The 72089-nt window shown below is 42.9% G+C and overlaps 1 protein-coding gene across 1 annotated transcript; it reads left to right on the top strand.

The window, feature by feature from the left end:
- Positions 1-32564: 32564 nt before the first annotated feature.
- Positions 32565-40298, top strand: LGALSL (galectin like). Its single transcript, XM_017522143.2, has 5 exons — positions 32565-32982; positions 33743-33814; positions 33999-34087; positions 34724-34901; positions 37128-40298. The coding sequence occupies exons 1-5, from the start codon at positions 32572-32574 to the stop codon at positions 37269-37271; spliced, it is 894 nt and encodes a 297-aa protein (XP_017377632.1). The 5' UTR covers positions 32565-32571; the 3' UTR covers positions 37272-40298.
- Positions 40299-72089: the final 31791 nt, after the last annotated feature.

Below are 72089 nucleotides of genomic sequence, written 5' to 3'. Positions count from 1 at the left end.
TAGCATTCTAATCTCCCCTGCTTTAATCTGGGGGCCTCATCCATGCAGTGGGTTAAGAACCCTAAACTACTGTCCAGAAGGAGCCTGACTCACTATTCCAAGGAAAATGAGAAAGCAAAGGGGCTGAGGAGATGAATGAAGAGAGACAGAATCCAAGGAAGAAATGCAGAAGAAAGGAACACTGACTTTGAAATTGGAGTCTGAAATGCAAATATGCATATGAATGAAGGCATGATAGAGATGACAGAGATTTCAATAAGTGGTGCCCGCTAGGCATGCACACACACACGCACTGACACACATACACACACTCACACACACACACACACACACTCCCCGCTGCCAGCCAGAGACGGGCTAGCCTCTACCTCTCTTGCTCTTTCAGGTTCTAGATAAAGGAATCTGACTTTCAAATACATACTGAATTTCCCATTTCCATGCCATGTCCCTGGTTCTCTAAAAGCATGTAATTCCAGCTGTTTGGCTGCAGCTCAAGAGTCACTGGAGTGCAAAAGTCTTCTCACATGTGTTCTTGCCTATTTGGTGGATATGAGAGAGGGGATTTCTGAAGGATCTGGAAATTTAGCATTGATTGGGCAATGTAGGGGGTTGCTTGGGACAGCAAGAACAAATAGTGTGTGACACACCATGCAAACACATGGTATACACACAACACACTCGCACACTGTACAGTACTCTACATGTATGTCATATACACCATGGGTACAACAGATAGAACTGCACACGCATATACAGCCAGCTGACCTTAAGGAAGAGAAACCTAGTGTTAGGAATGGTTTGATTTAAACACTTGTGAGGATCTAAGGTAAACTACAAATCCTAGGCTTATAATGTTTTGCAATCATTCAATCCAAGCTCTCCATTTTATAGGCAAACAGTGGGGGGTTAGCCGAAAGTGGGAGCATGTGTTCTCATTCCTAGACTGGAGTTATTTTCTCAGATCTCGGTGATAGGGAGGCCCACTGTGCCTCTCTCCTAGTTTCAGAAATATACATGTTGATTAATACTTCAGCACTAGACACACACACACACACACACACCCTTCCTCACCTGTACAACTGCTGTTTTAACTTAAGTCTAGAAAAGTAGTAACATGAAAAAAATTGCCTTCAGATCAGAGCAAGGTGAGAAAATGTGCACACAGTCAAGCTTCTCTCGCCAGCCAGACGTCCCTCACTTCCCTATACTCAGGGGTCACCCTTCCTTTTGGTGCCCAAAAGACACAGTCCTTGCTCCATAGACTTCAAGAGGCTGGCATTTCCCTGGACCTTCTGCACAGGCTCCCTGGGACTCATCAGGAATGCAAACCCACAGATCTTGCTGTGGTGTCATGGATCTTGCCCAGGAGTCATGCTAGTCACTTGCCATTCCATAACTGGCTTCTCCAGGTGACAGACATCCTCCCCTTACTACTTCCCTGTGAGCTTGGTTGGACAGGGCACAAGCCTGCCTACTCAACTGAGAGAGCTTTGTAATCCTGGAGCCCAGTGAGAGAGAAGAACTCATTTCCCCTCACCTTCATCTCCCAGGGCCTCAGGCTGCTTCAATTCAGATTGATCATCATCTACAGAGGTGTGCTGGGCCCACTATGAGGAACCTTCTGCCGCTATAACCAGGAAGTGCTTCCCCACAGTGCAGCCCCACCCAAGTTCCTCTCCTGGCTCTTTCCTTCACCATCTCTGCCCCTCTGGGGGCAAACGACACTTTGCTGTGGAGGGGATTACACGTGCCCTAGGCTCTTTCTGGGGGTTGAGGAGTCTGTACAGGGTGGTGTGACTGGAGCTCAGCAGTCACTGGGCATGGGACAGTGTCTTCTGTGGTTGATGAACAGAGAAGGGCTGCCACGTGGCTCCTCTGCCTGGCAGCAAACGATATTCTCACTCAGTTAGTGCCAGATGGTGGGGTCTCCTCATGTGAAGCTCCCCCTAGCTCCCTCCCCTCCAGTACAGGAGATTCCTGAGTAGGTTCCCTGGAGTACAGAGGGCAGGCAAGATGGCATCCCTCTCTCATTACATTCCTGTTTTTGCATGGCATAAACTCTGTGGCCCGGGACCCTCAGAGCCCTGTCTTCTGATTTGCAAGAACCTGGTGATATAGTTTGGATATTTGTCCCCTCCAAATCTATGTGATATTGATTCCCAGTGTTTGAGGTGGGGCCTAGAGGGAAGTTTGGGTCCTGGGGGCAAATCCCTCCTGAATGGCTTGGTGCCCTCCTGGTAATGAGGGAGTTCTTGCTCTATGAGTTCTCACGAGATCTGATTGCTTAAAACAGCTTAGCACTGCCCTCCCTTGCTCTTGCTCCCTCTCTTATCATGTGACCTGCTGGTTTCTCTTTGCCTTCTGCCATGAATGGAAGCTTCCTGGAGTCCTTACCAAAAGTAGATGCTGATGCCATACTTCTTGTACAGCCTGCAGAACTGTGAGCCAAATAAACTTCTCTTCTTTCTAAATTACTCAGCCATAGGTATTCTTTTATAGCAAAGCAAAACAGGCTAAGACACCTGGTTTGGAAGTTTTTAAAAGAACTACATATTTCTATTTTTTCTCTTTGTATTCTTACTAAAACAAGCTCACTAAAGGAAGGAACCAGAATGCAAAGGAAGAAAAGAACAGCACAGAGATTAATATTTCAAGATTTCCTTTCTTTGCACATTTTAATGTAGAGCTCTTCAGAGATTCATCACCCTAATTTTGGGGTCCAAAACTAGAGTACCCCTCTATGCTCTTTTCAACGATGACCAGTAACTTGAGAAACCAGGAAGTAGGAAACTTGACCAAGGCCAACTGTGAGAATAAAATCTGATCATGATAAACACAAAAGTGCCTGATACAGAATAGAATCTAAACCTCTCTGAACTTCATTTTTTATCATCTGTGACATGTAGATAACTGTTAGGTACAGGGGTTAATTTCATGTGGAAATTTCCTGGCTTGCACATAGTAGATGTTCAATAAATATTCACTAAACTTCAAAACACTTTATTTTTGCAGGAATCTGAATTATGCCCAGTAATGCCTAGGTTCAGATTAATGATTACAAAAGCAGCACTGTTATTCCTTATTTACACAGTTTGTATAGTGTGTGACCTTCCCCTTTTTCCTGGAAGGCTTAGTATCAATCTTCAAATCAAGTACTTGATTTTATTTTCTAATTTTTTTTTCTCTTTCAGTTCACAAAAGTGGAAGTGGTGGCTCCAGAACCTCTATATAGGAGGTTTCAATTGGATTAAAAAGAGACTTGAGACTTGAAGTTGCATTACATAAAACACAGCTGCTATAAATATTTATGTGCAGGTTTTTGTGGAAACATACGTCTTAATTTCTCTGGGAAAATAAATGCCCAGGAGTAGAATTGCTGGGTTGTATGACAGTTGCATGTTTTATCAGATATTGCCAAACAGATTTGCAGAATGACTGTACCATTTCCACCAGTGGGATCCAGTTTCACTGCATTTCTCCTCACAGCGTTTAGTGATTATGACACTATTTTTAATTTTAGCTGTTCTGATAGGTGTGTAGTAACATCCCATTGTGATTTTTTTTCTTTTTTTTTTTTTTTTTNTTTTTTTTGAGATGGGGTTTCGCTCTTGTTGCCCAGGCTGGAGTGCAGTGGCCAATCTCAGCTCACTGCAACCTCTGCCTCCTGGATTCAAGTGATTCTCCTGCCTAAGCCTCCCCAGTAGCTGGGATTATGGTTAATTTTTGTATTTTTAGTAGAGACAGGTTTCACCATGTTGACCAGGCTGGTCTCGAACTCCTGACCTCAGGCAATCCACCCACCTCAGCCTCCCAATTCTGGGATTACAGGCGTGAGCCATCTCTCCCAGCCCCATTGTGATTTTTAATTTGCATTTATCTAATGGCTAATGGTGATTTTTTGAACATCTTTTCAGGTCTTATTTTCCATTTGTATGTCTTCTTTGGTGAAATGTCCCTAAATATTCCAGATACTAGTCCTTTGTTAGATATGTGGTTTGCAAATATTTTTTTCTCCCACTCCAAAATTTGTCTTTTTGTCTTAACAGGGCCTTTTGCAGAACAAAAGTTTTTTATATTATTATTTTACTTATTTTTTTTTTTGAGACAGGGTCTCACTCTGTCATTCAGGCTGGAGTGCGGTGGCAGGACCTCAGCTCACTCAGCCTCCAGAGTATCTAGGACTATTGGTGTGCACCACCATGCCCAGCTAAGTTTTGTCTTTATGTAGAGACAGGGTTTCACCATGTTGCCCAAGCTGGTCTCAAACTCCTGAGCTCAAGTGATCCACTGGCCCCAGCCTTCCAAAGTGTTGGGATTACAGGCATGAGCCACCATGCCCAGCAAAAATTTTTAATTTTGATGAAATCCAATTTATCAATTTTTACTTTTATGGATGAGCTTTTGTTGTTAAGACTACGAACTCTCTGCCTAACCCAGGTCCTGAAGACCTTTTTCCTATGTTTCTCCTAAAAGTTTCATAATTTTATATTTAGGTCTAAAACCCATTATTTTTAGTTAATTTTCATATAATACATGCAACTTAGGTTGAGGTTTTTGTTTTGTTTGCTTACAGATGTCCAATTGCTACCGCACTATTTATTGAAATCTATTTACCATCATTGAACTGCTTTTCCATCTTTGTCAAAAATCAGTTGGGCGTATTTGTGTGAGTTTATTTTTCAGTTCTCTTGATTATTGTCATTATATATTATATCTTGAAATCCAGTAGACCAATTTCTACTACTTAATTTTCCTTTTTCAAAATTTTAAATCTATTCTAGTTTCTTTGCTTTCTCATATAAAATTTAGAATACTTTTATCTATATCTACAAAATTCTTCTGGGATTTTAATAGAAATTGAGTTAGTCCTGTATATTGGTTTAGGGATAACCGTCGTTTTCATGATGTTGTCCTCCAATTCATGAACATAATATGGCCCTTTGATGTCTTTATTTACGTCTTTAATGTCTTTCATCAATGTTGTATAGTTTTCACCATAAAGTCCTATATGTGTCATATTAGATTTACACCTAAATATTTCTCTTTGTCTAGCAATTATAAATGGCGTTTTATTTTTAATTTCAGTGTTCATGTGTTCATCTCTAGTATATAGACATATAATGCATGTTATTTCGCATCTTCCATCCTTGACCTTGTTGAACTTATTACTTCTAGGAATTTTTTTTGTAGATTTCTTGAAATTTTCTGCATAGTCAATCACATTATCTGCATATAGAAATATTTTTATTTCTTCTTTACTGATGCGTATACCTTTTATTTATTGCATTATTAATTGAATAGAACTTCCAGTACTATGTTGAATAAGAATATTGAGAGTGAGCATCCTTACCTCACTCCCAGTCTTAGGAAGAAAGCATCCAGTCTTTCACCATTAAATATAATGTTAGCAATAGAATTATTTTGGTAGATGTTCTTCATCACATTGAAAAAGTTTCTTTCTTTATATTTTTGGGTGTGTCTTTAGCATTAAAAGATGTTAAACACTCTCAAGTACTGTTTCTGCAGCAATTGATATGACCATGTGATTTTTAATTTTAGTCTGTTAATGTGATATATTAAACTGACTTTTGGATGTTGAACCAGGCTTGCATCCCTGGAATAATCCCCACTTGGTCCTGATGTGTAATCATTTTTACAATGCTGAATTGTGTTTGCCAATTTTTAAAGGATTTTGGTATCTATCATGGGAGACATTCTTCTGTAGTTTTTTTTTTTTTTTCTTTTCCCACTGTTTTGTCTTGTTTGGGCATAAGGTAACAGTAACTTCATAAAATTAATGGGAATATATTTCCTCCTTTTGTGTATTCTGGGGGAGATTGTATATAATTTGTATTAATTCTTCTTTAAACATCTGGTGGAATTCTGTAATGAAAACAACTGGGACTGGAATTTCTTTTGGGAGAGTTTTAGACATTTCTAATTTAATTTCCTTAAACTCATAGGTATATTTAAATGATCTAGTTCCTATTAAGTGAGTTATGATAGAATTTTTTTTCCAAAGTATCAGTCCATTTCACTTCAGCTGTCAAATTTATATATAGAGAGTTGTTCATAGTGTTCCCTTATCCTTTTGATGTCTTCAGGGTCTTCCCTGAGGTCTTCAGTGATATGCCATTTTATTCCTGATATTGATAATATGTGCCTTCTCTCTTTTTTTCTTTGTAAGTCTTGATAGAGGCTTGTCAGTTTTATTGATAACTTTAAAGAAACAGCTTTTTGTTTCATTGATTTTTCTCTATTGCCTTTCTGGTTTTGTTTTTATTGATTTCTGCCCTTATCTTTACCAGTTCATTTCTTTGTCTTGCTTTGGGTTTATTCTGCTCTCTTCTTTTTCTAAGTTTGCTCATGGGAGCTTAGATTATGTATTTGAAACTTTTCCTCTTTCTAATGTATGCACTAAATTTTCCTCTCAGCACTTCTTTAGCTATGCCCCACAAATTTTGACATGCTGTATTTTCATCTTCATGTAGTTCAATGTATTCTTGTTTCCCCTTAAGACTTCCTTTTTGACCGATGGATTCTTTAGAAGTGGCTGTTTCATCTCCAAGTTTAACAGAAATGTTATTTCCAAAATAACAGAAAGTTTTCCTGTCTGTTATTTATTTTTAACTTTATTCCATTGTGTTCAGAGAATACATGCTGTAGGATTTAATTATTTTAAATTTGTTGAGGTTTGTTTTATGGCCTAGGATATGATCTATATTAGCATATGATCCACAAGCACTTGAAAGGAATGTATTTTCAGCTGTGTTTGGGTGAAGTGTTCTTCAAATGTTGACTAGATTCTGTTGGCTGATGGTATTGTTGAGTTCTTTCACATCCTTGGTGATTTATTGATTAGCAGTTGTATCAGTTGTTGAAAGAGGGATACTAAAGGGCCCAACTATAATTGTGGCTTTGTCTGTTTCTCCATTCAGTTCTATCAGTTTTTGTTTCACATATTTTTCAGCTCTGTTGTTTGCTGCATACACATTTAGGATACTATGTCTTTTTGGTGGATTGATTCTTTTGTTATTATCAATATTCTCTGTCTCTGGCAATTTTCTTTCCTCTGAAGCATACTGTATTAAATATTAATATAGTCAATCCTTTTCTTTAATATTTACATGATTTTTTTCCATCTTTTTAGGTTCACCCTATAACGCTGTATAATATTTGATATGAAGTAAGTTTATTCTAGACAGCATATAGTTGGGTCATGTTTTTAAATTCACTCTGGCAATCTCTGCTTTTTAATTAGTGTATTTAGAAAACATACATTTAATGTAATTATTGATGTTTTAGGGTTTACGTCTGCCATTTTATTTTTTCTCTCTGTTTTTCATTTCTTTTTTTTTTCCCTCCCTTCTTTTGGCTTACTTGAACATTCTTTAGAATTCCATTTTAATTTATCAGTAGTACTTTTAGTATATCTCTTTATATAGCTTTTATGGTGGTTGCTCTAAGTGTTACATTATATACATATAACTTATTATAGTCTACTAGTATTATCATTTTAATAGTTCAAATAAAGAATAAAATCTTTACCTTCCTCTAGATTTCTTTCTTTCTTTTTTTTTTTGAGATGGAGTTTTGCTCTTGTCAATCAGGCTGGAGTGCAATGGCATGATCTCGGCTCACTGCAACTTCCACTTCCCAGGTTCAAGTGATTCTCCTGTCCCAGCCTCCTGGGTAGCTGGGATTACAGGCATGTGCCACCATGCCTGGCTAATTTTTATATTATTAGTAGGGACATGGTTTCACCATGTTGGCCAGGCTGGTCTCAAACTCCTGACCTCAAGTGATCTATCCACCTTGGCCTCTCAAAATGCTGGGATTACAGGTTATGAGCCACCGTGCCTGGCCTAGATTTCTTTACACTCCCACATTTACAATATGATCATCTTAAATACTCATACATTTTAGAACCATATTAGACTGTGTTATTATTTTTGCTTCAACCATAGAATGTAATTTGGAAAACTCAAGATGAGAAGGAAAGCCTATTATATTTACCCATATTTTTGCTTATGGGATTCTTCTTTCCTTCCTGATAATCCAAATTTCCTTCTTTTATTGTTTCTTTTATGTAAAAAACTTTATTTAGCCATTTTTTATGGTAGGTTTGCTGGTGACAAGTTCTCTTAATTTTCATTCATCTGAGAATGTCTTGATTTTCATTTCACTCCTGAAAGATAGTTTTGCAAGATGCTGGGTGGATGATTCTTTTCTTTCAGTACTTAAATGTTGTACCACTTTCTTCTAGTTCCCCTGATTTCTGACAAGAAATCTGCTGTCATTCTAATTGCTTTCTCCTTTAGGTAAAATGTCCATTTTCTCTGACTGCCTTCAAGATATTTTCATTGTCTTTAGTTTTCAGAAGATTGATTATGATTGTGAGTTTGTGTGATTTCTTTGGATATAATCTGTTTGGGGCTCACTCAGCTTCTTGAATCTGTAGGATTATATCTGTTGCCAAATTTAGAAAGTTTTCAGCCATTATTTTTTCAAGTACATTTTTAGCTCTGCCCTCATTTCTCTCCTTCTAGGGCTCTGATGACACAAATATCAGTGCTCTTGTTTTAGTGCCACAGGCCTCTGCGACTGTTTATTTTTCTTCTAGCCAAGTTTTCTCTGTTTTTCAAACTGAGTAATTTCTGTTATTCTTTCTCCTACTTCATTGATTATTTCTGTCTCCTCCATTCTGCTGTCTCCTTCATTCTGCTGTTCACTAAGTTTCTGTTTTCATTAGTTCTTCTTTGTATGCTTCTATTTCTTCTATTTCTTTTCTGTGACTTTCTGTTTCTTTGCTGAGGTTTTCAATTTTTTCATTCATTTCAAGTGTGTCCATGATTGCTATTGCTGCTTTTATTATGGCTGCTTAAAATCTTTGTCATATAATTCTAACATCACTGTCATTTCAATGTTGGCTTCTATGAATTGTCTTTTTCATTCAGTTTGAGATCTTTCTGGTTCTTGTTATGATGAGTGGTTCTGGATCTGTTCCTATTATGAGACTCTGGATCTTATCTAAACTTGGTTCTACTGACTTTTTCTGATACAGCTCTGGTAGGTGAAAGAGAGGAATGCTGCCTCATTCTTCCTAGGTGGAGGTAGAATTCCTGGTTCCCCACCTGGCGAACAAATAGTTGAGTATGGAGGGGATCTTTATTGCTGCTTGGCAAGGGTGGGAATTCTAGCTCCTCACATGGCCATTAGACACTGTGGTGGAGAGGGCTCGTTGCTGCTGAGTGATGATGAAAGTCCTGACTATTCACTAGGCCCCCTCTGATAACATCCCAGCAAAGAGTGGGAGAGGTACCTCATTACTGCTGGGTGTGGATAGAAGTCTTTAACCAAGGTCACAAAGTTAGTGAGTCATGAAATTGGAATTCAGGCCCAGGCATCTTAGTCTCCAAAGCCCAAAGTATTAACTACACCATCATAATGCTATGAGCTGTGATTATAATTACATACAAATATTTGTATATATCCATATATCTAGATAGATATATATCAAATATATATATTCAATATATATATCAAACATATATATATCAAATATATAGAGAGATAGATAGATGGATATATAGATATGCATCCAAAGACTGGAGAGTCATAGAGAAATAAGAGGAGTAATTCAACTAGAGTGATAAAATATGAACACCTTTTTATTACAAAAATATGTTAAAATACTTCTGCCTCCAAGAAGATGAAGTAGAGGTACTTTTCTCTATTCATTCTGCTAAGTACAACAAAAAATCCTGGATGTTATATATAAAACAAACATTTTTAAAAACTCTGAAAAGTAGAGCGAAGACAGACAGACTAGAAACCACAGGACCCCGAGAACAACATGGCTGCCTGGTTATTGCTTAATCTCTATAAGCCTTCATTTCCTGATCTATAAAATGTGGACACTAATAGTACCTCAAGAGACTGTTGAGAGGATTTGGTGAAATAACGAATGTTGAATGCTTGGTACAAAGCTTGCCCTGTAGGAAGTACTTAATGTTAGAACTATCATTGTTATTAGCATAATATAATGTCACGGTCAGTCCAAATACTGGCTTTTAAGGCAAGAAAGTCCCTGTTCCTCGTGGGTTGTTTTATCATCTTTAAGTTGGTATTTCCATTTGGGGTGATCCCATTAACATCTGTGAGGCTGTAGATTTTGAAGCTTCTTTATGAAGCTTGTGTTGTCCAGTCATTCTAAATGACAGTCTACTGGCTCCATCAGAGTGATCTGGAGTCCTTGGTACAAATACAGATTCCCAGGACCCACCCCAGCCCACCGAAATGGAAAGTCTGGGGTAGACCCACCATAATCTCATCCGTTCTTAGCATTCCTTGACTGCTCCCATTTGCTTGTTCTTTTACTTTCTTACCTGACTTCTAAAATATGAAATGCTACTTTTTTACTTGCTTCTGAGATTCCGGCATAGTAAAACTTCCTTCAAGCAAGGAATAAATTATACTATCCACATACCTAAATAGGATCAAATAATGTCATTCGCATACTGTTTTGTTTCTATCTGAAAGTTAAATTATTTAAATTCAATAGTTTTCAATAACATTCAAAAGCTGAATGAAGTGAGACCTCTGATTAACAATCTTGCATCTGTTTGTAAACTCTCATATCATCAGCCACTCTAAAGTATCTTAATGCCAGAATATTTGTGCTGAATATTTTCCATGTATTTTTCCAGATCCACTTACCCCTCTTTTTCATCTGCTTAGGGCTTCAGGTGGCTGACCTTTGTGGATTGCATTAACTGCCTTTTAGCAGTTGGGCTCAACTAATCGGATGCCATGCCAAGAGACAAGAGGGTGAGTAGAAATCATCAAGGCCAGGATATTCATTTTCTTCCCTTTCTACTAGGTCATCATGCATTGACTGTCTCCCATTCAAAGGTCACAGCTCCTGTCTGTCAACCCTTTCGTACAACTATCTTTCTGAGTCCATTACCTGTGTCCTCCTATAGCTTCTTCAGGCCTGGAAGTGGTACTATTGTTGCCAGCCCTGGAGTACTGCACCATCCCTTGTTAGCTTTCCTTAACATGACCACACCTTTGTAAATGCCCCATTTATTGAACACACCTCACCATGTTCAAGACTAACATCTTAACTGACAGACTATCCTATCCAATTCTTTCATTTTCTTTCAACATTCCAAGGGCAACTCCCATAAACCTTTCATTTTTCAAAGTAAACAAATGTGTCAACAAGTTTACCTTTGTACTAATATCAATAATACTCTGAGATGTAATCAGTAAAACAAATATTCAGTATTTAGCCTAAATTGTTATTTTTAAAAACAACACACAAATTAAGCAACAACGAACTTAGTATATTGCCAGTCAGTTCCCATTATACTGTTAAAAACATAAAAAATGACATTACTAGTTGGCGAGGAGATGGTAAAACTGGTACATATACTTGAAGCATATTCATACTTCAAGAGTATAATCCTTGCAAACTATGTTAATTGGTATAATCCTTGGAAAGCCATTCAGCAATATAGTTTGTAAATCATTCCAATAATTCTGCTGCTGAATAGTTCATCAAAAAGAGAATAATTTTTAAAAATTAAATGGCTTGGAAGATCTTAGAAGAAAACGCATAAATAAAATTAAAGGGCTATATTAGTGTTTAAGTAAATTTAATCATTATTTAAAATAAAACAGAAAACAACACTGGAAGCAACTCAAATGTCCACTTATTGAAAAATTGCTGAGCAAATAATTAAGAAACTTAACAATAAGAGAACATTCTTATTATGTAATGCTAAACTGAAAAGCATACTACAGAGTTGTAGTGATGCTATATCTATGTAAAAAGATATATGCATGTGGTCAAAAACTAAAATCGAACATTTAAAATAAAGAGAATTTTTTTTTTTGAGACAGGGTCTTGTTCTATTGCTCAAGCTGGGTTGCTGTGGCACAATCTCGGCTCACTGCAGCCTCAATCTCCTGGGCTCGAGCAATCCTCCTACCTTAGCCTCCCAAATAGCTGGCTAATGTTCCCACCACACCTGGATTATTTTATTTTATTTCTTTTGGTAGAGATGGAGTCTCCCTGTGTTGCCCAGTTAGTCTCAAACTCCTGAGCTCAAGTGATCCTCCCACCTCAGCCTCCGAAAGTATTGGGATTATAAGTGTGAGCTGTTCCAGTCAACCACACTTGTTTTTTTTAAGATGATAGAATTATGGTTGATTATTTTTTCTTTTCACTTATTTTGTCTGTACAACTAATATTTTAATGGAGGTTAAAGGACACCTCACTAAGATAATAATAGCTACCATGTATATATTATACACATATATTACATATATTAGAGCATTTACATATATTATGTTTACATATATTACAGCATTTACGTATATTAGATAGCTACTACATGAGGCAGTATAATCCTCATTTTAGACATGAGGAAACTGAGGCTCTGAGAATTAAACAGACTTGCTCAAGAACACAATGTAAGTAAGAACTAGAGCAGAGAATCAAACCCAAAGCCTGCAGCACATTGCTGTCTGCTGTAACATCTGGCTGAAAGGACTGGACCCTAAATCAGTGTACCCTTCCCGAGGCTTTCCTCCTGATTGTCATAACAGGGGAGGAAAGTTCTTGACTGTTCTGCTCCTCTGACCATCGCCACTGAATCTCAAGATCATGACCCCCAGAATGCAGGCATTCCCATAGCTCAATTCAAAGCTTTATGCCTCATCCCCTCTTTATGCCCTCTTTATGCCTCATCCCTCAGAAGGTTCAGCAATCTCCAGAGCTATAGCTACCATTTCTCTGTGGATCTAGACCCCTTCATTCTCCTGTATTTAAAACCTGTATTTTCAACCACTTGGTAGGCTTTCTTCTATGTTTGCACTTCAACCTGAACATATCTAAGACCAAGCACCCACTTCCCTCACAATGCTTCCTTGCCTCTTAACTTCAACATCCTTTAGTGATACGGTCATTCTCCCCAGTAACCCAGGCAAAAACCTCTTTGAATTTCTCCATGCTCTTTTCTACTCTTATATTCAGTCACATGCCAAGGCATGTATTTACTAGATTCTTGCTTCACTTTATCTATTGCATCCTTCTCATCTTTGTCATTCCTACTGTCTCAGTCCAAGTTCAGGCTCATTAACTTTCAACTGGACTATCATAATCCTTGGAAATTAGTTTGAACTCATAAATTCCCCCATATTAGTTTTTGCTTTGCAACCACACACACACATGTGCACATGCATGCACACACACATACTCCCAGGAGTATTTGATTCGCACCTGCTGAATCAAAACCATTAAAAGTACAATGATGTCTGGGATTGTTTTAAATCTCCAAGTAATTATGATATAAAACCAGGTCGAGGAGATCCAGACCTATGGTTCCTTGCCTGTAGTTCTTTTTTTCAAAAACCCTCCTTTCCAAAATTTAATCTAGATTGTACATTGTTTTCAGATAAATCTTTCAAAAACATATGCTGAGATTACTCATTTCATAGACCTCCACTGGATCCCCTGGAGCACCTTCCAAAGTGTTTATCTGTTAACAGGTATTATCCAGGGAGGAGTCCTGCATTACATTTAACCAATTTTTTCAATACAGAATTGCTTGGCTTTTAATGTGCAATTATATGGTGTGAATTTTCAAGAGGGAGGAATATAGCATATGCAGTTTTCAAACGTACCTGACCCTGGAACATTCTCTTGTGAAACATATTGCCCTGAGGTTCTGAGGAAGCCTCCAGGAAAGGGTAGCCCTTAAGATAAATTCCAAACTCCTAAACCTGGCCCCAAGGTGCCCTATAGTCAGACCCCAATGTGCCTTTCCAGCCTCGTCACATGCATGAGTCCTAAACACTCTACTCAGGTGAAACTATTAGCTGTTCTAATACTTACTGTTTGCTCTCTGTTGAAGTGGAAAAAGCATTATGATAAAAATCAAACAGGAATCCACCACTCTGGATTCTTGTCCTCTCAATTCACAGGCCCATTTCTATTTATCAAACTAAAATGTATGTTTACATGATTCAGACTAGAGCCTTAACTGAAAAAAAAAAAAGTCAAGGTTCTCCCTCTATGCTAAAGAATGGCATCAATAGTGGGTGTGCCCACATATTCACCTGTGCGTACACACTAAGTGAGCTTGATTATTTGGTGTTGCAGAGTAAGAAACTGATTTTCGTTTTTGATGTTCTTATTTGTTTACTAAAGAAACTAACAAGATTGGATTGCTGGGGGGAGGAGGGAAAGAGAGAACCTATGGAATACGTACAAACTGGGTGCCATGGCTCATGCCTGTAATCCCAGCACTTTGGGGAGCTGAGGTAGGAGGATTGCTTGAGCCCAGGAGTTTGAGGCCAGCCTGGACAACATAAGGAGACATTGCCTCTACAAAAAAATTAAAAATTAGTCAGGTGTGGTGGTGCGTGCCTGTAGTCCCAGCTACTTGGGAGGCTGAGATGAGAGGGGAGTGTTGCTTGAACTTGGGTGGTTGAGGCTGCAATGAGCTGTGATTGCACCACTGCACTCCAGCATGGGTGTCAGAGCAAGACCCTGTTTCCAAAACAAGAAATAAATACGGCCAGGAGTATACAGACAGGTTCCATCAAGTTATCTTCCACTAAATCTCTGCAAAGTTGAGACCATCAGACAAATGTCTTCTTGCTTTTGGATCATGGTTACCATTAAAACAACTTAATGATTAACAGAGGAATATCAGGGCTTTTTTGTTTTCTTTTGGTTAACCAAACCAACTAGATGTTTGAAAATCAGTCTCCAAACCCTAAGTACAGTTACTTCTTGGGACAATTGAACCACTCTTATTTAGAACCAGGGCTCCTTAGTTAAGCATCCTGCTCTAAGTTAGGCTATGTGTATCAGGGTTTCTGCTGCATGAAACAGAAACCTGACTATGGTGGCTAAAACAAGTGGCTTATTTCCCTCAAATAAGAAGTCTGAATGTCAGCTCTCCAGGGCTGGCCACCCAAGGACCAGACCCCTCTTACCTTTCTGCTCTGCCCTCCTTATGCCTGTTGTGTTCCAGTAAGAAAGAACGAAGAACAAAGTGGAAAAAGCAAATGCCAACTTTGTATGAGAGAAAGAATGGCTTTTCTGAAAGCCCCATCAATTAGACCAATGAGATGTAAATCTCATTGGCCAAAATGACGTTATAGTACTACCTTGAACAGCCAGGAAGTCTAGAGAATAGAGTGTTTTAGGGAACAAATTGCCACCTCCCAAAATTAGTCTTGTTTGCAAGGAAGAAGGGGAGAATTAATATGAGGGAGTCAGCTGGAAGGGTCACCAGATGGAAGCACCAAGCTACCTACCCTGACAGGCAGAGCACTTGAATATTCCATAGGGACACATCCAAAAAGATCAGGCATCTAAATGAATACCTGTGCTCTGTTTACACACATGTATTGTACTGCATATACATACTAGTATAGCTTCCAGAGTTTCCTCTATATATAGCATCAAGCCAATTGCTTATACAGGGATTGCTCAACATTCTGAGATCATCTAGTTATTAAGCATTTAAAGCCACTTTCAGCATATAAAATATAAAGCACCGTGTATTTTGAAAATCACAGTTCTCAGAAAAGCTGAATACACTGATCTGGAAAAACTGCTTTTGTCCAGAGCAAAAAGATTGAGCGATTCTGAGTGACAAGTTTTGTCTATAATTTAGTGTTTCACTCATTCATGCATTTGCACACTGCCTGAAAAGTAGGAGGATTGTCTCCCTTCACTTGCTATTGCTGAATCCTACTGAAACTATAGTTTTTCAGGGGAAATTGTTGCAAGCAAGTCCATTGTGAGTTTACTATGTACTCAATGACTTGAACTTTAGAAGCTGGGCAAGCTTCAGACATAACCTTCTCAAACAAGGCAGACAAAAGAAATGTTAACAGCAAATAAATGGGCCAGTGAAAAAGAACAACTCATTCTTTCTGCAAAGGTTCAAATGAAATAACCATTAAAGATATAAAGACCTTTCAAAGAGCTTTATTGCAATTTCATGCAAGACTTTAGTAAAGCCAGGAGAATTGAGCTGGCATCTTTCTCCCTGCCTGTGACTCAGGGCAGGTAGCTCTTTTCAATAGCACTTGTTAATCTTGTTAAATCTTAAGTACCTCTTGGTTTTATGAGCCACACTTACTTTCCCTTCTAGCCCTCATTGACCTTACTGTCTTTGTGTGGCTTGAATGTCATCTCATGAAAGAAGTGTACAGTTAATTCTAGAACAACACCAGGCTGAAGAGTATGTGTGTGGCCTGCATTTCAGATAAGAAGCAGAGGGTGAGGGTTCTATTGATGCCCATCAAATTCATTTTAGATCTATCCATGACCAGATATCTTTTAGAGATTGAATTTTGATGAACTGGCTATTGTGTTTTTGTCTTTGTTTTTTAGAAAGGGAAAATGAATTTGTCCTAACATTGGTACAGGTGAGTGGAAATGTATCACGCATGGGAGCAGAAAATGTATTTAGATGGTCCAGCCCCACTAGGAAAAACCTAGTAGTATCTATAAAGCTTAGATGTGTGTACCCTATGTTCCAGCAATTTCACCTCTGAGTGGTCAAATGTTTTGATTTTTTTATAAGAATGTGTCCTGACTTTTTGTTGAGTATAGCATTCTATGAAAGTGTTCACCTTTTGATACTGAATCCAGCTCTTGGAAGAGGCAAGTGTTCTGGAAGCAGAGATGGCTCCCAAACACAGTCTGAGGATTAAATACAAGCATCTCAAAGTCCAGAAATAGCCTTTTTTCCTCTTATCTTTTGTTGACACATAATAATTGTAGATATTTATGGAATATAGAGTGATATTTTTATCAGGAAAATGCAAATCAAAATCACAATCAGATATTATCTCACCTCAGTTGGAATGGCTATCATCAAAAAGACACAAAAAAATAACAAATGCTGGTTAGGATGCAGAGAAAAGGGAACTCATACACTGTTGGTGAGAACGTAAATTACTATAACCACTATGGAGAACAGTCTGGAGGTTTCTCAAAAAAACTAGCAATCAAACTATCACGTTTCACTTTTTTTGTTCTCCCTGGAATAAGGCTTATTTTTATTGGGTTTCACCAACTGCGCCCAGCTGAGAAGTGACTACCGAAAGGCAGTTCAGAATCACCAAGGGGTCAGTGGGGAATGTGCAGGATTCCCAGACTCTGCTCCCTCCACCATTGCTGCCATCCCCACAGCTAGACGATGACCCGACACTCTTATTCCTGCTTCTGCCTTCATAAGGTTTGTCAGGTTTGGGAAAGCATTCTTCAGTAAAATGCTAGAATTCAGAAATAAGTTATTTACTTCCTCCCCAAACACCAACTATTTACTCCAGGAAAAGTTTTGTTTCTCTGAAACCATGCTTGTTTTCAGGAGGATGGTACTGGAAATATGCTCCACTCCAGACACACTATGGCTCTTCACGGTCTCCCAATTTGTCTTAGTATAATAAGTGAGCTTAAGTATCTACTCTAAGCAAGATCTGTTGTTAGCCGCATGAGTTCTCTTCTAGTTCCTGTCCATTACTTTTTAAACACCTCTGTACTTGCTTTCCTTTGTGAATTATTTACAGTATTGTTATGCTGTGGGCTATAGGGCAAGTTTCTAAAATGGCTTTATGTGTTATGAAAATGGGAAAATGAATAAATCATGTTAAAACATCCACAAGAGAATGGAATAGAATATGTCACAAGGGAAAGAACCTGTTAACATAAGGGTCACGGAGGGTCACATAATCAGCTCAGTAAGAAGAATAACCTTCATTCAGATCCCAAGTAGAATCCTTTAATCCCCCGGCTCAGAGGACACATTTGGTCTGTTGGGAAGTTTATATGTCATGTTGCTGAATTTTATCCTGGCTGCCTGTTTTGCAAAGAGAGCTTACTACTAAGATTTTGTTCCAGCCCTTTGGACTATGTTTTATATACAAATAAAAGTAACAAGGGATTAAAACAGAATTTTTTTATTGGGCTCAGAGAGGACACTTGACCAAACTCCAGAAAAAGAATTTGAAGCCAGTTAACCACACTCGAGCTAAAAGCCTTAAGGATAATAACTTTTATTACATGAACTCTTCTAGACAAAAATAGAATTGTAAGTTAGGGGGAAATGTGTATTCTGCGTCATCCAAAATAAAACCTGCCATCCTTGGATTTCTTCCCTGCCTAAGCCCAGCCGTTAGAACAAGAAGTCTAATTCCACAATGTAGGAAATGATTTTAAAATCTCTTTGACAGGCCAGGTGCAATGGCTGACGCTTGTAATCCCAGCACTTTGAGAGGCCAAGGCAGGACGATTACCTGAGTCCAGGAATTGAAGACCAGCCTGGGCAACATAGTGAGACCTCATCTCTACAAAAAAATAAAGAAAATTTAAAAATTAGCTGAGCGTGGTGGCCCATGCCTGTAGTCCCAGCTACTCAGGAGACTGAGATGAGAGAATCGCTTAAGCCCAGGAGCCTGAGGCTGCATTAAGCCAAAATTGAACTACAGCACTCCAGCTTGGGAACACAGCAAGACTCTGTCTCAAAAATAAATAAATAAATAAATAAATATCTTTAAAGGATTATGTGTAGCTAGGCTGGGTGCAGTGGCTCAAGCCTGTAATCCCAGCACTTTGGGAGGCTGAGGCGGGTGGATCACCTGAGGTCAGGAGTTTGAGATCAGCCTGGCCAACATGACAAAACCCTGTCTCTACTAAAAATATGAAAAATTAGCCAGGCATGGTAGCACATGCCTATAATCCCAGCTCTACTTCTCAGGTTCAAGAATCGCTTGAACCTGGGAAGTGGAGGCTGCAGTGAGCCGAGATCACACCACTGTACTCCAGCCTGGGCAACAGAGCAAGACTCTGTCTCAAAAAAAAAAAAAAAAAAAAAAAGAGTATGTGTAGCTATAACTCCACGAAGGCGATGGGGGAATGTTCTGCTGCCCCTGGATTTCCTCTGTCCTCCTGCTTCAGTCTGAGTCCACACATTGCCACTCTGAGGAACAGCCATATACCCACACTGACCCCTCTCCCGCCTTCTTGGTCATGCACAGTGTTGTACTGTCTTACAGGCCCTTCTGAAGAGTGCCCAGAGCCCACACTGCTCATGCCTGCAGAACCCCTTCCCCTCCCTCTTCACCCTCTTTCTCATGGTGCTTCCTACTTTTCCCCCAGGTCTTTTTCTCTACTAACACTTCACTTGTCTAGCAGAGCTCAGATGTGGCCAGCCCTACCCTGCATTTTCAACTTTTTTCCACCTACTCACTCTCTTGTCCTAAACACCAAAGAGGACCTTTCCTCTTCCCAGGCCCTCAGAAGAACCCCAGCACAGACTGTCTGGTCCTGGAATTCAAGCCCAGTCATTGCACCTCAGCCTCTAGCTCTGATTCTTAGAGTTTTACTTAGATATTAAATTAGCTTTCCTTAGATATTAAATTCTTAGGCAGGATTTATTATCTAAGTGCCATAGACAACCCCAAATTATGACCTTTTGATGTTGTTCTTAATAAATCCACTAGATCAGGCAAACACACACACAAACCCCACCTTAAAAAGAACTTAAAAAACTGTAGCACTGATATGAGTGCACTTTACAATGTCAAAATGTAGCGCCAATATTTGTTATTATTATTAGGCTACCCTTCACCTTCACTACAAAGTAATAAGACAGCATAGCTGAGTAGTTAAGACTTCTGATTCTGGAGCCACACTGCCTGGGTTAAATCCCAGCTCTGCTATCTGACCTAATTTGGGAAGTTACCCAATTTCTCTGTACCTCAGTCTTATCATCCGTAAAATGGGGGTAATAAAAGACCTACTTCATAGGGTTGTTACAGGGGTCAAATGAATTAACATTTGAACAGACACAGAGGTGCACTCCTCACATTCTGCTTCAAGGAAGGACTTGCTGCTCAGCTGCAGGGATTATGGCCATCAGACACACTCCTCCAGTTCTCAGGAACTCCATTCTGTCTGAGCTGCAGAAGAGCTGCCTTGCCTCTGGCTGTAATCTTCCTTGGAGGTGAGTAGGGGGCACATGTGCTGACTGAGTGAGGTGGGGGCCTGATGCAGGACACTCTGCCAGATTGGCTAAGGTTTTGCTGAGTCTACATAGCAGTTCGACTTCTTCCTGCTTTCTCTCCCATCCCTTTAAAGGTGTTAATACCTAATAAGCATCACACCCTAAACTCTGTTTCAACTACTGCTTCCAGAGAACCCAATCTGTGGCAGTATTTGTCAAGTACTTAGAAAACTACCTGGTACATAGTGAACACTACATAAGTGCTTGTTAAGTAAAATTAAGTAAGTCATCTGGAAAAGGAAGCACTTTTGCTCATCCCTCGTACAGAAGATCATTGCTCATCCCTTGTACAGAAGATGTCAGAGTTCATGTTCAATATTAGGGATATTAGGTTACTCTAAAGAGCCTGAGAGTTGAACTAATCAAGATGAGGAAAAAATAATACCACTAATATAGATATTATATTGCTATGCTTGTACTTTAGGATTTTTTTCACTATTATCTTTTCTGTGTTTGACCTTACAAATTCCATTTTTCTCTTACTTGCAAGGGTATTTTCTGACATATTAAATTTAGGCTTAAAAATTTTGGCTAATATTTAACATGAACTTATATAAAACCCATATGCTGTCTAGAATTGAGCCTTCTCTGTGGTGGGAAGGACACCTTAGTGCAAAGTCAACCTAAGGAGAATTGTTCTGAGGCCATGAAACAGGAGGTAAATAAGTGAGCTCCAGCCTTGGAACCCTGGAGTCCTCAACAGCTATGAGGTGATATATCATCTGCAGATCTGTGGCCATGCATTATTCATCACCTCATCTCTTTACTCATTCATTCAAACAACAAATCTTCATGCTCAATTCTTGCAGTCATGAAAAAGGAAGACGAGACTCTGTGCTCAGGGCTCTTACCTTCTGGGGTAGAAACGCCACACCAGGTAATAAACAAGACAACTGGAGATGGAGATAAATACTGTGCAGATGAGGATGCAGTAAAAAGCCCTGGTTAGGGCCGCATTAGGGAAGGCTTCTCCCAGGAGGTGACACCTGAGCCAAGGATTTAAGGATGAAGAAGCTGACAAGTGTCTGGGGAAGCACATTTGAGGTAGGGGAACAGCAAATGCAAAGGCCCTGCAGCATAAGCACACTTGGCTGCTGGAAAAACACCAGGGAGGCCAGTTTTCACTGAAAAGTGGACAGCAGGAGAGAGTGTGGCTCCCAGGTAAAGTTGGAGAGGTAAGTCCAGCTCCTATAGGGCCTCGAAGGTCATGGAAAAGGAATTAGAATTTCATTCTAAATACCAAGAGAATCTCCCAAGTGATTTTAAGGACGATTGACATTATACAATTTATGTTTTTAAAAACCATGCTGCCTGGGCATAGTGGAATCCCAGGACTTTAGGAGGCCGAGGTGAGTAGATCATTTGAGGTCAGGAGTTCAAGACCAGCTTGGTCAACATCGTGAAACCCCCATCTTTACTAAAAAAAAAAATATACCAAAATTTACCAGGCGTGGTGGCACACGCCTATAGTCACAGCTACTTGGGAGGCTGTGGCAGGAGAATCACTTGAACCAGGGAGGTAAAGGCTGCAGTGAGCCAAGATGGTGCCACTGCACTCCACCCTGGGTGACAGAGCGAGACTCCTTCTCAAAATTAAAAAAAAAAAAAAAAGACCATATTGACCAAACACAAGCTCAATAATGAAGAAGGGAACTGAATTATAATGTATTTACTATAAGATGTGGATACTCTCTGATTTCCGGGTGATGCTCTATTTTAGCATTATGTAATAATTACTAAGGGCTTTGGGTGAGCTGTAGCTGATTCATGAGCTTCTATAAGAACATTAAGAATAAACAACACTGTGGACTAAAATTGTTACTAGACCTGAAAAAACATATATCCTGCTCATAGTCAGCAATTCTGCCCATCCTCTTTTCTCTTAAGCTCATTCCTTCTCATTTCTATTTATATCACCTGGCACTGGATAATCTGTATAAATCATTGAGTGCCGACCCTTAGTTTTAACTTCTCCGGGATAATTGTTAGCTATATTACCTTGGCTTGACATGAGATGGCACTCATTTTTCTGCCCGTCCTAGCTATAGCACCTGTCAGTCAACAATAACTAAAAGAGAAAAGGAGGCACAGTAGCCTCCTGAAAGACAGGAACTTACCTACTCCTGCTTCCAAAGAAGGACCATATAGAAATAGTATGTGTTTATTGGATCTTAATTTTCTCTTTCAGGCTGGGTGAGGATCTACTCAGTAAATCCAGCCTACAAAAGACAGGCTAAAGAGGAAGAACCTGCTCAGGAGGACAGTGGAAGACCAGATCTGCTGGAAGGAGTGGGGAGGAGTCCAAACGGGCCAGGAATGACAAGGGCCAACCTGTCCAGGTGAGAAGAACAGGTTACTATGGAAACAAGCCATTTTGTAGTATTGAGTGATGGATGCATAAGGTGGGCAGAACTGGCTAGAATCAGAGTTGCATGTGGGAAGATTCCAGGTCACTGTCAAGGAGGACACCTGTTAGCAGAGAAAGTGAGAAAGCACCACAGGGTAGAAATTTAACATTTGTATCTCTGCTTGAGTCATCTCAAAAAAAGAACAAAAGATACGAGGTTCTTCTCTTCCTCACAATGGAGGAGTTTTCCCTGGCATTACACTGATGGGGTCAAAACCAAGCCCAGACAGCTGCTTTGTGTCCTCTCCCCAAGTTACTTTTATTTATTCTTGCTAATTAAAATGAGGATTGGCTTTTAGGAAAAGCTGAAACCTTGGCTAAAAAAAAAAAAATCCCATTAAAAAGTAGGCAAAGGACATGAATAGACATTTTTCAAAAGAAGACATATGAACGGCCAACAAGAATATTAAAAAATGTTCAACATCACTCAGATGCAAATCAGGGAAATGCAAATCAGGTATCATCTTACCCCAGTTAGAATAGCTATTATTGGCTGGGCGAGCTGTTTCACACCTGTAATCCCAGCACTTTGGGAGGCCGAGGCAGATGGATCACCTGAGATCAGGAGCTCAAGACCAGCCTGGCCAACATGGTGAAACCCCATCTTTACTAAAAATACAAAAATTAGCTGGGCATGGTGGTGTGTGCCTGTAGTCCCAGCAACTCAGGAGGTTGAGGAAGGAGAATTGCTTGAACCCGGGACATGGAGGTTGCAGTGACCCGAGGTTGCGCCACTGCACTCCAGCCTGGCAACAGAGCGAGACTCCATCTCAAAAAAAAAACAACAAAAAATTAGCCGGGCCTGGTGGGGAATGCCTGTAATCCCAGCTACTGCAGAGGCTGAGGCAGGAGAATCATTTGAACCCAGGAGGCGGAGGGTACAGTGAGACAAGACTGCGCTACTGCACTCCAGCCTGGGCAACAAAAGCGAAACTCTGTCTCAAGAAAAAGCTATTATTAAAAAGAAAAAATGACAAATGCTGGCAAGGTTTTGGAGAAAAGGGAACTCTCACACCCTGTTGGTGAGAATGTAAGTTAGTACAGACATTATGGAAAACCGTATGGAGAGTTCTCAAAAAAAAAACAAACAAAAAAAAAACCTTCCAAATGGAACTACCATAAAATCCAGTGATCCCATTTCTAGGTATTTGTCCTTTTGGAAATCAGTATATCAAAGAGATACTTGCACTCCTATGTTTATTGCTGCACTATTCACAATAGCAAAGGTATGAACCAATCTAAGGGTCCATCGATGAATTAATGAATAAAGAGAATGCGGTACATAAACACAATGAAATACTACTTGGCCATAAAAAACTACTGAATCATGTCATATCCAGCAACATAAATGGAACTGGAGATCGTTAAGTGAAATAAACCAGGCACAGAAAGACAAATATCACATATTCTCACTCCTATGTGGGAGCTAAAAGAATTGATCTCATGGAGGTAGAAAGCAGAATGATTGTTACCAGAGGCTGGGAAGGGTGTGAGGGAAGCAAGGGATGAAGAGAGATTGGTTAGCAGGTACAAACATACAGTAAGAAGAAATAAGTTCTAATGTTCAATGGTAGAGTTAGGTGACTACAGTTAACAACAATGTATTCTATATTTCAAAATAGCTAAAAGAGAGGACTTGAAATGTTCCCAATACACAGAAATGATAAATACTCGAGGTGGGACACCATAAAGACCTTGACTTGATCATTACACATTCTATGTATGTAACAAAATATCACATGCACTCCCATAAAAATGTGCAAATAATATGTAACAAAAAAAATTAAAATTTAAAAAGGTGAAATTTCCCCTCTCCACTTTACCCCACCTTCACACACACACACACACACACACACACACACACACACACACCCCAGGCAATCTTAAAAGTCATGCCCAGCCCAAAGCCTCCTGAATTTATACAATTTGAACTAATTCTCAGGTTTCAGGGAAGCACTGAGCCAACAAAGGCCAATATTGTGAGTGAATGAAATGTGATGAGTTTCTCTGCACCTCCCAGATTCAAGCAGTTCTCCTGCCTCAGAGCCTCTCAAGTAGCTGGGACTACAGGCGCGCCACCACACTGGCTAATTTTTGTATTTTTAGTAGAGATAGGGTTTCACCATATTGGTCAGGCTGATCTTGAAGTCAAGACCTCTGATCCACCCACCTTGGCCTCCCAAAGTGCTGGGATAACAAGCATGAGCTACTGCACCCAGCCTCTCCTTCAGTTTAAAACATTTTCGTCAACTCTTAATCTTTCTCTGTGGGATAATCATTTGAACAATTCGGGCCGGAAATCAACATGTACCTGATAAACTGGATTTAGATAGAAATCATATTACCTAAATGGAGGTGGGATGCAATGAGTCCCTGAATTCAAAGCATTTCATTTTGATTTTCTGGGTTTTGTTTCCATGTTGGCGGGGGAGCTCTTAGATCCACTCTGAATACTGTCATATGGAAGAGGCAGTATGCAGGGGAGGAATCTATGATATGAGGCTAGCACAGATATCCTTAGGAAGCACGTATCTAAGAGGAGGGCAAGTATTTTAAGTGCAAGTAATGTCTGTGGTCGTTTTTGCTTTTTTAAAGAAACTAAAAATTATAATAATAGCAACTAAAATGAAGCCTAGCTCAATAAACTGTTCTTAAATAAATGAAGTATGCTTTCTCTCAATCACCTTTCTCTTAATCAAATTTGGATGCCAAGTTTAAATTCCCAGGTCTCTTCTGGATGGTGGTTTGTTCAGAAGCTGTGCTGTGTTAACCCATATTCTGTATAATTCATCTTTGAAAAAATCCAGAAATCTGTGTCATCCAAATATGTTTCCTCCAAAAATCAAATGACCACCTGGCAGCATGCCTCCTGGGTTTTCCTCCCCATTAGCCAGGATTTTCAAATGACTGCTAAATCGAAATCTTGGTCTCCTTCCACCCAGCCCAGCCAAGCAAGTTTCCATGAAACTACAAAACTAAGAAGCCCTTTATACTACTTGACAACAAGAAAATAAAATCGCAGAGGCAGTAAAGAGGAGAACTATAAACCAGCAAATGAAAACAGAAACGACAAGCATAATGAGAAGAGCATAATTAGGCCTGGGGCACTGCCATGCAGACCTGTCACATTCCTGATGGGTAAAAGATTGACTGACCACAGACTCGCTTTTGGAAATGCCAAAGGTGAGGCTGGAGCGAAGGCTCAGAAGCACATGGTTGTTTCTTTGTTCACAAAAAGCTCCCCTGGAAAGAGTCTTAAAATATCCCATTCATCCTGTCAGTTCCAAATGCTGGAAGCAGGGGTTCTCTGTTTCCCTGGACAGAGCGCATTCCACTTTCCCACTGGCCAGGGTTTTTGTTCTAGGGACGACTTCTCAGACACGGGAAAGTGTCCACAGAGACATTCCCCGGGTCTGGAAACAGAGCATACCTTTGAAGCCTTGAGCTCCTCCTGGGAATGGGTTATTATCTCCTTAAGGTTTTTTGAAATCAGTCCTATCTGCACTAAGTAATTAAAACACAAGCAGAAGGCTGGTTCTAGTCTCCTCATAAATAAACCGAAAATAAATGAAATGTTGGAACTGGCATTGACTGCCAAGTCTTATGGCTGTCCCCTAATTACTTTGGTACAACACACATTTGTGTGTGTCTAAAATAATTATTTGATAACCGTGACCATAGTTCCTAAAATAATTAAGAACTACAATCACATTGTGAAAGATAGAAATATAGCCTGATAAATGTTTGCCCTCCTACCTAAATAGGTAAACAAAAGGATGCTGAGTTTGTGCATTTTGCTGCCTACATGAATATTGATCAAGAGCAGGCTAGCCTGAAAAAACAATTATGCAGAACTGAAAGCTTGAATGGACCTGTAACACTGTGCAGCGTCTTACTCCTCAAAGTGGGCTACCACCATCCTTTGAGACCTGGGGTGAGGAGGGGGTCAAAGCTGCAGGGTCAACAAGATAAACATTTGGGATGCTGTACCATAGGTACAGGTGTGGGAAGCACATTATGTCCACATCAAAATAAACATGGTAACCATTATGGAACAGGATGCACAATGCATACAAATCTCTCAATATTACAAAGACATTTTGATCTGGCAGCTACACCCACAGGACCCCTCAAGGTCATCCTTCAATTTAGAGGTTCCTTGTGGAATCATTTGCAAAGGGCTCCTAGGTAATCATGAAGCAATGACTTGCCAAATAAAAAGGAAGGTGTTTCTGATGTGCACATTCCAGATCTAGATTTGATTGGATAAATTTCATATCATATACATAATTATGGATAATAGGAATCTTAAGGCACCTTCTAGATGATTGGTTTTTACAGAGTGAAAAATGACTTCCCTCTACCCTTGTAGGTTCCTTGGCAGGACTACAAATTAAATTGACATAAGACAGGTTAACAGCAGAAACACATTTTAATTACATAGGTACACATGGGAGTCCCACAAATTATGAGACTCCAAAGGGTCAGATGGTTGGAGCATATTAGTATCCTGAACTATGGAAAGGAATAGGGTTTGGGGCTTCAAGGGGGTGGTGGGAATGTAAGTTGTGGGAGGGCGAAAGTACGAATGTATGGTGAATAAAGGTCATCTTATGCAGATAAAGTCACCCAGGTAATAAAAATTGTCTGGAGCAGCCCTCTTCATGATGCAGATACTGTATTAGATTTCCTTTACAGATACACATTTCTTTTACAAAAGGACAGCTTTTCTAGCTGTAGTTTCTTAGAATAATCAGCTCAAAATATGCCAAAGAAGTATATTTTGGGATGGCATATTCTAATCTCCTACAGTTACATTTTGGGGTACTTAGTGTCCTGAGCCTCAACTAGGGACAATTTGTGCCCCGCCTTCCAAGAGGGGCATTTGTCAATATCTGAAGACATTTTTGGTTATCACACTAGAGAGGAGGGGGAGGTGCTACTTGCATCTAGGTTTCAACATCTCCTAACATACCAGACAGCTCCCCCACAAAAAAGGGTTTCCTAGCCTAACATGTCACTAGTGTGAGGAGGAACCCTGCTTTAGACAATGTGTATATACACACTGATAGAAAATGAGTGGTAAATCCAAGTCAGGCCTAGGGATCGTGGCCCAAAGGAGGCCTCAGATGGCAGGCATGGTGAAAGGGAAGGAGGCGCATGTCTCTCTGCACTCTGGGAACAGGGGTTCAGTTTAGCCTGTTGCCAGATCAGAGAGAAGAGTGGGGTTAGAATTCAGGCCACAAACAGAGCTGCAATGTGGTCTTTGAAGACTTGTTTTTGTAGTTCTGCAGTAGTCGCTGCTATGCATATGCTCAGGGATATGCCACCTCCTCCAGACAGTGGCCTTAATCCTCCAAATGGGGGTGAATTTCCCCATATCAGTGCTCAGGCTGTGGGTCTGAGGCCTTTATTATCTTACCCACGAATACATCCTGCCACTGTGTCCCAGAGTAGGCTGTAAGTCCCCTGAAGACAAGACTCATGCATCTTCACCTATCTCTTCCTGGTCCATAGTACCACAGCACATAGCAATACTGATAAAATCGTTGCTGAATTGCCATCAATATTTATTCTCCTCCCAATATTAGAAATTCTATGTGCATACATTTGAACAAAACATATAAAATGGGAAGGGAAAAAGGAAATAATCTACCATTTTCCTCTAGAAAAATCATTTAGCAAAGCCCATCTTCAAACACTTGTTTTTACTCTTTTTTAACACTAATAATCTGTTTGCCTGCCTTCTCTACTTCTTTAACATTTTCAGTTGTTTCCAGTAGTAACACGGTTCATCTTACATTTCACTACTACGTTTCATAAATGGGTCCCAATTTGGTTAATGTTTTATACACAAATACCTACAATCAAAGCATGGAGTAAATTTTGCCTATTCTTTGCTATACAACTCAGAAAAGAATTTTTTAAGCTCTATAATTCATTAATTTGCTAATGGCTTTTCCTTATAAGAGATAGTTTGACCCTGCTCAACTTTTAGTTACAACAAAAAAACTCATTCAGGCTTTCTCTCTGCTCTTCACATTCAAAATAAACTATTCTATAGACTGAAAAGGAATCAAGCATTTTTGGAATAAAAGGCAAATTTCCATGATAAAATATTCTGAGCAGGTTCAGTACCTTTCTATTCTTTACATTTCTAAAATGTAAGAAACTCATCTCCAGCAATCCAAATATCTTAAATTACACTTACAAAACAAATCAAAGGGTTATTCTTCACCTACAAAAGCACTTATCAAAAGATTCAACCCAAGATTATTTTCATTCAGCAGCACCTACTCTCAAACCCATTTAAATTTAGATAGTATTTACCTAGCTTTTCAGGAACCAGAACTTTCTAAGAGCTAAGAGGGAATGAGGGAATGACAAATGAGCTCAGCCTCTTAATTCTGCAAGTAAGGAAACTGAGGCTTAAAAGACCATATGGGCCAGGTGTGGTGGCTCATGCCTGCAATCCCAGCACTTTGGGAGGCCGAGGTGAGCAGACCATGAGGTCAGGAGTTCAAGACCAGACTGGCCAACATGGTGAAACCCCGTCTCTACTAAAAAATACAAAAATTCACTGGGCATGGTGGCTTGTACCTGTAATCCCAGCTACTTGGGAGGCTGAAGTAGGAGAATTGTTTGAACCGGGACCCTGGAGGCGAATATTGCAGTGAGCCAAGATCATACCACTGCACTCCAGCCTGGGCTACAGAGCAAGACTCCATCTCCAAAAAGAAAAAAGAAGACCATAAGAACTCTCAAAGCTGCATGATAACCGCTGGGACTTATCAAGGGCCCAGGACTTCTCACATCTTCACCACTTCCACCATGTCAAGGCCACCATCACATCTTATTTGGAATGGCACAAGTCTCCTAGGTCCCATTTTTACCCTCCCTCCTACCATCCACACTCCCTCCAAAGGCCACTCCATACAACAGCATGTGGATGCATCGACAACAGATGGCAAACTAGGGCCGGGCGCGGTGGCTCAAGCCTGTAATCCCAGCACTTTGGGAGGCCGAGGCGGGTGGATCACAAGGTCAAGAGATCAAGACCATCCTGGTCAACATGGTGAAACCCCGTCTCTACTAAAAATACAAAAAATTAGCTGAGCATGGTGGTGCGTGCCTGTAATCCCAGCTACTCAGGAGGCTGAGGCAGGAGAATTGCCTGAACCCAGGAGGCGGAGGTTGCGGTGAGCCGAGATCGCGCCATTGCACTCCAGCCTGGGTAACATAAGTGAAACTCCGTCTCAAAAAAAAAAAAAAACAGATGGCAAACTATGTCCCTCCTTTGCTCAGAAACTTCTAATGTCTGTTTCCTCATGTAAAAGCCAATCCTCAACTACAGCGTAGAAGAGCTATTTCTAGCTATACATCTCCTCAGTCACTGTCCCCAGCCCCAGTACTTTGGGACTTTGCCCCTGCAGTTCCCTCTGCTAGCAAATTCTTCCTCCAGTTGTCCACATGACTCACCCTCCTCCTTCAGGGGTCTTCTCAAATGTCACTTCACCAGAGGTGACTTCCCTGACCACCCTATATAAATAGCATCACCCTACTCCTATCTCTCTCTCTCTTTCTACTGGCTTTTTAATTATTTTTATTATTACTGAGATAGGTTCTCACTCTGTCGCCCAGGCTGCAGTACAGTGGTGAGATCACAGCTCAGTGCAGCCTTGATCTCCTAGCTTCAAGTGATCCTCCCACCTCAGCCTCCCAAGTGGCCAGGACTACAGGCGCCCACCACCATACCCAGCTAATTTTTTATTTTGTTTATTTATTTTTGAGACAGAGTCTCACTCTGTCACCCAGGCTGGAGTGCAGTGGCACAATCTCGGCTCACTACAACCTCTGCCTCCCGGGTTCAAGTGATTCTCCTGCTTCAGCTTCCCGAGTAGCTGGGACTACAGGTGTGTGCCACCACGCCCAGCTAATTTTTGTATATTTAGTAGAGACTGGGTTTCACCTTTTAATCCAGGATGGTCTCAATCTCCTGACCTCGTGATCCACCCACCAAAGTGCTGGGATTACAAGCATGAGCCACCGTGTCCAGCCAATATTTTATTTTTGTAGAGACAGAGTCTCTCTGTGTGGCCTAGGCTGGCCTCAAACTTCTGGCCTCAAGTGATCCTCTTGCCTCAGCCTCCCAAATTGCTGAGATTATAGGTATGAGCCACCACCTGGCCTTATTACTTTTCTGTAACACTTTTATCACCTCACATATTATGTTTATTTATTTCCTTTGCCCACTAGACTGTAAGCTCAGCAAAAAAGTCCCTGCTAGATCTCCAGTGCCTGATATATGGCAAGCACTCAGCATTTTTGTAAGGTAAGTGCTTACTATGTGCCAATACTGTCTTAAAGAAGCTAAAGGAAGGCATTTACTTAATCCTCCCAATAACCTGGGATAGGCATCAACAGCATCATCATCATCATCTCTGAGTCTTCTCAAATGCAAGAAACTAATGCACAGAGAGGTTTAGTAACTTTTCCAAGATCACATAGCTAGTTAATTCTAGGGCCAGGATTTGAACCCAGGACACCAGTTCAATAACCACCATCACATATTTTGTCACCCTTATTGTGTCACTCAGTTAATGACAAAGAACTACTGTACTTTAATACTTCTTCTCTATACCAGACTCTCAGAAATTCATACATAATGAAGTATGCTTTCAAATGTCAATAATGTCCTATAAATGCCTAATATTTTAAAATAATAAAGTATGACTTTGAGCTAAGACTGGTAAAGTGTGTTGCAGCTACAAACATGCTGCACTTCAGCCTCTAGTTCTAGAACCACTTCCAGAGGATATGACTGTGGCTTACAGGCGTGTGTAGGTAATTCTCCCTGCTCAACTGAGATTACCATGATTAGCTCTGGTCCATAAAGGGAAAACTAAGACACAAAACCCGAAGTGATGTTCTAGGTCACACAGCCAGTTGTAATGACTAGAAAGGAGCATCCCCAGGCTGCAAATGTTGCAGTGAGCTGAGATTGCACCACTGCACTCCAGCCTGGGCGACAGAGGGAGGATGCGTCTCAATTTAAAAAAAAAAAAAAAAAAAAAAAAAGTGCCTCTGATGGGCCCTCTGGGACTGCAGTAGGTCACACATGCTCCCTGCTTATTAGCGTAGAACGCCCCGGTGATTCATGCAATGGAATGTTTCAGCCAAGGATGTCACCTACCTAATAGAGGATATGTTGATACAGCTTTATCTGAGAAGTTACATAATCATCCTAGTGTGAAAATGCCATAAAGAAATTTGTGCCTTGGAATAAGAGGTGTGTCTCCCCGGGAAGTACTTCACAAAGGGTATGAGGAGATTTTCACTGAGAAGCTTACTACCCCAGACAGGGCAAGTGACTTGTTGAAAACAGGGCTCAGTGGAGGATCTCTGAGGACAGTGACTGAGCCCAGTTTGATTTGGTAAGGCTTAGACTGCTGCCCGAGAGAGTCCAGGGACCCCCAGACCTGCCTGTCCTTCCACAGGGAAGAGAGACCTTTCTGTATCTAGCCTCCTGGGATAGAAAAGTCCCTACCTGGAGTCCTCTCTGCTTCTTTCAGGTCACATATTCTTGCTGTAAACCTTCAGACCCTCCATTCTTTTTCTGCTCTACAGAGCAGAATGAATCCTTCCCCTGATTTTGCTGGAATTTTCTGAAACAAATATTTCTGAGTCTCCCGCTCTGGAATACCACCCCCAGCACCCAGCTTCCCTGGACCTCACCTCCCACCGTCCCACCAGCCCCCCGGACGTGGCAGGAGGAGGAAGGAGGCTGAGTGCTAGGAGGCTGGAAGGGCGCGGGTGGCACAAGCACCTGTCACCGGACTGGCTCGGGCCCTCAACTCCTCCAGCCCCGGCCCTGCCCGCCCACCGGCCGGAGTGCGCCGACAGGGTCCCCGCCCTCTCCGACCGGGACAGGCTCTTCCCTCCCGCCCCGACCTCCGCCACCGTCCAATGGCCGAGGGGCAGGGCCCGCTGAGCAAGCCGCTGCAGCCCCACCAGGTCTCCGCCCTGTTCCTGGTTCCCGAGCCGGGCCGTGGAGGCCTTTAAATGCCGCCCAGGGCCGACGCGGCACGGCCCTCGCCACCTTTCTTAGTCGGGCGGCGGCAACAAACAGCAGCGTCCGTTCGGGTCCGGGTCCGTTCCGGTCCGGGTCCGTTCCGGCCGCCGCTGCTACCTTCGCCCTCCCGGCCCGAAAGGCCTCCCTCGCCCCCGCCCCCCGCTTCTCCCCTCCGGTCCTCCCAGGCCCGGCCTGCCAGGTCTGCGCCGGGGCCCGGGCGTGGGCGTGCGCGCGCGCGCGGGCCCTCGTGTGTGTGCGCGCGCGCCCGCGCCAGCTCGGACCCGCGCCCCCGCCCCGCGCAGGACAGCCCCGGGATCCCCGCCCGCGCGCCGCGTCCCACGTACCCCGCCGCGCCGGGCGAGAAGATGGCGGGATCGGTGGCCGACAGCGATGCCGTGGTGGTGAGTGTGGCAAGGCGCACGCCAGGCGCCCCTCCCCGCTGCCCCGCACTCCGCCGCCTGCTCCAGCGTGCTGGGGTGCAGAGAAGCCGCAGGCCCGGCCGGCGCCCCGCGCGTGGGAAGGCACCCGGTACCTGTTAGCGGGCGCCGGCTGCGCGCGGCCGGTGTGGGGGGCGTGAGGGACGCCCAGGCTGAGGGGCTCCGGGCTGGGGAGGGAGTTTGGGGAGGATAGCGGGGTGGGGGCACCCGACAGCCCCCTCTGTGCTGTGCAACCGCCAGCCAGGTGTGCGCGTGGGTGAGTGTGTCCGGGGCGCGCGCCCCGCCACCGCCTCCGACGTCCCGGGGATTCCCCCTTGGAAATGGGTCGGCGCTCGGGGCTCCCAAGAGAAGTTGAGCTCGGCCGCTCCACTTCAGTCACGTCCCGGAGGGCAGGCCTGGGCTACCACGCTTCCAGAAGGGTTTGCGGTTGCAGAGGGGCCTGCCTTCCTCTGGCACAGGGCTCTGGCTCCTCGGTGGACCTCGACCTTGATTTTGATCTGGATCTGAAGGGTCTGTGGATCTTCAGAGGCTTAACTACCGGGTGGAAAGGGTGGGTTTTGTTCAGGAGGTTATGAGATTGCCTAAGGGACTGTGAAGAGGCATCATCTGCAGATCCTGTGTGCATGTGGAAGGCTGCTGGATTCCACCAGATCTGTGTGGGTTCTTCTCCCAGTCCCCCGAAACAGAGTCCAGGGAAAGCCAATCTGTATGCTTCTATTTTTAGAAACTAGATGATGGCCATTTAAACAACTCTTTGAGCTCTCCAGTTCAAGCCGAGGTGTATTTCCCACGACTGGTAAATGATTTTGCCCTGTGCTCTGTGTCTCTGTCTGTACCCACCTCCTTTCTCATTGCTTTTAAATTATTTATTTATTTATTTATTTATTGCATTTTCCAATGAGTCAAGTCTTCAGGATCTGAAGACTTGGCTCTTCCCTAACAGGCTGTAAAATTCCTTTTTCTTCTCCCACCCTTTGCAGATAGTTCCATTTTGTGGGCACATTAAAGGTGGCATGAGACCAGGCAAGAAGGTGTTAGTGATGGGCATCGTAGACCTCAACCCGGAGAGGTAAGGCAGAGTCTTTGTCAGGACAGAAGGCTCAGGCTGTGGCTGAGCCCTGCCCACTCTTGTGGTTTAGCGCTCCTCCTCTTCCTCTCCTTGTGGACAGTGTTGCAAGTTGCCAGTGCCAAGAAAGTACCATGTTCCCATGAAAAGAATGTGTATGAATCCCAGCCATCATTTCTCCAGACAGCTATTTATATCAGAGATGATAAATATAGGCCCACATTTCTCTTTGACCCTTAGGGAGGCCAAAGGATTTTTTTTTAATGGCTTTGAAAAATGTTGCCAGAAACAAGAACTATCAAGATGAATAAGAACCCAACTTAATATTATTTCCCCTGGTCAATTTCTGCAGCTGTTTTTGAGAATTCTGAAGTGGATTGATACACAGATGTATGGTCACTTTGAGGTATTTGAAATCTCTTAACTTTAGTCAACTCCACCAAAGTTTTCATGAGAGCTTGCTTTAGGTAATAAAATAAACTGGTTTGAGTTACTTGTCCATAATCTAACCTCTCTTGAAGAGCAGTGACCTCTTAAAAATGGACAAACCCGGAGGAGGAAGAGGAAATATAAGCACCTGTGTCATTCTGAAATGTTTTTATACCCAACCCTGAATCCATGGGATGATTTTCTTTTTAGCTTTGCAATCAGCTTGACCTGTGGGGACTCAGAAGACCCTCCTGCTGATGTGGCAATCGAACTCAAAGCTGTGTTCACAGATCGGCAGCTACTCAGAAATTCTTGTATATCTGGGGAGAGGGGTGAAGAACAGTCAGCAATCCCTTACTTTCCATTCATCCCAGACCAGCCGTTCAGGGTGAGTACCTCGAGTGCCTCAGCCCCAGCCACTGGCAGGGTGATAATGTTCAACTTACCTAGTGTGTGCCAAGAACACTTGAAGCAGCCAGAATTTCTGCATGTCCAGGAAATTTGTCTCCCAATGGTGAAAAAAGAGCAAAAGAGCTCTGTTTGCTATTATAAATTAACACTCACCATAGAAGCTCTTAGTTCTATTTAGCCCATATATTTAAATAGACCCATAGTTACATGTCTAAATTGTTAACAATAAATAACTTTTCTATGTAGTACCCAACATAGTTCTAGGCATATAGTAGATACCTACCCCCAAATATCTGATTGATTAATCAATACTAATAAGTACCCACTTATTAAATATTAATAAATATTAAGGTTCAAAGCTACTAACAAATAGCTCTTAACCTTATTTGTATGACATTTTAAAGAATATAATGATGATCATTTCATTTTCTCTTGTTCCCTTTGCTAATCCCCCTCTGGATTAATTAGCCTCAGTCCATTTCACGGTTACAGGCTGTGTGGCTGACAAATTTCTTCCCTTGGGCCTGGATAATAAAGATTTGCTCCCCACTATCTACTGGGCAGGAAGCACAACCCAAACTTTTCACCCAATCAAGCAGCATTAGCAGCACCTTCCTCTATGAAAGGCAATGCCAAATAAGAGATGCAAGTAGTGGCACAGTGGCTTGCACCTGTAATCCCACCACTTTGGGAGGCCGCGGCGAGAGGATTGCTTGAGTCAAGGAGTTCAAGACCATCCTAGGAAACATAGCCAGAACCCCGCCTCTGAAAAAAACAATTAGCTGGGCATGGTATCACACACCTATAGTCCTAGCTACTTGGAAGGCTGAGACAGGAGGATCATTTGAGCCCAGGAGTTCGAGGCTGCAGTGAGCTATGGTTGTATTACTGCCCACCAGCCTGGGTGACACAGCAAGGCTCTGTCGAAAAAAAAAAAAAAAGGGCAAGAGAAATGCTAGTAATAATGTGTTAAAAAGAGGTCAGACCTAGTGATGAATTGTCATTACACCTTAACATTACATCACAGTAATGACAACTCAAAATCTCCATGTTACATAGGAGCCCAATAAAACAGAACTACACTTAGTCTGTGACCCTTCATCTAGCAATTTTCAAGTGCCTCATGAAGAAATAATTTTTTCACTTGCCTTCTTACATTCTGAGGGGAAAATAAGAATCCATGATTTTAGCATCGGTGGTAGAATTGAGATAGTTGCCCTGCTAGTTATAGTCTGGGGAAGGCACCCTTGACCCATTATGTCTCCTCACCCCCTTCTCTAGAATGGTGTTGTCCCCTTGGGCTCCTCTTGGCTAGGATAGTTTCTTGGTGATGAACCTTAATGTATAGCTCATGAATGTGAGTAACCATAGCTTCTGACTACCAGGAGGAATATAATGTTCCCCACAACAAAACTGAAGTGAAATAGGCCCTTCTTGGTGATATCGTTTCAGTAATATAAATTAAATGTGACTAATATCACATATAGAGCCTCCTTACATGGTGAATACCAATGCATTTAATAAACCCATTATAGCGCACTACCAGCAATTAAACTTTATGGTAAATGACTTGAGGAAAAAACCATTACCTTATGGAACCAGTATTTCTGTTTGGCTCAACAAAGCTTGTTAATTACACATTCTTGGTCCAATGGTAATTACTATGTGTAACCCTCTCTCTGCCTTAGTGTTTACCATGTTTGAGTGTCTAGACTATTACGGCCTGCTACTAATGGGTACCAGTTCTGCCTTGTGAGGGGCTCTTCCGGAGGTGGTATAGAATTGTTCAGGAAATGATAGTGGAGGCATTAAATGCCATGTAAACAAGTCTGTGGTACTTTCCATCACTTTCTGCAGTATAGGGAGAAGGGAGAAATGTTAAAGCAATGCAATTTAAAATCTTTAAAAGGTATTATATTGAATAATGTAGAGCAATGGTTCTCAAAATGTGTTTCCTATTTTAGCAACATCAGCATTACCTTGGAACTTGGTAGAGACACAGATTCTTATACCTAATGAATCAGAAATTTTGGAGGTAGAGCCCAACAATCTGTGTTCTGACAAGCCCTCTGCAGGTCTCAATGCATTCTAATATTTGAGAACTACTGAAGATATTGCCTTTCTTTCTCTAAATAAAGTATTGTTTGTTTTCTCCAGTAGGGTTCATTGAAATTGTGGATTGAGATTATTTTGTTTCTTCCAGGTGGAAATTCTTTGTGAGCACCCACGTTTCCGAGTGTTTGTGGATGGACACCAACTTTTTGATTTTTACCATCGTATTCAAACATTATCTGCAATTGACACCATAAAGATAAATGGAGACCTCCAGATCACCAAGCTTGGCTGATGTAAACCACCTCTATTTCAAATAGGATCACGTGCCATGACTATCTGACTGTTGGTCTGGAAGAAGTGTCCTAGCAAGATCTGGAGACTTAAAAAGAAAACAAAAACAAATGGCAAGCTTCACTGTCTTCTTTGTGCAGTTTAAACCCAAAATGACAACTTTGACTGTGGTTTGCCCTTAAGAAGAAAGCTATTGGGACAAAGACACCGAGCCATTATACCCAGAATAAAATAATACATTTATGCTGGATCTTATTCAGACCAAACTAAAATGGATTTGTGATGATTTGTGATTTGGTAGCAAATTATTCATCTTTTTAAAGCAAGGCAATGCTTAGAAACAGAAGTGCTAAAGACACTTAAAAAACCAACAACAGCGGTACAGTGAAATCAACGCATTTCTGCACTGAAGTGGAATTGTGTAGCACAACCAATATTTTAGTCAGGGTATTTCCATAGAATGTAGGTTGTTCAAGGTTTGACTTTGTTTTGTTTTGTGTTGTTTTGGACAGCATAATGTTAATTCAGATTGTTGAAGCTTTCTTGTAGTTAATTTATTTATACTCAATGTATGTATTAGAGAATGAACAATGTCTCAAGAACACCAAGTTATAAACTTTTGAATGTATAAATATCTTAGGTCCAAGGGGAGAAAATTACATATTACATATTACGAAACAGGTGATTTTCTACCTTAAAGAATTGAGATTCTCCATACTCCTAAACTTAGGATCTCTTGATATAAATTACTGTAAGTGCTTTTGGGAAAATTTTGCAAAAACATTTTGATAAAACTGCTTTTCAAGTTATTGTTGGTTATGTAAAATTTTATTTACATTGCTTTTTCTCCTTACTGTGAATTATCACAGTATTGGCTTCCTTAAGACTAATTACTTCTCTCTTGATTTATATAATAGCTCATTAATTTGTTATTAAATTAACTGAAAACACATAAGAGGTGATTGCTTAGACAATTTTTAAAGTGACTATTATATAAACTTTTAATAGAATAATATGAAAATGTCTGTGGAATGCAGTATAAAGCAGAAGCAAATGGCCCTGAATAACTTACTTGGAAGTAATTTATATCAACTTAAGCTGTTAGCTCATTGTACAAGTTTTCTTATGTGACCCTCACCAATATCCCTAAGTAATGCCTTTGAAAGCTTCAGGGTAGGTAGAAGATGCTTCCTACTGTGTTGGCTCTGAGGAGATAGTAGGATTAGATGGGATCCAGATTAGGAAATGATCCAGTTAGTTTATCTGAAAGGTTAACTCCCAGGACTCCAGGTCTTTGAATCCAACCAGTAGAGAGAATGCTTCCAATTAAGCTGTAGGTATTTCCCTGCACTTATGGAACTGATCAAACAGGGTGACTCCAACAGGAGGCTGCAGTACTGTAAAGTCACTGCCAGGCAAGGGATGCTTAAAGTCCTAGGTTCTGGGCTTTACAAGCTACATTGGCCCCAGAGACAAGGACCTCTGGCATTGCTTTGATGATCAGGTAGTGCGGGAAGATGGGGTGCTGGGGTGGAGTGTATTTATATATAATTTAGGTTTTGTTTATACAGCATACTGTGTCTTGTAATGACACATCCTTGTCCAGCTTTGCTTTGCTGAGTTTTTTTTTTTTTTTATTGTTATTGTTTTTGTTTGTTTGTTTTTACACAACATGCAGAGACACTGAAATGGCCATGTCATTTTCAAGTGTCAAGAATGTAGACAGTGTTTCAGTACCAAAGTCTAAAATAAACAAACTAAAATTGTGAATTTTTTATAGGCGATATATTTGGATTCTTCTCCTTTGAAACTGTTTAACACAGTTCCATTGTGTTATATAAGAAGATACTGTAACCAACAAGACTGGCTGTATGTTGAAAAACTTTATGTAGGAGCCAACTTATTCAACCATATTCAGCCTGTTCTGTGAGGGCTCTTCTGTGGCTCCAGGTATTTTCAAGCCTGTGATTAGCTTCTCATGGGTTGTCACTTAAAAGCCTCTAAATTTTGAGACTGTTTGTAGAAAGTCCTAAAGGGCACCTTGAAATACATTTGTAGGAGTTTTGATTCAACTTATGGTGGAAGAGCCCCATAGGAAGACCCTTGAGTGGCCAACCATTGCCACCCACTGCATAATTCAGCAGAAACTAGAGGAGCAGGGCATGTAACTGATTGGAATTGACACTCTTATTCTCTCCACCTATCAGCTAACTCATTAGCAGCCAAGCCCTTAGGCAGCTTAGTGTGAAAATACAGTGTTAACTGTTTGTTTCTCTGTGAGGTTAGTGGGAACTCTTGGATACACCTATTGGGACTAATCTAAATGATGTGATGATTTGATTCAGGTATAGCTAAATGTGTAAGGGACTTTAGCTGTAAACTGGAAACAATATTCGCACCCTCTCCTGGGCCTGTGAGGTCTAAGGTGAGAATTTCAGGATGGAAAGTGCAATTTAAAGCTTCCACAGGAAAGTATTTGTGTATGTAAGGAGTTATTTCTGACCAGAACTCTAGTTCTGCAATAACCAAAACCAAGGAGTATAAATAACAATCAGGCTCTAGGGGAATAGAAACCAGGCTTTAGACAATCTGTCCATTCCTACAGTAAACTTGGAGTGAGTGTGTATATCTACTTAAAGCTTAATAGAAGTGACTTCTACTTTTTGGGCTATTCCAGAAGTATGTTTAAATTATTATTATTTAAAATTTTGAAGCTCCATTTCAAATTTTGGCAACCTTAGTTCAAAACCCTCTGAGAGATCATGTTTAGAATTGATGATTTGTTAAAATGGCAAATCATTTCATTTGTGTTAAAAAGAAAATACTTGAAGGAGGGAGTCCTGTTGCCTTGAGATAAACGGCCTTGGCATTTTCTGGCATTAATGTAGAAATAATGTTCCTATGATGACATATTTTCAAAGAAACACTTTCTTATTTACTGCGTGGTGTAAAATGTTGTTAAATGTGTTGTTACATTATGTCACTGCTGGAAGTTATTTGCACTATAATAAAGGAATTTTCTACAAAACTGTTTCCAGTTTATAGCATGCTACATTTGTGTACTTTAGCATAGATCATGTGGCCTAGCAGTGATTCCTCACTTTCACACTTGTGCCTCAAGATAACTTTTTCCTGCATTCTCCACTCTGATAAACAAGAGAAAAGTGACCCGGGAGCCTCAGAGACCTAATAACTTATACTGTGAATGGTAAATGCAGTGGGTTCTTTTAAAATATAATTTGCAAATAATATATATATATAATTTGCATACAGCAAATTCACTCTTGGTATAAAGTTCTGAGTTTCAACATATACATTTATTCAGGTAACTACCATCTCAATCGGAATACGGAATCATTTCATCATCTCAAAATATTCCTTTGCGCTACTCCTTTGAGTTAAATTTGTCCCCCTTTCCTAACCCTAATTAGGCATCCACAGGTCCATTCTCCCTTCCTATAGTTTTGCATTTTTCTGAATGTCTTAAAAACAATCATATAACATGTAATCTTTTAGAGCTGGCTTCTCGATTTTCATGAGGCATTTAACATTCATGTTGTATATATCAGTAGTTTTTATCGCATTCCATTGTATAGATACACTACAGTTCATCCATTCCGGTGTTGACGGATGCAGTGGGTTTTTCATAAATCAGTAAATATAATCTTAGCACAATGTACAAAAAGCAAGACTGCATTTTTCTTGCCTTCTCTTTCCTGTGGTCTGAATGATTAGGGAAGAAATTTAATCTCTTGGCTATTCAGCCTACAAATAAAACTGTATGGCTTATAGAAGTTTGCTCAGCTTCAGACATTGCTAGGTGACAGATTTACTCATATGCTTGATCTATGGCCCTATTTATACCTTAATTTTATTGATCCCATCTTTTCTCAGGGTGCAGCATTGTGAGGCTGGTTTGCTGCTTCCTCTGTCACAGATTTTGCAGTTAAGTGCTGGCAGAGGAGGCCTGTTAAGGTAGGGACAATTTGCTGAGGCTGTTGGACAAAGAGAGGAGAGCTTACCCCACTCCCCAGCGTGGCTAGGAATGTCCCTTGGTGGATGTGACATTTTACTTATGACAGCATTTTGGGTTAGATGGCCTGGAAAGTATATCCATAATTGGAGCTTTTGAGTGCCATGAACCCTTAAGGCCTTCATTCATTCAAGAGGTACTTACTGAGCTGTGTCACTTGGATCCATCAGCAAGTATAAAAGACAAGAGTCTCTGGTGGTTTTAAACTTCAGTGTGATTAACAGCCAGATACCTCTCCCCTTCCTCCAGCCCCCAGGAGATTTCTATTTCACCAGGTCTGGAGCAGGGCCCAGAAGTTTGTATTTTCAAGATGCGCCCTGGGCCATGTGTGGTGGCTCATGCCTGTAATCCCAGCACTTTGGGAGGCTAAGTCTAGAGTATCACATGAGACCAGGAATTTGAGACCAGCCTGGGCAACTTAGGGGGACCCCATATCAAAAAAAAAAATTAAAGCCAGGTGTGGCAACACATGCCTATAGTCCCAGGTACTCAGGAGGCTGAGCAGGGAGACTCAATGGGGCCAGGGAAGTTGAGGCTGCAGTGGGCCATGATCATGCCACTGCACTCCAGCCTGCAGTGACAGAGCAAGACTCTGTATCAAAGGAAAAAACAAAAAACAAAAAACGAGAAGCACCCTGGATGGTATAGGTGGTCCTGGGTCTTCTGAATCTTAGATTAAATAACTCTGTCTTTGGGAACTCCTAACTGTTGGATTGTACAGTCTTTGAGATGCCAATCTATAGATATCATTCTGTGAAAACTACATTTCAACACAGGCACATCCTTCTCTGCCAAAATCCTGCAACTATCATTACAACATTACAACTATGTGTCATTGTCCCTGACTTAACCTTCTCCTCTCCTCTCACTTCTGCCTTTACCTCAAAAATAAAACACTGTAGTAAAAGAAAGTTTGCCTTTCAACTGAGTCTTGTAAAAATCCTCCTTCTTTGTGTTGGTTTGGGACCTAGGTGGCACTCTGACACCTGTTTTAAATAGCGATTGCTCCTAGAAAGATTAAAGTTCTGGGGGAGGCCTGTCTTCCTTCTTGGTAAGCATTTCAGTTAGTTATTCACTGAAGAATTGTTAAGGTAGAACTCAATTTTCTCTGACGCAAATCCACATGGTGGCTTACAGCTTGTAAAGAGGCAAAGGGCAAGTATCAGTGGCCCAGGTGAGCTTTCACGGCCCTTTAGAAATGAATTTAAAGGCTTCCTTTCACAGGAAAATGCAACTGAGTGTGTACATAATGCTGCATGGTTGCCTCGAGCCACCTGCTTCCAAATCACCAGATTAATTTCACAATTATTTTTCATACACACACACACAAATCTTCTGCATAAGGCAGAGACCTGCCTTGCAAAACATAGACTTCATAATTAATTTAAATGGGTGTATCAAAGGTACAGAAACAATACCCAACCTAGAGAGCAGAGGCAAAAAGAGCCACTGACTCTTTCTCTGCTTTGATACACCCTTCCATATCCCAGGGAAAGATGGTGACTGGATGAGCAAACAGAGAGTGAGGAGGCATTACTATTTATTGGACAACACAGACAGTCCCTAAATAATAGGCCCTGGGAAGCTGCAAGCCAACCACAGGCCTTGGCGATGATGTGGAGTTTTGGGGGCCTTCCAAGCTTTCATGAGTCAGAACAATAACAAATATTTGCTAATAACCCCAATACATCCTTTTCTGTCAGCATTCTGTTATTAATTCTAAAAAGACAGATGCAAATTATCACTGCTTACCTAAACAGTTGGGATGGGAACAGAAGGAAGCAAAGTGGTGAGTCTCTGGTGACAATGAGGAGCTGGGAATGGACATCCATGCCTCCTGGATTTGGGATGTGTGCTCAGGTGGGTGCTTTAAACCTCCAGCCCTAACTGATCTCTTGTGGGAAACAAGGGCGGCAATGCCACTTGTTCTGGTGAGCTTGGAGAGCCAGAGGTAACAGCAGGTCATGCAGGAGTCAGGCATTTCTTACAGCTAATAAAGCCAGAGTTTAAAATAATCATGACACCAATTTCTATAATAATCCTCCACAGTTTTATAAAGAAACAGTATAAAAACTGCTAATACTTAAGACTATGCTCTAATTTGCCAGAATATGCCTTACGTATCATTTCATTGGCCTCTCATTTTATGTAAAATCTAGCCAAAATTAGCAGTGTATTAGGCAATATTTAGAATGACATTTGTAAACTATACTTGGGGATTTTTTTTTACTCTAAATTATTGCAGCTGTTCCAATATTAGAAAGCACAGATTTCTCCTAATGCAATAAAGATGGCCTTTAGCTCAGCATAAAATGATGTTTAGTGTTATAATAAAAAGTGAATAAGAAAGAGATGCACAAAATGGCGAGAAACTGCTGAAAACATTTTTTTAAATGAGAATCTTCATGGAGCAGTGTGGTCTGTTACTCTAAGAGTCTAGTTAACCATGTATCACACATTTTTTTAATCCTCAAATTTAAAAACTCATACACACTGTGGAGCACAAGACGACAGTCTCTTATTAGAAGAGGTTGGAAATAGTCCTGCTCTCATAAGGCTCTGATTAAAGTCAGACATTGGAGTCACCTCACAGGTCGATTTGTTTGTTTTAAGGCAACTAACATTTTTTTGGTTTTTGTAAATGATGTAAATTCTTGAGTTGAGAGTCCTCTTACAATCCTTTGGAATTAAGTACATAATTTTTAAAAATTCAACCTCCTAACTTGAAAGGGCCTTTTTTTATAGAGGTTTGCTTTAAAAACATATCTGTCTAGTTAATTCATAGCCATCGTTTCTCTCTCCTATGAGAGAATCACTCATAGCTGGTGCCAGTGCAGCTAGATGTGGTGGTACATGCCTGTAATCCCAGCTACTTGGGAAGCTGAGATGGGAGGATTGCTCGATCCCAGGAGTTTGAGGCTGCAGTGGGCTGTAGCATTACTGTACTCCAGCCAGGTGACAGAGCAAGACTCTGTCTCAAATACATACATACATACCACAGGGACAATTCCACCTATCATCCCATCGAAAGAGAAAGAGGCCCAAGAAAGGGGATGTGATTCAAATGTGCCTTTAGTTGGCTTTGCTTTCGGGGTGTCTCATAATTGAGCCCTCTAGCTCTCTGCAGTGTTCTGCCAGTGTACAAAATGCCATCAGTATTTCTTATGCATAATCCCTAACCACAAACCAAAACTTTCCTCTGGTTCTCAACCAAAGAAATAAAGATCTGTTGACTTTTGTACCTAGCCCATGGGTGAGATGGGCTTCCACTATTTAGAACGAGTGGATGGTTTCCTTGTTGAATCATAGCAGCCAGCTCCTTCATAGCAGAATTTATTCTATGAGCTCTGGCTCTAGACACAGCATTATCCACTAAAACGTTCTGTGGTGTTGGAAATGTACTATAATTTGCACTGTTACAGTGCAATGGCTACTAGCCATATTTAATTGAGCATTAGAGTGACTAAGGAACTCAATTTTCCATTTTATGTCATTTTAATCAGTTTAACTGTATGTGGCCACATGAGGTTAACATCTGCTGTGCTGGCAGCACAGGTGAGGAACAGCAGGAGCTGCTGGGCTTATGTTTGGTCTGGACACTCAGAGAATACCAGGGACTGCGGAAGTTCCTTATTTAAACTCAAGTTGTGTTTGCCCTCAAGTTCAGGAAAGTCTAGGTCTAGGTGCTTTCTAAAGGCTAGTGGAGGCTTAGTCATGTAAGGCATACAGGTGCTCCTGGTAAAGAAGTCATCCTAAGGGAAGAACAGGCTTAGGTGGTTTGATGCAGGAAGACAGGCAAGTTGAGAAGGAAGTGGTGACTCTGTGGTCCCAGACCCTGCACAGTAGAGCCACACTTGGGTGCCAGAAGAAGGAGGCAGCCATAAACCCCCTGCTTCCTCATGAACCCCACTCCCTGGGCACAAAAGGGGAAGGTAGTGGCAAATGGGCAGCTTTCCTCATTCAGTCGTGCAGCCAGCCTGCATTTCCCAAGCAGTGTGTAAATCCTCGGCATGTGCTGGGCAGGGGTGTTGGCAGCTGCAGCAGCACCTACTCGGGCCTGCTTTGAACAACCTCTGTAGAGCTGTCAGCAGTGACAGCGATGCCATCATTGAGCCTTAAGAAGATAGCTGTGTATTTTGGAATAACAGTGATGATCAGGAGCATTTATTTATTTCCATTTTTATGTCCAAACCGTAGGTGGCTGGTCTCCTATGCACAAGCCTTGGATGCCTTGAAACCAACCCAGAAGAAGGATATGGTGCTTTTCTGAATCCTCAAGAAGCAAACCTACTCCAGAAAGCGTTAGGGAGCAAGAAATTTTACTATTTTGTAAGAAGAAGTGCATTTTATCACACACCATCCAAGAAACAAGGGCATAAAATTCCCTGTTAGAGCTTTTTGTCTCTCCCAAGTTTTTCTTGGCTTCTAGTCCATCTCAGGACCCTCGCTTAGGCAGCTTCTAAATATCCCCCAACTCCCTTCCTTATGCAGAGCTATTTGGCCACTACAAGCTCTCCTGGGGGCTTTTTAAAGCATTCATTCTGCAAGAGCCATTTTCCACCATAGGGGAGATTCTGCCCCTAAGAAAAGCAGGATTTATCTATTGTTGCATTTGTTAGTTTCTTTAATGCCCTGCCTCAAGTCCGGAAGAACTCAAGGCAGCAAAAAGTTAAACCGACAAGACAGGTGAGAAGGAAGAAGGTCAGGCACCTCCTGGTGCTTTCTACTTTCAGGACTCGTCTAATGTCTCCTCTTCTTCTTCCCCACCTTTATCCTAAAGCGTTCTCCTTTTCTCTCAATATTGTCTCTTCTGTATGTTTGCTCAATGTCCCTCTCTCCCACTAGATAGTAATTTCCGCCAGGGCAGGTTCCATGCTAGTCTTATTCTACTGCATCCTGAGCACCTAGCATGATGTTTAACACATAATAAATTACAAATAAGCCAGGCACAGCAGCTCATGCCTGTAATCCTAACACTTTGGGAGGTGCGTGGCAGGATTGCTTGAGGCCAGGAGTTCAAGACCAACTTGGGCAACATAGCAAGACACAGTCCCTCCGACCACCTACAAAAAAGGTAAACGAATAAATAAATGTTTGTTGAATGAATGAATAGTAGCCAAGATGTGGTGTTGGTTATATATTACTATGCAACAAATTATTCCAAAATGTGGAAATTTAAAACAATAACAAACAGTTGCCATCTCACACAGTTTGTCAGGAAACTGGGAACAGCTTGGCTAGGTGGTTCTAACTCGGCGTCTCTCACGTGATATATAGTTAAGCTGTCAGCCAGAGCTGCAGCCACTTGAAGACTTGATTGGAGCTAGTGGATTCACTTCCAGCGTGGCTCATTCACATGACTGTTAGCGGCAGGAACTTCTCCACGGGACTGCTTGAGTGTGGTCACAACATGGCAGCTGTGTTCCCCTTAGAGACTGATCCAAGAGTGAACAAGGTACAAGCTGCAAAGTCCTTGATGCCCTAACCTCAGTCACCCTTCCACAAGAGCCCATTTCTTACATAGGCTAGCCCTATCCAGTGTGGGCAGGAACTACACAAAGGTGTGGATACCCGGAGGTGGAATTATTGGGAGGCATCTTGGAGACCAGCTGCATGGATAGTTAATTCTTGCAAATTCTCAGAATTATTTGAATGGTTATAGAATTCCTAGAAGGTAAATGACAGTGGATACAGAGAAATGCTGTTCGTGGCTATTACGTTTCCCTAGTATTATGCCCCCCACCCCCACCCCCCACTGCTGTTGCCTGGGATTAGTGTTTCCTATAGAATGTCTTTACTTATACATCCAGATCCTCAGAGTAAACTATAATAAAGAGAGCGTGAAGAACCCAGAAATTCCTAATGGCTTGAAAATAGCAAAATTCCATTTATGAAATACTAGGACAAAGTCTTCCTAAAATTATGGTAGAGGGTAGAAAATCAGTTCTCATTGGAAACCTCAAATAAACATAACTGTATTTGAGAAAAGTATTCACTTTTTTTCAGTTTAAAGAGAAATATAACTACTCCTCAGAAAATGTGTGAATTTTCCTTGTCTTCAAGTTTGATGTTTTATTTTAATGGAATTGGATAGGAAGATAGACTGAGATAGCAAAATCCATTGCTAGACTGCATCAAAGGGCACAAACTCAAATGCCTACAAAGGGAAAGCTTGTGATATTAAAGAAGTAAAATGGGCCACATGGGCAGCTGCCACCCAGACCTAGCCATTGTTGCCATAAAGAAATGTGAGCCCTTTATTGCCAAAGCTTCTGGATATTCTTTTAAAAGAAATGCCAATAGCAAATGTTGCATGTGAAAATAATTTTAACTATGTGGATCAATATGGCCCTAGGTCTGGCTTACTAGCTGCCATTCTGCAATCTTTGCTATGAAGAGTAGATGAGTAATAACCACACACCTGAATGGGAGCTGGCTGCTGCCTGCAGGGGGGCGGGGGCGGGGGCGGGGGTGTTTTGAGAGGCTACTTGGCCTTTTGAGTTCTTCCAATTTACTGAGAAAGTTTTCCATTCTCATTTTCACAGACATTCTCTGCATATCTGAGGCTTGGGGGTAGGAGAGAGAAGGAAATATGACAACAACAAAGGTAAGAGAGTCTCATAACTCAATGGACAGAGAAGCTGAAAGAAACAGCATACTAAAGCATTCTCATGCCACCGTTGCGGCTCCTCGTAGGTGAGAGGATCTTCCAAAGTGTGATCACTTCTGTAGACTCTAGCAGGACAACCAGCTAGTTACACAACCAGTGAGAAAACCAGCCTTTGGCTTTCCTCCCTCCTTGGTAATAAAATCATCTGGGACTACAAATGTCATTAGGTATGCAATCTAGGTGCCTTCTTCATATCAGGCAGTGGTTTTGGGGGGAGTCAGTGTCTCTCCACTCAGAGACACTGTGCAAAGGAAAAGAACATGAAGACAGACACATTAGTGTTGAGAAATGCTGAGTGTATGATTGCTGAGAAATGATGAGTGTGTGATAGAATACATTGTTTGCTAAGAAGACGATGGCAAGGAAAACCTAGCCACCCCCCACCCAAGTGGAAAACTACTTGGGGCATTCTAAAATAGCAAGACAGTATATGTATATCATACACCGGTTAAAACAACTCTTTAGGCATGGGATATGTGACCCTGCTCCAGTGGCTCCCTTGTGAAGAAAACTTTTTAGTTTGTCTGTGATTAGTGGTAAGCAGGCACCAGCTGCCTACCTAGTTTATCTTGGTTCTATAAGAAAACACAGAACACCTGTTTGTTGATAATAATCACCTGTTCAGAGAGAATACGTGGGTCAGCATCTGCTTGAGGCCCTCAGCCCGGAATGCTGTCAGCCCCCGAGGCTCTCAGCTCAAAAGGCTGTTGGCGCAGATAGTCCCACTTTGCTGTTCTATCTGGGTGTCTGCTTCTTAATGCCTTCAGTGCCGCCTGGGTGGGGATCTCAATGGCCAGGCTGGTCTCGATACATTAGGATTCAAATCTTGCCACTTACCAGCTACGTGGCCTCCCTGCATAAGTTTTGACAAGCCTGAGCCTCATTTTTCTCATCTGTAATATGGAATAGCAAAAATCATCCTTATAAGATTATTGTAAGGATTAAACAAGAGAAGACCCATAACCGTTAGGGTTACATCAGGGTGACAGTTCTCTCACCCGATATTTTATATTCTGGGCCTCAACTTTGCAGTTCATAGTCTGTCTGAATAGTGGAGCTTGCAAAGTTCTCATGTTGCAGATGAGAAAAACCAGTCCAGAGGGCTTAGGTGACTTTGTCTGTGGTGTGACTTGGCCCCTCACTGCTTGTTGGGACCCTCCACAGGGCTCTCTGAGATGATGCAAGAGGGAACCAGCTCAGGAAGAATGATGAATAGCCCGACAGCAATGTTCTGTTTGGGCTGCCGAGACCACTTAGTGGTGATCTGGGACCCTGGCTACTGCCTTGGTTGATCCTACAGGAGTGGCTGATGTGCCTGACCCACCTCCCAGCCACGGTTGGAAGGGATTAATTAGTGACTGGGAATGCAGTTGTGACAGGCATCCTTATTCCAGTAAGCCACCCGAGTGCACCCAGCAGTTACAGCCAGATGGAAAACAGCCACTTAGGCCTTAACGAGCTTGTTCAGCTGTAATTCTGGGGAGTCCTGAGAGCCCTGTTAATTACCCCATTTTGTTGTTGTTGATGTTTGGTTTTGCTTTGTTTTTTGTTTGTTTCGGGTTTTCCTCACTGAGCAGTCCCCTGCATTGATTAGCTTGTCTCGGTTGCCCATACTGTCACATACTACTTTCTAGGCAGATTTAAGATCATTTGCAAATGCAGGAGTACAAGACTGTGTTTGTATTTGCCTGGATTGAAGCCTTCCTCAACTTGCCTGAATGGCTTCCATTTTCAACCCAAAGAGCACATTTCTCTTTCTAATCCATTCTAGCACCTGTTACAACCTACCCAGGGCACTAGAGGAGAGAGGAGACAGATTTTCTTTTATCCACAAAACTCCCCGGTTAAGCCATGAAGAAAGCACCAAGCACTAGTGCCCTGTCACAGACTTTTCTAAAAAATGATACATGAAACACTACCTGCTGCCCCTACCATAAAAGTTAAAAAGTTGAACTGTGTTCACACGACAGTAATGTCAAGGTACACCCTACCCTACCAAGGCCTAAAAGCGTGGAAATTCCTGTGCTCTAAATCTGCTACACGTGGGATGCACGGATGCAACAGAGTACCAAACAGACAAGTCTTGGGTGGCTGATAGTCTATAGTCGGTGGTGGACGCCACAGAATCATGCTCCAGAGACCACCTGCCCTCCTTGGGCAGGGCCGGTGGTTCCCACCAGGAGAGTCACATTCTGGAGATGAGGTCCTGCCTGTAGAATGTGCCTGTGAAGAATTCAAAGAAGCTGTCTGGAAGGACAGCATATTGGCCTTAGAGATCTGAGATGTGAAACCAGGCCTAGGTTAAGAGGGGACTGACAGAAGGCATGGAGCTCATTTGTGAAGTGATCTAATATTGCCATTTTGGCCAGGTGTGGTGGCTCATACCTGTAATTGCAGCACTTTGGGAGGCTGAGGCAGGCAGATCACAAGGTCAAGAGATTGAGACCATCCCATCTAACATGGTGAAACCCCGTCTCTACTAAAATTATGAAAATTAGCTAGACATTGTGGCGCACACCTGTAGTACTGGCTACTCGGGAGGCTGAGACAGGAGAATTACTTGAACCTGGGAAGTGGAGGTTGCAGTCAGCTGAGATGTGCCACTGCACTCCAGCCTGGGCAACAGAGCGAGACACTGTCTCAAAGGAAAAACAGCCATTTTACAGGTAAGAAAGCTGCGGTCCAGGGAGATGAAGCCAATTGCTTAAAGTCACACAGTTTGCCACAGATGTAGAGACAAAATCCAAATCTCCTGCTTCCTCAGCCAGGACTCTTTGCAGGAGAAAAGCCAGGCGCAGGAGGTGTTGTGAGAAGCTGGGTGAGATGGGAGTTACCACGGCTGCTAAAGAGGCCCTGAGAGGAAAACAGGCAGATCTGCCCCATGTTTTCCAAGGATGATCACAGCTTAGAGAGTAGTGAAAAGTGACCGCTACCCCCAAGAAACTGAATTTTGCTTCAAGGGTAAGGAAAACATCAGAAAGAGAAAAGAGTCATATTCAATTTAATTTTTTTTGGTAGAGATGAGGTCTCCCTATGTTGCCCAGGCTGGTATTGAACTCCTGGGCTCAAGTGATCCTCCTGCCTCGGTCTCCCAAGGTGCTAGGATTACAGGCATGAACCACTACACCTGGCCTCAATTTAGTTAGATACCTGCAAAAGAGAAGGGCTGAAATGAAGCACTCTCAGGTGAATGTGGGAGCTGTCTACAAACACAGTGGTCTTCTGGAATCATCATAGTTCAGATCTACAGAAATGCCTCCAACAGAAAGTCTGTTGAAAGGGAACAGAGACAGATTTATCGTCTGTGGCACCCAAAAATGACATAATTATGCTGAGACAGGGGCCAAGGACCAATGTTGCCAGGTGTGCCCGCTGCCTATACTGCAAACAGGCACTGATTTGAAGGGATGGGATTCTCCATCTTGTGGAGGACTGTTCACCTCTATGAAATAGGAAAGGACAGGGTTCTAAGGAGCCTTACGAGATAGGTCAAGAGATGAGACCATGGACACTGAGAGGACATGGGGTGGGGGAATGAGCAGGATGGGGATGCAGGATCCCAAGTTTCCCTAAGTCTATCAGACCTCCATACCCTGAACCAGGGCCCTGGGCAGTTCACATGGGGCAGAGACTGTGTGTGTACTTGGCTCCCTGGTGGGCAGGAGGTCAAGTCCAGCAGGCTGAATAGCAGAAATGCTGCAGAGCTGGGGCTTGCCACATCTGCCTGTGTCACTACAGCTGAGGACAGGGAAAGGGCACTGGATTCTGCAGTTCTGCTGATGTTCTATTGGGGCATCTGTGGCTCTGTGAAGTATGTGACATTGTCTTCACAGCCATGTCCTCCAGTTTCTCCTTCCCACCCACACTCCCAAGAAGATGAACGTTTCACTTCTTCCACTAAATGACTGATAAGTTAATATGGGAGTTCTAGGTGGTAGAGGACACCAACGTCAAGTGTCACCTGGGTCTTAAGGTGGGAAAGGTGCTAAGAATGGCCCAGCTCTGCTGCAGGCAACTTTCTCTCCATCTCACTCCACCAACCTCCTCATCCTCCTGCATTCTAGATATATGCCACAGTTATAAACAATTCTTGAATCTCAGGGACTTAAAACAACAAAGTTTATTTCTTGCTTGTCGCTTCATGTCCCTCTCATGTTGGTAGAGAGTGTTGAGCTCCTCATTATCCTCACTCCCATCCAAGCTGATGGAGACTCCATCATGGGCACCAGCTGCCCTGGCAGTAAGCACTAACACATGGACCTATTGTTTCTTATGATGAAATCTGTTTTCTCCCATGATGCAGTTCTTTTGAAGATGGCATAATCAGAGATGGAAAGAATGAGAATTCTTATTACAGGGCGGTAAAAAGGCCAAATAATAAAGATTCAGGGAACTGATTCCCAATTTTAAAACTGCCAGTTACTAGCTATGTGACCCAAGGCAATTCATACATGCTGTGAACAGCTTCTGTGGCCTTATCTATAAAATCAGCAGCACTGATATGGGTCATTGTGAATGTGCTTTAAGATGTAGACTTTGTCATCAGGCATAATAAATTTTGGTCCTCAGTTTCACTGATGGTTTTCAGGTCATTGACAGTGAGCCTGGTCATCCAGGCCTCTGGCCCAAGCAGGACTCAGACCCCTGTCCATTCCCTGGTGGGAGGAGCAGGGTGGTAGTTTTGTGGGGGTCCTCAGACTCCCACTACACATGGGGTGGTCAATGCAGGTTCCTGCAGCCATTGTATCCTATGGCCTCTGGTCTCAGAAGGGCTCAGTTTCTGGAGGTAACATTTAAAAAGTGCCTTGGCTTGTCAAACACCACTTTGAGACCTTCAGAGAACATGAACACAAGACTTCCTCTTTTCTGTTTATCTGAACTGCAAAGGGCAGCTTGTGGTTCCAAGAGCTCATGGTTTGTTCTGGATCACACAGCCTGTGCTCTCCTGACAGGCTTCCCCTGTACCTGCCAGCAGGCTGCCTTCTGAAGCACTAAGATGCCCAGTCCGGTCTTTCCTGACAGACTCTTGCCTGGACAAAAAGGACTGAAAAGCTTCCTATAAGCATCTGATAAAGCAGAAGACTGTTTTTAATTACATCTTTGAAATAGACAGTCTTAAGCATTGCTGGTAGAAGCATGCATTGATGCAGGCTTGCTGGCAGGCCATTTGGCAACACGTATCAAAAGCATTAAAAATGCATATGCCATTTGAGCCAGGAGTTCCATTTCTAGGAACTTGCCCTAAGGAAATAGTCTAAGATGTGCCCAAAGATTGAGGTGTCAGGGAATTCATTACATCCTTATTTAGAATGGGGGGAAAAGTTGGAAACAACCACTTGGGGAGAGCAACGTTAATAAATAAATGTGATCATAAGATGGAATCCTGGGCTGCCACAACAAATGACACTCCCAAAACATTAAAGAAAAAGAGAGAAGAAAAAAAGAGTATGATACAACAAGATCCTATTTTTAAATTTTATTTTTATTTGTTTGTTTAAACACATAGCCTCACTGTTGCACAGGCTGGAGTGCAGTGGTGTGACCATGGCTCACTGCAGCCTTTACCTCCCAGGCTCAAACGATCCTCCCTCCTCAGCCTCCCAAGTAGCTGGGTCTACAACCACATCCAGCTAATTTTTAAATTTTTTATAGAGATGGAGTTCCACTGTATTGCCCAGGCTGGTGTCAAACTCCTAGGCTCAAGAGATCCACCCACCTTGGCCTCCCAAAGTACTGAGATTACACATGTGAGCCACTGTGCACAGCCTAAAATCCATTTTTATAAAACACTATGAAGGACATATCTCAAGAGATGGTGAAGTTGTGTGTGAATTGTATTGTCTTCCTTTTGTTTCTCAGTACTTCCTAATTTTTCTGTAGAAAATGTAAAGTCATTCAATCTTCCAACAAGTAGATTGAGAAAACTACCAGTAACTACCAGTGGTAGTTTTATTGAATAACTACAGGTAGTTTATTGAGGAACTACTAAGTATCAAGCACTATGCTGGGTCAGTACTGAGAGACGAGGTTCCTGTTCACCAGAACTTTTCTGTTTATTACTACTTGTGTGATTTTTTCTTAATTATTTTTTTAAATTGTACCAGTTAGGTATTATTTAAGTCTAGAATCCAGGGAGTGAGTTATATCAGAGGCTTTCAAATAGTTCTAGTCCGCAAACCATCTTAGTGGTGCTAAATACCCATGCATCTCCTGGCTCTTTCTCTCACACCCCACTGCTGCTTGGCATGGCAAATCAGGCAAAATCTGCCAAGGCAGTAGGAAAAGCCAGACCTGCTTTTAGAGAAGGCCATCCTCTTGTTAAATATCAAAAGACAAGTTACTGACTTATGCTGGAAACAGAAGGATACCTGTTTTGTATCCCTGAGTGGATGAGCAAATGGATGAAGACTCAAGGGTGGCTGCTGGGAAAGTCCTGCTGATGAGCTGGGTGGCTTTCCAACATCCACTAAGCTCTTATACAAATAAAATACACACACGTATACACACTTTCCTTATACAAATAAAAGAGAACAATAGTGTCTGCTTTCCTATGTCGCTCCTTGTGAGAAATAAGGAAAACATTATCTTCCCTGCCTGCCTACATGAGGAGTCTGGACAGCTCATATTGACCCTCTTAAGAGCTAACCTTACTACTCTAAGTTGGGCCTCCACAGCTGTACTAGACTTTCTCTCCTGGGATTTTAGAATGGGCAGCAGGAGACAGGTTCATTCTGAACTGGTTTTTCAGAAGGAAGAAGTAAAACACCTTGGTTGCTGGATTTGGCCATCTTTGTAGAGGAATCTGGATTACAGACGAACAAAGCAGTTTGCTGGGAGAGGCAGAGCCAGGAGAGAAACAGGCCTGGTGGATTTCCACTTCCAGGACGCTGGTCTGACCTGAGACTGGGCTACATTCTTATCTTCAAGTTGGAGAGAATGCCCCGTATTGTTATCAAAAATCCTCCAGTTTTGCTCAAGCTAGTTTAAATCGTCTCTGTTTCCATAACTAAACAATTCTAACTTATAATATTCCTCAAAAATTCTGTGAGAATCAAATCACCTGATTTTATTATTTTATTTTATACTGTTTTATATTATTTTTAGAAGGAGTCACCCTCTGTCTCCCAGGCTAGAGTGCAGTGGTGTGATCTCCACTCACTGCAACCTCCGCCTTCTGGATTCAAGGGATTCTCCTACCTCAGCCTTCCAAGTAGCTGGGACTATAGGCGCCTGCCACTACACCCAGCTAATGTTTGTACTGTGAGTAGAGACGGGGTTTCACCATGTTCATCAGGCTGGTCTCAAACTTCTGACCTCAGATGATCCGCCTGCCTCAGCCTCCCAAAGTGCTGGGATTACAGGCATGAGCCACTGTACGCAGTCAAATAGGCTAATTTTATATGAGACATTTGAAAACTCCTTTAAAAAGAAAGTCCCCTGACTTTGCAGTTAGGGCAGGAGCTCCGGGTCTGACTGGTTTTCTTTCTCAAAATTCAAACAATCCTGCTAACTTCTTTCTTTTTTTTTTTTTTTTTTTTTAGATGGAGTCTTGCTCTGTCTCCAGGCTGGAGTGCAGTGGCGCAATCTCAGGTCACTGCAACCTCCATCTCCTGGGTTCAAGTGATTCTCCTGCCTCAGCCTCCCAAGTAGCTGGGACTACAGGAACATGCCACCATGCCTGGATAATTTTTGTATTTTTAGTAGTAGAGACAGGGTTTCACCGTGTTGGCCAGGATGGTCTCGATTTCTTGACCTCATGATCCGCCTGCCTTGGCCTCCCAAAGTGCTGGGATTACAGGTGTGAGCCACTGTACCTAGCCAGTTCTGCTATTTGCTATGCCACCTTCACCTCATGTTCAAAAGTACATGTCACATCCAATTCCTGGGCTTTCTAGGGGATTTGTGGCACAAAGTAACTTGATATTCGGATTGTGTTTTGGTTACAGTAAGTAGTGATGGCTGCTATAACACATAAACCCCCAGTTCTCAGTGGCCTGACAAAATAGAAAGTTAGTATCTAGCTCATGTCAAAGTCCAGTAGTGCTGGAAGGAGAGTACAGCTCGGTCCTGTTTTGTGGGAACCCGGGTTTCTTCTACAAAGTGACTTCATCATTTCCAGGGCCTCGAAGTCCTCTGTGCAAGTCAGCAGGACTGGTCCAACAGACACCCTTGACTCTTCATACACTCGCTCCATCCACTCACAACAGGTATCCCCCTGTTTCTAGCATAAATCACTAACTTGCCTTTTGATATTTAACAAGAGTATGGCCTTCTCTAAAAGCAGGTCAGGCAGTAGGGATACTGCCTTGCCAAAGATTTTGCCTGATTTGTCATGGCAAGCAGAAGTAGGGTGTGGAAGAAAGAACCAGGAGATGCATGAGTTTTTAGCACCACTAAGGTGGTTTGTGGACTAGGACTAGTCCCAGAGGACTCTGGATCCTCTGAACCCAGCCTGCAGATAAAGGAAGAGCGAGTGAGAACTCAGAGATCTTCTGGGCAGTTTCTGTGTGGCCGGGCCTGAAAGCGGTATGCGTCGTTTCTGCCCATATTCCACTATTCGGAGCTTAGCCACATGGCCCGACCTACCTATGAGAGAGGCTGGAAACATAAAGTCTACCTACTTGTCCAGAAGGAAAGGGAAGGAGATTTAGTGAACACAGTCCTGACCTCCATCTTCCAGCCCCATTTCCCCTACTCTTGTTTTCAGTTGTCTCTAGCCTATTGCCATCTAGCCAACTATACAGGGATTGACAAACAATGGCCTTAAGGGTGAAACCCAGCCCATGGCCTGTTTTCATATGTAAAGCTTCCATTGAGACTCAGCCATGCCCATTTGTTTACTTACTGTCCATGTTGCTATCATGCTATAATGGAGTAATCGAATTGTTTCAACAGAGCCCATGTGGCCTGCAAAGCCTAAACTATTTACTCTCTAGGCCTTTACAGAAAACATTTGCCAACTCCTACAAAAATACATCAGCTTTCCAATTAAGAGTCCACATTTCCTCTTCTACTTTTGCCCCGTGAGGGTTACCTGCTTCCCCATGGGGAAACTGTCAGGTGAGATGGTCTCTGGAGAAGCGTTCCAACGTGCTAAGGAAGAACTTGGGTGCTTGTTTATTCCAGAGGTTCACTGGAGTGTTTGGTCATTTTTGTAAAGTTGCTGAAATTTTTTATGTTCTAAAGTCTAAGAATACTCTTTCTGAATTTAATTATTTTTCCTTATTCAACTTCCAAATGATGTTCTCATATTCACCTGGAAGTGCCATATAAACTTTCAACTAATGGAACAGAAAGCAAACAAGATGAGTGTGGTCAATTAAAGAACAAAAAATGGGTTAGAGAAAGAGCAAAAACTGGAAAGAGATAAGCAATGTTACCACAAGTCTCACACCACCACCCTGCCCCCTCTAATACCTTGCTGTTACTGAAAATAGACTGTGAAATAGCATTTATTGCATAAATTGTGCTATCTTTATAAATTCAGAGATTATATATAATTTAGACCATTTTAATTAACAAGGATTATATGCTGCTTCATTGTCCTTTATTATGTATATAATGTTATAAACTTTGCTGCATGATCAAAGCTTCTGCAGAATGAGGCGGGTGGATCTTCTGCCCCGAGCCTCCCAGGTCGGCTATGTGGCTGTAGCATGGGCTGTGGTACCTGGTGGCAGAGATGCTGCTTGGATAGGCCCCATGGAAACGTGGGAGGCAGTAGATGGGTCTCCCATGAGTGTGGAGAAGGCGCTGGAGCAGCTGGAAGCTCACAGCACCAAGAAGGAACACACCTTTGCTGGCAGAGTTGGATGGGCATTTCTGACTGCGCTGTGTGAAGTACATGCTCAGTCCTTGTGGGACACAGTGCAGGTAAGGGACCTTCAGGCACAAGCTGAGCACCTGGGGGCCCAAATGCAGAGCCTGGACAAAACCTGGGGGTGAGGGACTTCCAGGCACAAGCAGGGCACTTGGATGCACAGATAAACAGCCTGGAACAAGTTAGCAACAGCTGTTAGTGGGACTTTGAGCCCATCCTCCAGGCTGGATACTCCTGTTCTGTCTGATGTCTAGGAGGAGGAGGAGGGGGAGGATGTTCACCCTGTGATCTGCTACGGGGCTTGCCTTGTGGTCTGTCAAAAGGTAGAATGTGAGCAGTGGAAGGGACACTAGGGGAGAGTCCAGGGGCCCCCACAGTAGTGGAACACACCACTTATAGTGCTTATACCCCCACTGAGTTGCAGGAGTTGGGTAAAGAGTGTCAGTAGCACCCAGGGGATCCCCTCCCTGCCAGGCTACTCAGTCTTTGGGATGAGGGAGCAGACAGCATTTCTTGCTCTGCCTCCAAGATGGCAAAGCTGGCTTCTATCACAACTCACCCCTCCCTTCATCAGTGGCTGCAGCTGTGCCTCCAGTTGACACAAGGGCAAGGTGACCACACGTTACTCCAGTGGCCAATGGCAGCCATAGGGACTATTTGGAATGATGCTGGAGAGACACTAGAAACTGTGAGTAAATGGCAGTCATATACTGATTTGGTGCAGATACTCCAGGAGATGGGTGTGCAGCGGGCTATGTTTGATCTGAATACCCGGGGGCCAGATAATGAACACTTTACCTCCCACATGAGGGATCTTGTACTGGGCTCAGAGCCCCCGAGTACTTCTGGCTCCCCTCTGTCCATCTGCAAGGCAGACAGCTCTGATTCTCTCTCTCTTTCTGGGCGCAAGATTGCCTGTGTACGACAGTAGGCTTTTGGTCCCTGCTGTGGAAGGGAGCTGAGCTCCAGTATCCCTTGATAAAGAAGCAGTTAGTAATGGTGGGATGTATGCATTCATGGACGACGACCCCCCCCCATCCCCGGACTGGAAAAGCAGTTAGTAATGGCATATGTTGCCCTTCGGACTCATGAGATCATGGCAGAATGGGCTACAGTCGTCACACGGACAACTACCCAATAGCCGGATGGGTGCGTTCATGAGTAACCAACCCCAGTTTAGGGACAGTGCAGAGATCCACTTTAGCGAAGTGGGGCACCTACTTGGAGCAGCAGAGTACACTGAGTACAAGTCCCTTAGCAGGAGAGTTACAAGAGATCTTAAGGCCTGTAGACCTAATGAAGATAAGGCATGGGGCCTGAGGCACCCGCCACCCATTCCTGATGAGGCATAGAACACAGGTAGGTCTAGCCAGAGTGCCGCTGCTGCCTGGATTGCTGCCGCAGTCCAGCCTAGTACTAACACTATATGGTTTGATACAAAGTGTGGGCAAGGTAGTTAATACGTTTAACTCAAGGCAGTGTAGATAGTGATCACCATGGAGGCGATACCTATGGTAATCTCCACTGGTAGCTAGGCAGTTTATTGAGGCTCAACCTTGTGGTTAATTACCTGACAGTTACAGAATTAGCTAGTCACTGACCCATGTAGGGCCAGGCCATGTGGCCAGATCTATGAGAAGAATGATGACCTTCTCCAACCAGATATGAGGATGAACAGTAATCTGTTACTGCCTGCCCCAATGCCCCTCAAGGTAGGGAAACAAACAAAAACCCGGGTGTTGGCCATGGACCCTCCAAGCCCCCCGCTGGAGATGGTTGGCTATCATAGCCCCCAAGGGGGAGGGTCTGCAGTATAACTTATATATTACTTCTTGGGTATTTAATGTGTGACTTCCACAATTAACCATTCGTAGGGGAACAACCGGGGAGGGGACCCCCCTCCAGGGGACATATGTACTGTCTGTATGGCCTATTATGAGCTCTCCTATGACTTTGGCATGGGTACAAGACCCCAAAGAACTATGGGGAGCGGAGAAGTTGTGGTATCATCACCCAGGGCAGAAGCCCTTGGCGGCTGCATTGTTGCCCAGAGACGAAAAGTTGACTTGTATTTTGCCTGGGGGACGTGATTTACCCATTAGTACCTGCACTTGCTTTGGCGTTTCAGCCATAGGCTGGCATGCTCCAACAGCCTTGTGGACTGGGCCCATACCTACGCCGAGGTAGCAAATGTCTCCAGCTGGTGGATCTGCACCGCCCCTCCAGCAGCAGATGCAACAGCTTGCCCTGGCACATGCATCCAGCTTCTGTGAAGAACTGGACATGGCTAGAAACTTAGGGTCCTATGGACAAGGCTGCAGATGCAACACAGTGAGCTTTGGATAGTGGGCATCACAAAACCCATGGCAAGCCTGCCCTCTGGCTGACTTGTCATGTCCATGATGGATGGGGCTGGCTAATGGGAGAACATGTGGTGACCCCATTGCAGGTACCATGATGTATAGAGCAGCGCTGGGGTGAAGTCACTGTGGGATAATTGCCTACTGAGGCTTGTGCAAACATAACACGTGTCACCACACCAGGAGTGTGGTGGAACAAGCAGCCTAACCAAGGCCAGGCCCCTATGGATGTTATGCTTCCTGGGAGTTTATGGGTTTGTAGGGACACAGGTTGGCCATATCTGCCAGCCAATTAGACTGGACATTGTGCCTGGGGGTGACCTTCTGTGCCTGCCACTGTGCTTCCCCCATTGCCTAGTTGCTCGCATAACTGGGAGGCGCTGCACTCCTGGTTTTTGTGAGGGCAGTGGGCCCCTGGTGGTCTATCCCTTAGCAGTAACTATCCCTGGAGCAGGTATTACTGTAGAAATGCAGGTTACAGCCCTTGCAGAGCACACAGCTCAGTCCCTGAATTACACCCAGGTCACCCTCCTTTCGTTAACTGATGAAGTTGATCAGATCAGGAAGGTGGTGCTGCAAAACCGGATGCCCTTAGACATAGTCACAGCTGCCCAAGGTGGCACCTGTGTCCTTGTAGGGACACAATGTTGTACATTTATTCCTGACAACAACCAGAACATAATGGCAGTTTTGCAAGAGATGTCACAGGAGGTTAAGGTGACTGAGCGCCTTACTGATGGCCCCCTGCAGAGATGGTGGGTGTCTCTAGGCTCTGGGCTACATTGGGCTCTAATAATCGCAGGTAGCATAGCAGGAATATGAGAGGCAGGTTGTTGCCGTCTGCATTGTTGCTGTGGCGTATGAATCCAGGGTGCTGCCCTATGTGGATGGATCCCCACTAAGAGAACTCCCTCAGCCTAGAGGGGTGAAATGTAAGGCCTGTGTGCCAAGCCTGTTTATCAAACCTATGTGCCCAAAATTTATGTATAAAGTCTGTGTGTGTATATTAGCCTATGTATCCAAAGCTTACATGTATAAGGCCTGTGTATCCAAGGCCTATGTCTAACTCGGCCTACGGAGTGGAATGTAAGAAACATGGCTGTGTTTTGGTCAAGGATAGGCCAAGGTAACATCTGGAGTGACTCAGCAAGTTCAGAGCACAGGCCTATAACTCCACTTGTTATTACAGCCATGTAGCCATAACCTGGGAAGGCTCATCATTTGGCTCTAAGCCACTACTGTCTCTAAAAGGTATAATTGCCCTGCTGACACTGTACAGGCGTGCTCGTGCCCAGAGAAAGCGTTAAGTTGCTGACCCTGAAGGGAGAGCTGGCCATGCAGCTGTGCATGGGAGCAGCTGGACCAAGTAGCTGAGGCAGAGCAGACAGTGCAAGAGAGCTGCTAATGAGAGAGCTGCTGATGAGAAAGCTGCTGAATAAAGCTATATTTCACCCACCTATGGCGCCCTGAGTGTTCTTTCAGCTATCTGCCATTCATCCACCCACTCCTTCGGACCTCAGTATGGGCTAGAGCCTAATCCTAGACCTAACATTCAGGAATCTCCCTTTTCCATAAATCATTGAGCCCTTCTGAGACTAGAGCTTCCAGCTGCTCCTCCTGAGATCCGCAATCAGTGAAGGCAATCAGCCAAAGCGCCTGCCTTTAAAGGGCCCTGCTTGCAGGTAAGCTCCATGGAGACAGGGACCTTTGTCTGCTTCTCGGATGGATCCCAGGACAGTCCCTGGTACTTATCAGGTGCTCAATAAATATCTGTTGAACAAATGTACTTCAAGGATATACTTATATGCACTTGGGAATGCCTCTCTGTCTGCTTACCAGTGTCCTTTTAGCACTATGGCATTTTTATTTATTAGACAGAAAAAAGCTTTTATTTAGGTAAAATTTATATGCAGAAAAATGCACAGGTATTCCCTAGCACAATTTAATGAGCTTTGACAAATGTATTACCTATGCAACCAATCAATATTTATATTTCCATCATTTCCAAGAAAACAATGCCTTTATTACTCAAGTGAGGCTTAGCCTCACTTTACTTATTCCCCTTTAGAGTTCTTATTTTACTCTACGATAAGGACTCGTGGAGTAAAAGGACTGCCTTCACCTTTCAAGGTGTCCCACGGTATAAGCTCAGTGAGGCTGGGATGCTCCCCAGAGGCAGGCAACTAAATAAAGGTTGAAGTATACACACCTGGATGGTCTGAAGGTAAAGCCTGATTCGAAGATGCTTGGAGAGGCACCTGACCTATTTCTCAGTGCAGCGTGGGGCCTGGGTGGAGGAGCAGAAGAGGCTTCCTAAGTTGAGAAAGGACAGGGACAGGGTTCGAGAAAGGCCAGACAATGAGACACAGAGAAATCACAATTTTGTCTCAGGTAAGATCTACTCTGCTTACAAACAAAAGGATTCCCTTCCCAGTCATTCAGTGAATGAATAGCATGCTTCATCTCCACACCAAAACCCACACCCCAGGTTTACAATGAGCACAGTGCCTTGTACCCAGTAAATGTTCAACAAATGGTTCTTGGGTAAAATTTATTGAACACCTATCTTATCTCATGGTAAAGCTGCACCTGACCCAATTAACTGTACTCAAAGGACCCTGCAGGCAATGGGCTAAATTCTGGAAGCAGTCACTAGCATCATGATTAAGAACACAGGCACTAGAGTCAGGTTGACTGGGTTCAAATTCCAGCACCACCACTAGATTTGTAACTCTGTGCATGTCATTTAACCTCTCCGTTCTTCAGCGTCCCCATCTGTAAAGCAGAGCTGTTGAGAAGGGTGAGCTTCTTATTAAGATTAACCAAGACGATGCACATAAAAAGCATAGCACGTGCCTAGCATACAGGCATACTCAGTGAGGGTCAGCTGTCATGATTCACAACTCTGAGGGTAGGACGAGCCTTGTAAGAACACACCCAGCTGCAGGAGCTTAGCAAAAATGATCTAATCCACTCTGGGGCCAAGCTGCAATACTGGTAAGATGTGACCTCAGTGGGGCATGCACAGTCCCAGCAAACAAGGGAGCCTTGGAGATTCTGACAGGAGGCAGCAGAACATCCAAGGAGCAAGGACAGAAAACTTTGGAATTCAGAGATGGTGGAGATTGAAGGATAGCCTGAGAGAAATCCTTAATGTAATGATGAAAATTAAAAATAGATGTCTCAGCAACGAGAAGGCAGATATTCTGTCTTCAAAATTCGTAAGTCCAATTTCTTCCCCCAATTTTTTTTGTTTGTTTTTACTCCAATTTTGTGTGTGTATGTGTGTGTTGTTTTGTTCTGAGATAGGGTTTCACTCAGTTGCCAGGCTGCAGTGCAGTGGCACAATTACAGATCACTGCAACCTTGACCTCCCAGGCTCAAATGATCCTCCCATCTCAGCCTCCTGAGTATCTTGGACCACAGGTATGCCTAACCATGCCCAGCTAATTTTTGCATATTTTTGTAGAGATCAGGTTTTGCCATGTTGCCCAGGTTGGTCTTTCAGACTCAGTGATCCACCTGCCTCAGCCTCCCAAAGTGCTGGGATTACAAGTGTGAGCCACCATGCCCGGCCTCTCCCCAATTTTTTATGGGAAACTTGTTGCATACCAGATATATGCTCAATTTGAGATACACAAATACATCATACATTTGTCATAAGGGATTGTCATAGTCAGTAAAGAATATTGAAAATACAAATAGGAGGAAAAAGCATTTATGATGTACGTTCGTGTTAGTGGGCCCTGCCACAGTGTAATTCCAGCTCTGTAAATTGTATTGATACTGAAATGCAACTGCAGGTTGGTCAGGACTGTGAGAGCTGATGTCTGGAAAACTGGGCATCACTGCAGCCCTAGATCAGAGCAATGCAGGGAGGGAGAGAGGCACATCTTCAGTGAGAGGCTGGTTCCAAGTATTTTTTTTTTTTTCCTTTTTCAGCCACTTTCTCAACATCATGGTTATTAATTATCCATCTCTATTGTACCTATTAGAAGGATCTCGTCCAAGGTAAAAGCAGTTGACCTTTAAAAAATGTAGTCTTTAAAGATTTAGACCCATGACTTCCATCTGTGATGTTCTAAAAATGCTTCCCTCGGTAGTTCAGCCGTGACCCACATGGCACAAGTAACATTTCAGGGAAATTACTTGTCCCTATCTCTGAAACTAGGCCTTTACATCTTCTAGTCTCTGTCATGGTTTCTCTTGTTCAGCTGATGAGAACTCTATATTATTCTCTTGTTCAACCATTTTGGTGAAGGCATCGGAGTTCCATCTGTGAATCAAGCCTCTCCACTTGCTGATGTATCTCCCTGTGGTATAGCTCAAGAAGCCAAGGCTGAGATTTCCTGCCTCTTGACGTGGAGGCCCAGGACAGTCTCTCCAGAAAATACAATTCCTAATTAGCCTCCTTCTCTGGGCTGGGCAGCCGTCCTCAATATACAAGAGCTGTCACAGCCCCTGTGGAAGCAGGTGGCACGGCTCCCTTCCTGGCATGCTCAGCCTTTGGTTAGCACAGAAGCAGTTTGACTTTGAGAGTGAAGAAGAGATTCCTTCCCAGGAGACTTGTTTAGCTGGCAGCAGGTCTGGTTAGAAATTTACCTGTTGGCACAGAAATAAAAGGAGAGCAATTTGGTGAAAGCATTACAATTAAACAGGTCAGCCCTCTCTGAGTGAAGGCCTGATGTTGGAGTCATCACACCCCACCAGCAGGAAAAAGCGGGCCTCTTATCGGTTAAAAACAATTACCTGCCTGCCAAGAGGCTGCTTGCTGCTGTGGAATGAATGTGCTTCGCTTATGTCCCAGCACGGCCACTTCCTGGATGAGTAGCCCTGAGCAAGTGATGTCAACTTTCCAAGCTTCTGTTTTCTTATCTGTAGAACAGAAGTAACAAAACCAGCCTTGTAGGGTTTGGAGGAATGATTAAATGAGATCAGCTGTGGAAAGTGGCTTGCAACGTGCTTGACACATAGTAGGCCCTCATTATTGCCAGTTTATTTTCTGTTTCCTTCCCTGCACTTTTCCCTCTCCTGTTGGCTCTTAGGAAAGCATAGGGAATGGAAAGAAATTTAAAATGTGAAGGAAAAAAGGATAATCCAGGCAGAGAAGAAAACAAAGCTGGAAGGAAAAGCCTGAGAACATTCAGGAAGCCAAAACAATGATGGTACTTTTGTGTTCTAATAAGTTCTGTGATGGATGTCTACTCACTTTTTCTGTCTGCCCAATGTCCTTTCTCCCTGTATTCATTTTCTGCTGTTGTATAGCAAATTACCCTAAAGTTTAGCAACTTAAAGCAACATACATTTATTTTTTCCCCAGTTTCTATGGGTAAGGAGTCACCTAGCTCAGGGTCTCTCCCAAGACTGCAATCAGAGTGTTTGCCAGAGCTGACTTCATCTACAGACTCAGATAGGGAAGGTTCCATTTCCAAGCTCACTCAGTGGTTGTTGGCAAGACTCAGTTCCTTGTGGACTACTGGATTGAGGGTCTCAGTTTCTTGCTGACTTTGGCCAAAGGCAATCCTCAGTTCCTTGCCATATGGGCCTTTCCATAAGGCAGCTCACAATATGGGAGCTGGTTTCATCAGAGTGAGCAAGGGGGAGGGAGAGAGAGAGAGATCACAGATTTTTGTAAAATAATCTCAGAAGTGATATCCCACCACTTTCCTCATATTCTGCTCATTAAAAGTGACTTACTAGGACCATCCCACACTCACAAGGAGATTATATGAAGGCTTGATAACAGGAGGTAGTGATCACTGGAGACCACCTAAGAAGGCTATCTTCTTGCCTTTCTGATAAGAGCAACCCTCCTTGTTCTGTAAAACCACGTATGATTCTTTTGAGGCTGCTCTCCATAATACCTGCCACTCCCACCCCATTCCCACACTGAAATGGCCTGAGACCCAGGTCTGGTAGATTATCACAGCACATCTTATAGCCACAATGATTGCCATGTGACCCAGGCTTGGCCAATCATAGCCTCTCCCTGGATTTCTACATACTGAAACAGGGATCAATATATTCTCTCTTTCAAATATTTCTCTCCTTCATGTAAAATAACTAAGATCAAATGATGTAAGTTTGGGGTTTCCTGTGGCCTATCTTTCAGCAAGTATATAAAGAAATTGAGCCAGGCGTGGTGGCTCATGCCTGTAATCCCAGCACTTTGGGAGGCTGGGGTGGATGGATCACTTGAGATCAGGAGTTTGAGACCAGCCTGGCCAACATGGTGAAACTTCAAGTCTACCAAAAATACAAAAATAATTAACCAGGCATAGTGGTGCAGGCATGTAGTTCCAGCTACTCAGGAGGCTGAGGTGTTAGAATCACTGGAATCCAGGAGGCAGAGGTTGCAGTGAGCTGAGATCGTACCACTGCACTCCAGGCTGGGTGAAAGAGAAAGACCCTGTCAGAAAGAAAAGAAAAGAAAAGAAAGAAGGAAAGAAAGAAAAGAAAGAAAAAAATTAATTTCAAGTATACCAGGAACCATTGAGACCATCATATTCTGAACCAGAGATAAAAGATTTGAGATTAAAGAGAGAGTGCAAATAAACTGGTGACATTTTCTTGAATCCTTGAGGTTACTTTCATCCCCCAAAGCTAATATAGCTCCCTTTTTCGCGTGAGATAATTTAAATTGGGTTCTGTCACTTGCAGGAAAAAGCATCTTGATCAATTTAGCTACAGTTTTTGCATCTATGAATTCAAGGAGCTGAACTAAATGATTTCCATGTTTTTTTCATATTTCAAGTTCTAAGATTCTGACTTAAAATATCTGATTTTTTACCAAAAAATATATTTTTTCAAAAGTTGGGGAAGAGCAGAAGCAGCCTGAAAGAAAAGAAATGCAGAAGAGGGAGACAGGGACGCAAGAGAACCAAAGACCAACTCTGCCTTCTCCGAATTGTAAGAGTTCCTGCAAAAGGACTCATGCCTCCAGTGACCCCAGGTAAGGCCCACACGTACGTTTCTCTGACATGCCATTGGGCCCATGATGACACAGTAATTGAAGGCATGGGCTTTAAAGGCTGCTGCCCCTGGATTCAATGATTATCGTTATCATCATAGCATTTACTGAGTTTTTGTGACATACCTGGAAATATCTGACCCAGCCTCTTCACTTACGAGCTGTGTAACCTTAGGGAAGTGACTTAACTGCCACAAACCTCTGCTCCTCATCTGTAAAATGGGTGTAATAATAGCTTACTTCTCACAGGGATGTTGTGAGGATTGAATGAGTCAATGCAGATTAAGCACCAAGTACAGTATCTGGCACGGGCTGTTCCTGAAATGTTCCTCCTTGCCTTTTACACCCAGCTCAAATATCAAATATCCACAAAACTTTCCCAATTGTACTCCACCTGCTCTGTGTCCTCCTAGCACCTTGCTCCTGACTGCTAGCTTTCTGGCCCTATGGCTCTGTATTTCATTCATCTGCTCACGTATCCATCTCCTGTGGCTCACCATCCCTTATCTTTGGGTTCCTGAAGCCTTGGTCGATGGCAAACATATAGAATCTCAGTAAATTTAAATGGATTGAGTAAATAATATTTAGCCATCTCTCAAGAACAAAGCAGACAGTCTGATCAGTAGTATGCCCACACATTTTGATTTCACCACCTCAGTCAGTGTTAAGGATTTTTGTCAGGTGAAACTCTGATGTGTGATTGTAAAGCTGCACCTCACATGAAACCACCAATTGCTCAAGCTAAAAGTAACAATTCCTCATAGCTGGCAGGCCAGCCCATCTGCAACCGGCAATGGTGCCTGTGTTAACGGGTGTGGCACTGCTGGTTTGGAAGCTGAACAAAGAGACAGTAAACACAAAGGTTGCCTGGGTGCATAAACACAAAACGATCTCCTCCTCACCTCATCCCTGAAACAGGCCAGTCACAGCATCAGGGACACCACAAGTGACTACTTGTCAGCTCCTGTCAAGTGCAGTGGCAAGGACCTACCACCTTCAAGCTGCAGATACTAAGGACGAAATTGTAGAACCTGCGGTTTTATGAGAAGCTAAACAGTATGTGCATTCAGAAAAAGATATCTTTCTAAGATGAGTACATGGCAAAGTCGTGTATACACAGAATAAACATTTCCCCACTTCTAGCTAAAAGAAAATTTGCTAAACATGTTCACCCAGCTGACTACAGAAAGAACCTCTGGGGACAGTCTGGTATGCCACATAAGGCTGACCATGTGGCACCTCATTTCTCATTAGTACAAATCTTAGGGAAGCAGTACAACGTGCTTTTGAATCTATAAGGAGAGTGGGGAAGGAAATGAGATGGATAACTGGCTGGGGCGGCATGAAGTTTTCTAAGTGAATGGTGGAATAAAATGTATGAATACAATTTATATTCCCTTGTGTTGACTGCAATTCAATTCGAGGGCATGGTAAGGCTTATAGGATCCCAGTGGTGATCTCCCAAATGACTGGAATTTTTTTAAAAACTCTCATCTTCAATTCGTCTTCTCCATCTGTATGTTTTTATTGATTCACTATTTTATTGATTCACTCATTTATTTGTACCCTGCCCAGTTCCTCAATGCAATGTAGCCTTATGCTCTGCAAGCACTGGGGAACTGTCAGTGGCTTTTGAGCAGGGAAACTACATGATCAAGCATGAGTTTTAGATGATCTGGAATCAGTGTTGAGAATGAAACTAGAGAGACAGAGGCGGGTAGTCATCCAGATGAGTCCTGACTAGATACCACGAAGGAGAGAAGACATATTATTTAAGAGGCAGAATGATCAGGATTTCTTGACTGGGTGACTGTGGTTGGTAGCAAAACAGTGGAAACATAACTAGAAAGTGACTTTTTTTGATGGCTTTGTAAATGATGACACTACTTAAGCAGATTGACAATATAGGAGGTGAATCAGTTTTGGAGTATGGGTAAGAGAAAGCTCGAGGAAGTGCTTTAGTGAAAGGTGCCATATAATGATACTAAGATTTCAATTCTGTGTCAAACTGCCAGGGCAGGCAACAGAACATGTTGCTAATGAAGGTCTACTGTTGCTCCTCGTGGGCTGATCGCCAGCTGCGCCCTTTGAAGTTGTCCTACATCCTCATCATGCCCCATGGTGGCCACGGTGCTTACTAGAGGAACTTTGAGAGGGTGTGGAAATGGAACAGTACAAGCCCAGAGCCACCCCTAGAGACCCAGCCAGAAGGCCTCTCCTACCAATGGGATGGTGGGACTGGTGAAGCACCACGTTTGCTTCTACTTAATATTTGAAGGCTGCTCAGATATCTATCGCCAGTAGAATACTGAGTATTTAAGGGCAGATGACCTCACAACTAGGGTAAATGTCCTCAGGCCCTGCCTTAAGTACTCTCTCCCAGTCTGGCTTCATACCTTGAGGAATGGATCAGGGAGAAGAATTCTCCTTTCCAATCACCCTAGTCTCTCTCTTTTCCCCCAGATACTTTCTGTCGGCCTCAGAGCCTCTGCTGCTCTTTCCATGTTCCCGAATGCCTTCCTTTTCCACACTGGGTGAGTCTATGAGATGGGATGCTTCCTGGATGGCAGAGCCGTTATCTGCTGGAGCAGTCTGCTGTGGACTTGCTAGGCTGTGTGACTGCTGCACAAACAGAAGGCTTTTGTTCAGCTTGGGATTTTTTGTGTATTCTCTACCTGTTCTCTCATCTTGTTGCTAAAACGGTTCGAGGCATCTTGCAGTATAAAAGGAGTTGTTTGCTTTTTTGTTTGTTAGTGAGAACTGGGGACACCCTCCTTGGAGCTAAGAGCCCAAGGTGCAAAGGTAGAGCTCCCCCTGCTGGCTGGCTTTTGCTCCTGCAGCCCTCGGGCATCTGATGCTTTCACCTTTGTGAAGTCTTGTGGTTTCACAGGGAAGAAAATCAGTGTCGTTCAGCTTGAAGAGGTACTCTTGCTTTCAGAAACAATGATCAGTGTGCCTGTTGGACTGAACATGCTTAAAACTCGTTCCCTCGCTTTCTGCCATTATCTTTCACTAGCTGTTGCACAAATATTGAGGCTCTTAATTTGTTTGTGAGACATTGATTGGGCCCTGACCTGAGCCAAGCACTTTGCTGGCACCAGGAACACTAAGGCCAATGAGAGACTCTCCCTGCCGTTGGAGGCCAGCATAAGTGAAGCTGCCCTCTTTCAGGTAGGAAAGGCTTTGTCAGCCCAGGCTGGGGACACTCAAAATGAAAGGAGCTCCCTAGCCAGGGCCCCAGACCCAGGTCCATTCAGGAATAGGGGTTGTTTTATCAGGCATTAACTTTGAGTTATCCTGGCCCCTCTTCTAGGCTGACCTGGCAGGTGGGAGGGAGAGCAAGGCATCCTAAAGGCTGCAAGCCTGGCTGGCTCTGCTCCACCCAGGTAATCTATACCTCAGAGCACTTTCTCCCACTGGGCAGGGGACCACTGGAGCAGCGGTTCTCAACACCTGATTCCCAGACTCATAGCAGCAGCAGCAGCAGCATCTAGGAACAGGTATCAAATCCTCAGGTTTGAAAGGCCCCTGGGTGTGAGGCCCAGCAGTCTGTGCTTTAGCAAGCCCTCTAGGTAACTCTGACAGGTCCTTAAGTGTCTCTGGAGGTTCAGACAGTGGTGCGGCCGCCTCTGGGAGTCCTGCATGATAGCTCGGCTTCATGAGATGTGCCTTCCTCTGCCTCACAGCAGCCAGAAAGCTGTAGCACTTCAAAGGTACCTACTGGATAACCCTTCGTTTTACAAATGAGATTACTGAGGTGCAAGACTACATGGTTCTCCCAGGGCAAATCTGTCCAGGGATTTGCCCCCAGGGATCCCAATTTACACAAGCAGAAAAGGGAGGCCTGTAAAGGGTATCCTTTCTGGGTTCCTCGGACCTGCCTGCTCTGGCCATCAGGGCTCTGCACAGTGTCTAGTGCAGATCTGCCTCTCCCTGGCCTGCAACTGGGTCACCATGAAGCTCTGGGCCCACAGTCTTCCTCTCCTTGGGGGTGATGTCGAATTCTGCTTTCTCCTTTTTGGTCGCACTGGTTCCTGCTGTCACTCAGCTGGGAAAATAAAGGTCCCAGCTGTGAAAGGATCACAATGGGGTTTGGTTTTTAAAATCAATCCCCAGTGCCTAAAAATACTTGTCAATCACAGAGAGACAGGAAGTCACCAGAAAGACAGGAAATGTTCGAGGATGGAAATGCAGCCCCTCTAGCCTGGCCATATGGTACAGATGTCTTTTCAGATAAGTGCCAAGGTCTTGTCAACTGGCTAGAATTAAGGCAATGCTCTGTCTCCCCTCCCCACAATATTTACAAGTATTGATTTTCTAGAAGGGAAGTGGTGGGGAGGGAAAAAGTAGAAAAGAATAGCATCTTTATTAATATTAGTATTTTTGTGAACATCATCAGAGGGGTTGGGTCCCAAAGGGGAGACTGCACTTTGAAAACACAGCTTCCTCTCAAAGAGCAGAGAAATGATGGGCTCGCAGTGTGAGCACTGTCCGTGCAGCCCTGCATGACAGGTGAGGTGCTGACTCAGGCAGAGAACTTTCTGTGCCTCTCCACTTATGGTCTTTGCAAAAGGTCCAACGCTCCCTTGTTTGAAAAGATCACTACTCACACTCTTTCATCCCTGATGCAGTGAACAGGGGTGGGGGGAGCACAAAGGAAAAACCATTTTCTCACCAAATGTGAAGGAGTTGTTTTCTCAGGAGGCTTTAATCAAATGCTACAGTGGATATACTGAGGAAGCACTGCAGGAAACAGTCTGTAAAGCAACACGGGCTTTCCACACCTGCCTTCTGGAGAGGAGGGTCTGGGCAGGGCTCTTCCAGCCAGAATGTTTCTGCAGGTATTGGGGGCATGGCTGGATTTCAGAACTGGATTAAAAGAAGAGAAAAAGGGGATCTTTCAGCTGGTTTGGGAAAGGGAGCCTGGGGTACGAAAGGAGTGCTCATCACACAGACTCACATACTC

Source organism: Cebus imitator, unplaced genomic scaffold, assembly GCF_001604975.1.
Source record: "Cebus imitator isolate Cc_AM_T3 unplaced genomic scaffold, Cebus_imitator-1.0 Scaffold23, whole genome shotgun sequence".
Classification (NCBI taxonomy): domain Eukaryota; kingdom Metazoa; phylum Chordata; class Mammalia; order Primates; family Cebidae; genus Cebus; species Cebus imitator.
This window is presented reverse-complemented; position numbering and strand designations above follow the sequence as displayed.

What these genes read in the sequence shown, in the direction of transcription:
- LGALSL (XM_017522143.2), top strand. Translation starts at nt 32,572, where the DNA reads ATGCCGCCCAGGGCCGACGCGGCACGGCCCTCGCCACCTTTCTTAGTC. An exon ending in GTAGACCTCAACCCGGAGAG is followed by an intron (nt 34,088 to 34,723) that starts GTAAGGCAGAGT and finishes TTTTCTTTTTAG; the next exon opens with CTTTGCAATCAGCTTGACCT. An exon ending in TCCCAGACCAGCCGTTCAGG is followed by an intron (nt 34,902 to 37,127) that starts GTGAGTACCTCG and finishes TGTTTCTTCCAG; the next exon opens with GTGGAAATTCTTTGTGAGCA.